Raw genomic sequence first — 72,089 nt, 5'->3', positions numbered from 1 at the left:
GCCAGAGAGCTCTCCATCTCATTCTGAGAATATCATCGCTTCTACATGTGCCATTGGTCTGGTGACCTGGGAGGTGGAGGATAAGGTCAAGCGCTCTCATGCTGAACACCCAGCCCCAAGTGCCTGTCCTGTTAACCGTCTGTTTGTTCCTGCCACTCTCCGTACCCAGGTTCTCCAGTGGGATCATAACTCTCGCCTGGCTTGTCACTCAGGAGTGAGACTGTCCCTAGCCCTGATTCAACATTGATTTTGGTGGTCTTCCACGGAGAAGGATGCCAAGGAATTCATTGCTGCTTGCCTAGTCTGCTCCCAAAATAAGACCTCACGCCAAGCTCCCTCCGGTCTTCTTCATTCCTTGCCTATCCCTCATCGTCCCTGGTCCCACATCGCCTTGGATTTTGTCACCGGACTACCACCCTCAGACGGTAACACAGTCATACTCACAGTCATAGACCGGTTTTCCAAGTCTGCCCGGCTTATTCCATTAACCAAATTACCTACTGCCAAGGAAACGGCTGAAATCATGCTACAACATGTGTTCAGGCTGCATGGTCTCCCCAGTGACGTTGTGTCTGATCGGGGACCACAATTTACTTCTCGTTTTTGGTCCGAGTTTTGCAGGCTGCTGGGAGCCAGTGTCAGTCTCTCGTCCGGATTTCATCCCCAGTCCAATGGTCAAGCAGAGCGAATGAACCAGGAGATGGAGACTGCCTTACGCTGTCTAGCTTCCTCCACTCCCTCCTCCTGGTCGAGGCAGCTTCTATGGGTTGAGTATGCCCACAACACCCTTCCTAGTTCTGCTACTGGTCTTTCTCCATTCCAATGCTCCCGCGGATACCAGCCGCCCCTTTTCCCGGCACAGGAACGGGAGGCCAGCGTCCCATCTGCACAGGCGTTTGTAAGCCGATGTCGACGCATGTGGTTAAAGGCCCGCTCCACGCTCCTGCGCTCTTCCGACCGTTATCAACGGAACGCCAATCGCCGTCGCAAGCCAGCTCCACAGTACTCCCCAGGGCAACGTGTCTGGCTCTCCACACGGGACCTCCCTCTCAGAGTTGAGTCAAAGAAGTTGTCTCCCCGTTTTGTAGGCCCATTTCCCATAGCTAGGATTATCAATCCTGCAGCTGTCCGCCTGCGTCTGCTCCCTTCTATGAGGATTCATCCTACCTTCCACGTGTCCAAGATCAAACCAGTTAATGTGAGCCCTCTTCAGCCCCCCTCTACACCCCCACCACCACCCCGGACTATCGACGGGGAGACTGTTTACACGGTCCGTCGCCTCATCAAGTCCCGGCGACGTGGTAGAGGGTTGCAGTACCTGGTACACTGGGAGGGTTATGGTCCTGAAGAGCGGTCATGGGTGCCTGCTCGCAGTATCTATGACCCATCTCTCATTACTGACTTTCACCAGGCCCATCCCGATCAACCTCGTAGGACGTCAGGAGCCGTCCATAGAGGGGGGGGGGGGGGTTCTGTCACAAGTTAGACACTTCTATTATTGTTTGTTTGATGCCTCATCTAAACTCTCCTGTCATTTCATATCCCGCTTTCCTCCAGGCCCTTGTAATCAGCTCATTTCCCTCACCTGGTCTCCTCAGCCCTTCCCCTCACCTGTTACTCATTCCCTCATCACTCCACAGTATTTATACCACATCATTATCAGTTGTCCTTTGCCAGATTGTCTTGTCATTTCCGCCAAGCTCTCCAGTGAGTGTTGTGCTCTAGTCCCGAGTTTTGTCCTGCCCAGTTTTCGATTCCTGCCTGCCTGTCTGATGGATTTACTGGTTTTGACTCTGCCTGTCCTTGACCTGGAATAAACTGAACATTACTATACTGGTTGTATCTGAGTCGTGCTATTGGGTTCTGATCTGTACCTGTGATCGTGACACCTCAAGGTGGTGGAAATGGACGATCTGGAGGACGTGGCGTTCGAGTTCGTCCTTCCGAGGGACCGAGTGGTCGACTTCGTGGAGGAGGATGACGACATCTCCTTGTCCGACACCCCCGATTCCGACGTCCAGGAGGGCCCAGCACTCAGGTCTGCGCGTCTGGACTTTCCAGCGGTGATGACCCAGGCAGCGGAGCGTGTAGGATTATCGCTCCCCCCACCGCTGCCACCGAGGCCTATAAACCGCCTTAGGCATGGGATTTTACGGCCCGGTGGTTCCGGCGCAGCCGGCCTTCGTCTCGCCCCCGTTGCCAGACATCTGGCAGTGTGTGGAGGCGAGATGGTCCATTAAAGACGAAGGCCTCCATAGCATCTATGTCGGGCATTATCAGGGTGCAGGGCCGAGACACGGTGTGTTCTGGCGTGTCCCCCCTCGATGAGAGCCTGGCGGCCCATCTGTTGCCGCGATCAGCTGGTTGGGTGGAGGGGAAGAAACCTCTGCCCCCGCTGCCGCGGGACCGGGAGGCTTTGGAATATTTGGATAAAATGTTCAAGCTCTGTTCACAGATGGCGGCTGCGGCCAATAATCTGGGTGTGTTGGGCGTCTCCTTGATTACTCCTCGAGCAGACGCCCCCGCTCTCCCGTCTCAGGACGGGGAAGATTATCCGGACCGCTGCATAGGTCAGATGAATAATCTGATCCATGGAGTGGCCACCGCAGCTGGGCGGGGTGATGTCCTTAGCCTCAGTGGCGTCTCGTCATGTCACCGCACTGCCCAAAAAAGATCGAGCGGATCTCCTTGGAGCCCCCGTTTCCACGGAAGGGCTCTTTGGGTCTATAGCCTCGGTCACCCAGAGTTTTAGCCGTCTGGAAGAGGAGAGGCTGCAGTTTAGCCGCATGCTACCGCTGGCTTCTCCCCAGGAAGTGTAGCGCGTTCCTCCGCGGGCGGCAGAGCGCAGCGCAACGGCAAGACGGAGGGAGAGGCGCTAGTACGTTAATCCCGTATCTGTAGCGCCCCCCGCTTCTTCGACCCACCCCGTGGGACCAGCGTACCGGCACTCACGGGGTCGGGCTGCCCGGCCACGGCAGGCTCAGCAGCAGCAGAGGACAGCCGGATGGGGCACTCCACCTGCACACAGCTGACGGCCGGGGGGAGGAAGCATCTCAACGGGTCTCTCCACCCAGGACGCTAGGGTGGATCCCACCTCCTCTTTGTTCAATGCCCAGGTCCCTGTTATTAGAGAAATTAATAAAGAAAGAGGTGACCTGTATCCAAGTCTGAGTGTCATTTGTTTTCACAATCCTGCAGTCACACACGTTGTTGACTGTACATATTCCCCACTCGCTACCCCGGTTGTTGCTCCTGTAAAGGAGATAGCTAGTGGGCATGTGCAGTTGAGAGAGATAAACCGCAGGAAGTGCTATAGAAGCGCTATGCGGGTGCAGGGGCTTGTTGGTTGGCGCATTATGGTTAAGGAACACACTGCGCTTAAAATAAAGGCTCCAATTAATGCAGTTTACCATTGGTAAGAGCTGCATTATGGCGGAGCCTAAGCTCTCTCAGGAGCGCATGGCGGTGCGTTCAGGGACCTCAATAAATAATCGGCCCTTTCTGGGTCGACCCTCCATGGGCAAATCTTCCCTTCACGGGGGTTTTTGTGGTGGAACGGGTCACCAGAGAGTATCACAGCTTTGTAGCTGCGGCCCCACAGCTGAGGGCTTGTCCATTAACTCAATATTATGGGGAATGGAAACTCAGCTGTGTACTATCAGAGTGGATGGACAGGACGCTGAAACGGGCTTATTCACTCCAGTTTTGCAGCATCCCACCTCCATTCAGAGGCATGCGAGAGGTAATTCTGTCCTCCCAGGAGGAGATGAGTTTCCTCTCAGCAGAGATTCAGGCCCTGGTGCAGAAACAGGCAGTGTCTGTTGTGCATCCTCAGCACAGAGAAAGGGGTTTTTATTCCATGCACTTCCTGGTTCCCAAGAAGACAGGGGAATTCAGACCTATTCTCGATTTGCGCAGCCTGAATCTTCACATTTGCCGCAGGAAATTTCGCATGTTAACCATAAAACAGTTAATGAGGCTGGTGCAACCGGGCAATTGGTTGACCACCATCGACCTGAAAGACGCATACTTTCATGTGGAGATTGTGCCAGAGCACAGGAAGTATCTGCGTTTTGCCTTTCAAGGGATAGCCTACGAGTACAACAGACTCCCGTTCGGCTACTCCCTATCCCAGGCATCCTCAAAGTACGGACTCCGGTCCGGATCCGGACCGAACCACAACCGTCTCTGGACTCTGAGCAAATTATACTTTTCATATGTATTATCTGTGTTATCTGCGAGACATCGCCACAACGCAACGAGTCAAAATGATCCGCTATGTCCATAGACTGCAAACAGCGCTCATCGGACATTTATGAGAGAAAGTCTCTAATGTCCGAGTGCAAATGAATGCAGCACAAGATGCACGTCATGTAACCCCTCCCCCGGTCCTGGCGCGAGCGTGGACATATGATTGGCGGCGATTTCATTTCAACGGGACGGTGCAAAACGAGAAGCATTCGGACCCAAGCACTGAAGGCATGAGGTATTTGCGTTCTACACTGACAGAGAAGAGACTCTCAGTTTGGCTGTACTCAGCATTGAATCAAAACGCACTGAAGCTGTTGATCTTAATACGTTTGTGAGGCATTTTGCTGAACAAAATGGTAATCGCCGAATTCAGTTGTAATACACGTCAACTTGATGCTCTGCTCACGGATGAGCATACAAAACTATTAAGATGATGACCTTACATGTGTAGGCTAAATATATTTTTTTCTTTGTGGGGGTCTGCCCCCAAAAAACAGTTTTAAGTCCTGAGAAAGTCAAATAAGACGGTGTGTAAAACTACACTGCCCAGCCAAAAAAAAGTAACCACTTTGATTTAACTAGGTTAGTAGGTAAGGACTTTCCACTGGATAATAACTGAAGTATAAAATAATGCATGACTGAAGTGATGGAGACCATGTTGAAGGCAAACAAAAAGAGGAAATAACAGGTCAAATCAAGCAAATCCCCCTCTCAGATTCCACAGCAACCAGAAGAACATAAATACTTGCTGGTGATTTGATTAATCAGCTTTGTGATGGAATAAAAAATGCACAGTGCATTTCCTTAGCTGTGGATGAGGCCACTGACACCACTGACAATGCTCAGTTGCTGGTGTTTGTGAGTTTTTATGATGAGGCAAAGGGGGAGTTTGTTGAAGATGTGTTGGGCCTGACGAACCTCAGTGGACACACAAGGGGGCAAGACATGTATAAAGCAATAATGGGAATGCTGAATGAAAAAGAGTGCAGCTGCTTTTATTCATAACTGCAGCTCTTACACTGCGACTCTGAGGAATCAAGCACAGACACAATAACAATGAAAACTGCTGCATACAGATTATTTTTGTTTTTGCAACCTCGTGTTAAGAATCTTGTTGCAATTGTTTAAAAGTTTGAATGACCGTAATAAACGGACCTTTGTCTTATTGAAACATTTATTTTGGACCTTTAAGATTTGTATTTGAGTACCCCTGCCCTATCCCCACGCACATTCAGCAAATGTGTGGCCACAGCGCTTCAACCGCTGCGCGCCCATGGCATGAGAGTTTTCTTTTACATAGACGACCTCATAGTCATGGCTGGGTCCCGGGAACAGGCAATGTTTTACACAGCACAGTTGATCACATACCTAACCAAATTAGGCTTTGCAATCAACTGGAAAAAGAGCACCCCCATACCTCACCAACAGGCGTTGTATTTGGGTGTGGTGCTCGATGCAGGAGCGCTACGCGCCACCCTGTCAGAGAGCAGACGTGCGTCCCTTCTCCGGGCGGTTCACAGGCTGCGACAGGGGGCGACAGTGACAGCTTTAACTGTCATGCAGACTCTGGGTCTCATGGCGGCTGCTCACGTTGTGGTCCCGTTGGGGTTACTGCATATGCGCCGCCTGCAGAGGTGGTTCTCCAGCCTGCGTTTGGATCCCAAGAGGCACAAACGGCGGCTGGTGACCATCCCCCCTCAGTGGAGGGCAACCTCCGGTTCTGGGGGTCTCCCGGGCGCCTCCGGAGGGGGTCTCCACTGGGGCGGGTAACCTCCTACATCACAGTGTTCACGGACGCATCCAGAACAGGATGGGGAGGGACCTGCCTGAAGAGGGCTATAGGTGGGCGCTGGTCAGAAACACGGAAACACGACACAGCAACCTCCTAGAGCAGGGGTCTGCAACCTTTTTGACCAAAAGAGCCATTTTGCTCCTTTTTCCAAAACATTTTTTTGTCTGGAGCCACAAAACATATTTCATAGTTTTTTATTGTTGTATCAGACAAAAACGACAGTTTTTTTGCATTTATTAGGCTATTTATTACATGATATAAAACTGTTAACCTCTAATAAGAAACAAAGAACTCTTATAAGGAGAATTAAAAATAATACACCGGCCTACTTTAAAATAAATTAAACACAGCACTTGGGGATAAGTTTGTGCATAGATGGAAGGCTGACAGGCAGTTAGGCCATCCAGTTATTTTAGCCGGGCCGGCTCAGATGATTGGTCGTGCTTTTTACAGTACTACGGCTTCCAGAGATTAATTTTTGAATGTATTTATTGTCAAAGCATTTAATATATTCATTGCTATCGGGATGTTAAGAGCATTCCATGGAATATAACAAAAAGTGTTTTCTGAAATAAATTACATACCCCATTGAATTATGACTGAAGATCGTCAGCTGTCTTCCTCTCCCTTGTTGTTCCTCGATACGTAAAGGCTGCACCACCGTTGACCACTTCTCTCTACATATCAAACATACCGCTAAACCAGCATCGTTTGCTGTGAAAGCATATAACTCTGTCCACACAGAATTAAATCCTGTGTTCCTCCGGTACTTTTCTTTGATTTATCCATAGTTCGGCCATCGAGCAGGGGGTCAGGTTATTCGCCTCCAAGAAAAGGCGCTCGCGCGGGACCGTAGCAGGATATGACGCATATTTTAGTTGACCTAATTAAAACCGTTGTTTTTTATTCATGTGTCACATTATCACCTCAAAATACAAGATACGAAACATTTTCAACCATGCAACACAATATAAATAGTCCTACAAATACTTTTATTTTATTTCCTTCTTATTTTTGTCTAAGCTCAAGGGAGCCAGAGCAGAGGGCTTAAAGGGCTGCATGCGGCCCATGGGCCGCGGGTTGCCGACCCCTGTCCTAGAGCTACGGGCGGTAGTGTTAGTCCTCCAGCATTTCATGCCCCTAATTCAAGGGAGACATGTATTGGTCAGGAGCGACAACAGCACCACAGTGGCTTATATCAACAGGCAGGGCGGAGTCCGCTCCACCGCCTTGTTGGCCACAGCGGAGAGGCTGTGGTTATGGGCATCAGAGGTGGTGTTATCTCTGAAAGCCCTCCATATCCCGGGACTGGAGAACAGGGGAGCCGACCTCATGTCGAGGGGCGGCCCCCTGCCAGGCGAGTGGGTGCTTCACCCAGAGGTGGTGAAGCAGATCTGGGCCCAGTTCGGGAGAGCGGAAGTGGATCTGTTCGCCAGCCGGCGTAACAGCCACTGTGCCCTGTGGTTTTCCATGGCCCTGAGCGACGACCCGCCTTTGGGGGTGGACGCGTTTGCACACGAGCCATTGCCAAGGAAGCTGCTCTACGCCTTTCCACCGTTGCGTCTCATTCTCTCTCTCCTGGGGAGAGTGAGGCGAGAATGTTTGGCAATCATCCTGGTAGCACCGGATCGAGTCGGGGCGCCGTGGTACTCAGAGATGACACAGATGAAGGTGGGCCAGCCCTGGGCGATTCCCCAGTTCTGGGGGGCGATGTCTCAAGAGGCAGGTGCAATAGGGGCGTTACCCACTCTGGGCCGTCCTCTCCAGGCTTGGCTCCTGAGAGGGACAGGCTGAGACAGGGTGGATTGTCTGATAGTGTTATTCAGTCTATCCAGGTAGCTAGAGCGGGATCCACCACAGCCTGTTACAGGCCAAAGTGGTTGGGATTCCAGCGATGGTGTGAGGAGCGGAAAATAGAGCCCCTATTTTGTGAGTTAGGCTCTATTTTGTCCTTCTTACAGTTATTGGTGGACAGAGGACTTGCTCATTCTACTATAAAAGTGTATGCAGCAGCCATCTCGTCCTGTCATGAGGGATTCAACGGCAGGTCAGCCTTTTCTCATCCACTGATGTTGCGGTTTTTACAGGGGGTCAGGAGGCTGCGCCCAGTAGTGCGCGCCTCCACCCCACAGTGGGACCTGCCGCTGGTGCTCGAGGCTTTGGTCACAGAACCATTTGAGCCTCTGGAGCTCTCCTCCCTGAAAGCACTGTCGTGGAAGACAGCATTGCTACTTGCCTTAACGTCAGCCAAAAGAGTGTCCGAGTTAACCGCTCTGTCGGTGCACCCGAGCTGTTTACTGATTCGGGGTGACCGGAGCAGCGCGACACTCAGACCGAACCCCTCCTTTGTGCCCAAGAACCTAAGGAGTGCGTTCAGGTCGAGGGTTATTCAGTTGGGGGGATTTAGTCTACCACCCCATGATGGGGCCAGGGAAGCTAAATTACACCTCCTCTGCCCGGTGCGTGCGTTAGCATGTTATGTAGAGCGCACAGCTACCCTGAGACGCACTGAACAGCTGTTTGTGTGCTTCGGGGGCGGGGTAACTGGAAAAGCTCTGTCCAAGAAACACCTGGCAGGCTGGCTTTGCGAAGGCATTGCACACGCCTACGAGCAGGCAGGGAGAGCCTGTCCCACGGGGGTCCGTGCACACTCCACACGAGCTGTGGCTGCATCAACAGCCTTATTCAACGGTGCGAGTGTGGAGGATATATGCACGGCGGCGTCTTGGTCAACGCCCCTTCATAAAGTGTTATCTCTTGGATATGTCTGGCTCTTTCTCAACGTCTGTGCTTGCTGGGGCAACACAGGACTGGTGAGGAGGGGGGGGGGGCTGTTGGTCAGTGGGCATCTGACCCTCTCCCCTGGCGTAAAATGCCCTTACGTTTCTCCGGACCCTGGAGGGTCGCGGGGGACGTGGGGTGCTCTGGGCCCTTTCCAGGCAGGAGGGGGAGAGCCCTCCATACTATAGTCCCTACACACTCTGCACGGGGTCAGTGTTTGAGTGTGGGGACATAGGGGGCACTTGCATTCTCCCTGTGCTCTTTAGGGACTCAGGAGGGAGAGTGCATAGTGAACCCATACAGGGCTGTTTTTTTCCCCCCTGTCTGCCTATAGGTGGATGCAGGGGAGCCCTCAGCACTGTTCTTTTCGAGCACAAATTTTTTCGCGAGGCAAGCGCATCAGGGTGTGCTCTATCGGCCGCAGCCCATACTTCTCCACGTTTACAACCGAGGGAGAGGTGAGTGAGGCGCAGTGGCTGCTAAAGCTGGTCAGGGACAGTGAGGTGGAACGGTGTGCTGGACGACAGTGCGTGCATACATCGGGGCTCCGCCCACTGTACCCATAGAGTCCAGCCTGTGATAGATATAACGTTGGGTTACGTATGGTAACCCTTGTAATTTTAGCACAGGCGTAGCCCTCTACCTTGGAGGCACTGTCTGTCCTATACCGCTCGCTGAAGAGTGGTGTAGGATGATGGTCAGGAGGCGAGGCCTCCTTTTATACGGAAGTGAGATGCGCACGCATTCAGGTAGGCCATAGAAATCTCAGTAGGTGAATGCTTGCATGATAAGGTAGTACCCATAGGGTCCAGTAGAGGGCTCCGCCTGTGCTAATATGACAAGGGTTACAATACGTAACCCGACGTTTCTATTTTTTGAAAGTACAATTTAGTTTTTGTTATTAAAGAACATTCTATTTTTGGACAACTGTCTCCAAGTCCTGCTTTTGGGTCCTGTGTCTCGGTTCATAACAGTACGAACTGACCAAAATATGGACCCAGCGGATTCAGAGACAGTGAAGATAGCTCTGCGAGCTCAAGGAACGAGACTACACCAGCATGAGGAGCAGCTGGGCGTCATCAACCTGGGGGTGAGGGACCTGACCGGCCGTCAGGAAAATGTTCAAACCTCCGTCAATACTCAGGTGAATCACCTTGCCGAACAGCTGCACCGTGTCCTCGCTCACCTGGAAGCTGGTTAATCCCCTCAACCTCCTGCTGTTGCTCACACACCAATTGCTCCAGCTGACCATGTGCCACTCCATGCTCCACCGCCTCGTCTGGCATCTCCAGAGCGATTCTCCGGAGATTCCGGTGACTGTCGCCCTTTCATTGTTCATTGTGATCTCCATTATAAATATAACCCTGCTGCATTCCCCACTGATCACTCTAAAGTGGCCTTCATGGTGAGCCACTTAACGGGGAGAGCAGCGGCCTGGGCTACGTCCGAATGGGTGAGAGATTCACCTACCTGTAATTTTATGGATGTATTTACAGACACTCTCACCTCTGTGGGCCATCTAAGCTAATTTACAGATGGCCCTGAGCCCAATAGAGATTGCCCTGAAAAATGCGCAAGGACAAAATGACACACAAAGGGTTTGGGGGGCCTCCGTCCCCCTAGAACATTTAGATGTTTGCAGGTCTTAGATGCTGTCTGGTGCATTCTCTAGACTGAATTATAAGATGAACCACCACAATATTATAATGTACAATTTCAATTGTATTCTTAATTTCACTTGTTTGTTTGTTCTTGTTTGTGTTTGCTCGCTTGCATGCCCTGCATAGCTATAAGAAATACTTAAGTTGTTGGTCAAGATACTTTCCATCTGATGAAGGCAAATGCCTTCCCAGATGTAAAAAAGTAGAAAACATTACATTCAGTTATAACTGCCAAAACAAACGTTATTTACACTATTATGGCCCCTGTTAAAAATGTTTGTAATGTTATCTACTGTAAGTTGGTCGAACGAATGCCTCCTCATCCGGAAGCTGACCGAGCAGACCCGAGCAGCAGTCGAGAGGAGCCGAGCGCATCCGCGAAGCACACAACATGGCGACGTCAGAGTTCCCGTTAGCCTGCAAATCTAAATCTCTTCGGTCAAAAATAATTTCCCTTTGCGCCACTTATGTGACAGACAAGAATAGTATGTGACAGACAAGAATAGTCCATTCTAATGTCTAACACTTAATGTGGAGAAAGAGATGTCCTGTATGGGTTGATTGTGCGTTGATCTGTTGGTAATGCCTCGGGGTTCCGGTGGGCATGTAAACAAATGTATAATGCTGCGCTATACTTTGTGGCCTCACCCGGTTGCATAGCGACACTTATTGTTTAGGTGTCTTTTAATAAGCAGGTAGTCATATCATTAGCTAGAACTAGCTGGATCTGATCGATATGATCATAAACGCGAGTGAAGTCTAATCTGACGGGAGAGAGAGATCAGCTGCTGCTGACGAGTCGAGACTCGACACGCAGCTCTGCATAATCACATGGAGCCGTGAGCGGACAAAACACACACTTCAGGTTAGAATATCACACGTAGCTATTTTAATTACCTCTCAAACTACCTAAACTAGTTATAGATATGTTTAGTTTCACTGTCGGGTCACTCATTACTGATCCCCGAGCTGCATGATACTGGCATAATAGATTGCCCGATCGGGCAACCAGCAGGTGATGCTTCATTGCCCGAGCTAAATACTAGATGGCCCCGGGCCATCGGGCAGTCGTTAATGTCGAGCCCTGCAATAGACTGGCAGAAAGACAAAAAGAAAGGTTCAAGAATGTGGCACGTCTGCCTCGACACCAAGGGGACACACCAAGCCATCGTCCCGCCTGGAGACCTCCTGCCGATACTCCTCCTGAGAGAAGAGTGCTCCCTAGTGTCTCAGAGGAGCCCATGCAGTTGGGTCGGGCAAAGTTGACTCCGGAGGAACGTCTTCGGCGCATTCAGGAGGGCAGTGTTTTTACTGTGGGGAGCATGGGCACCTCCTGGCTTCATGTACAGCAAAAGATCGGGCTCATCAGGGATGAGGAGGACCCTGGTGCAGATGAACGTTTAATGGATTGGGGGTTGGCCAAGTAGTGGAACTGTGTGGTAATTCCTTTGAAGCAACCGTTAAAGGCCTCTGCTCTGGATGGTCGGTTATTATTTACTTTTACCCACTGTACTATACCCATTGAAATAACCGTAAATGCAACACATACTGAACACATGACTTTCCATTTATTTGACTCTGCTCAGCATCCAATTATTCTTGGTTACCCATGGTTAGTCAAGCACAACCCACACATAGACTGGAGATCTGGGAGAGTTAAGGGATGGGGAGAGGACTGCAAGCATTTCTGTTTGAGAGACAATAAGACTGTTGACAACACTCCCCATGCTAGAAGGAATGAGACCCAAGCTGTTGTTCAGATTGCATGTACAGAAATGACTGAGGCTATCCAAGTACAGGAGCAAGATTTCCCTGACAAGTCCAAGGTGCCCAGTTGCTATTGGGACCTAAAGGAGGTTTTTAGTAAAGCCCGAGCCACTGACCTGCCACCACATAGGCCTAATGACTGTGCTATAAACTTGGTACCTGGCTCCCCCATTCCCAAGAGTCGCCTCTACTCTCTTTCCGGACCCGAAAGGAAGGCCATGAACAATTATATTGAGACCTCCTTGCAGGCCGGACTCATTCGCCCTTCCTCATCACCAGCAGGAGCGGGCTTCTTTTTCGTAGACAAAAAGGATGGATCACTCCGGCCCTGTATAGACTACAGCCCTCTGAATGCAATCACCATCAAAAACAGGTACCCTCTCCCACTCATCGCCTCCGCCTTTGAACTTTTGCAAGACGCCAACATTTTCACCAAACTGGATTTAAGGAATGCTTATCATTTGGTGAAAATCAGGGAGGGGGACGAATGGAAGACTGGATTTAACACACCTAGTGGACACTATGAGTACCTAGTGATGCCTTTTGGCTTGACAAATGCACCGGCAGTGTTTCAGGCCCTCATAAATGAGGTGTTGGGGGACTTCCTGAATAAGTTTGTGTTTGTATATCTTGATGACATTTAGATTTTTTCTCCTGACAACATAACCCACCAGCAGCATGTCCGTCAAGTCCTCAACCGCCTGCTACAGAACCAACTTTATGTTAAAGCAGAGAAGTGCGAGTTCCATGTCCAAACCACATCGTTCCTGGGTTTCATCATTGCCCCCGGTCAAATAAAGATGGACCCTGCCAAGGTCAGTGCCGTGGCCGAGTGGCCAGTTCTTGTCAACAGGAAAAAACTACAGCAGTTTCTGGGGTTTGCACATTTTTATAGACGTTTCATCAGAAATGTCAGTTCTATTGCTTCCCCGCTACATGTACTTAACTCTCCTCATGTCCCTTTTGAATGGAACTCCAAAGCTGCTAACGCTTTTCAAGCTCTAAAGGAGATGTTCACCTCTGCTCCCATCCTCACCATCCCAGATCCACTTCGACAGTTCGTGGTAGAGGTGGATGCCTCTAACCTCGGAGTGGGGGCAGTTCTCTCTCAGCGGGCTGCAAAGGATAATAAGCTCCATCCCTGCGCTTATCTCTCCCGTAAGTTGTCCCCAGCGGAAAGGAACTACGACGTGGGCAATCGTGAACTACTGGCAGTGAAACAAGCCTTGGAGGAGTGGAGACATTGGCCAGAGGGGGCCGCTCAGCCGTTCCTGGTATGGACAGACCATAAGAACCTCAAATACATAAAAAAGGCTAAGAGACTGAATTCACGCCAGGCTAGATGGACCCTTTTTTTCAGTCGTTTTGATTTTACCTTGTCATTTAGACCTGGCTCCCAGAACACCAAGCCAGATGCCTTGTCCCGTCTGTTTGACCCTGCGCCTGCTGCCAAGGAACCAGAACCCATTCTACCACTGAACCGTGTGGTAGGAGCGGTAACTTGGCAGATAGAAAAAGAGGTGCAGCAAGCAAATGTTGAGAGCCCAGCACCTAGGGAGTGTCTGCCTAATAGGCTGTTTGTTACAGTGCCCTTACGCTCCAAGATCATTCACTGGGCTCATACGTCCTTGCTCACTTGTCGTCCTGGGGTTAGAGGAACCATGTTCGCACTTAAGCAGCGTTTCTGGTGGCCGTCCATGGCTAAAGATGTTGGTGAATATGTGAATGCCTGTCCTGTTTGTGCTCGCAGCAAAACTTCTTCCAGGTCTCGGGCTGGGTTGCTGCAGCCGTTGCCCATTCCTCCACGGCCCTGGTCTGACATATCCATGGACTTTGTTACTGGACTCCCGGTGTCTCAAGGTAATACCACTGTGCTAACAGTGGTAGATCCTTTTTCTAAAATGACTCATTTTATTCCATTGACCAAGCTACCCTCGGCCAAGGAAACGGCGGAAATTATGATGGTCAATGTGTTCCGGATACATGGATTTCCCAGGGATATTGTGTCAGACCGGGGCCCACAGTTTGTTTCCAAGTTCTGGAAAGAGTTCTGCAGTCTCATTGGAGCCACTGCTAGCCTCTCCTCTGGGTATCACTCCCAGTCCAACGGACAAGCGGAGAGATTAAATCAAGTGTTGGAGACATGTCTGAGGTGCTTGGTGGCTCAGAATCCCTCATCGTGGAGCAAGCATCTAACCTGGGTGGAATACACCCACAATTCTCTTCCCACAGGTCTGACTCCCTTCCAGTGCGTCTTTGGCTACCAACCACCCATGTTTGCTGAGACTAAAAAGGAAGTCTTGGTCCCGTCTGCACATGCCCTGGTCAGACGTTGCCACCGCATCTGGGTGGCTGCCCGTCGAACCCTTCTAAGGAGTTCTTCTTCAATGAAAAGGGGGGTTGACCGACACCGCCGGCCAGCTCCAGTGTACCAGCCTGGGCAGAAGTTGTGGTTGTCCACGAAAGATCTACCCCTCCATGTCGCTTCAAGAAAATTAACCCCCAGGTTTGTTGGTCCCTTTCCAATAACCAAGATTGTGAACCCTGTGTCTGTGCGCCTGCGACTCCCCAGGTCCCTGCGGGTCCACCCTACATTCCACATTGGGAAGATCAAGCCTGTCAAGGAAAGCAGTTTGGTGCCCGCAACTAAACCTCCGCCCCCCCCCCAGAATTGTTGATGGTGGCCTTGTTTATACGGTCAAGAAACTGCTGGCAGTCCGGAGAAGGGGACGTGGCAAGCAGTTCCTCGTTGACTGGAAAGGCTATGGAGCAGAGGATAGGATGTGGATCCCTTCTCGCTACGTTGTGGATCAGGAGTTGATCAGGGATTTCTACAGGCAACATCCTATTCTGCCTGGGCCGTCAGGAGACGTCCCTAGAGGGGGGGGTAATGTTGTGACTCGACAGATACGTTAGGTTTAGTTATGTTTTTACTCTAGTTTAGTTTTTTGATCTTGTCACTTCCTGTTTTTATTTTGAAAATAATCTTTCCTGTCATTCCAGATCCCACATTTCCTGCCTTTGGGTGTTTCCCATCCGTGAGATTGCTTGGCCCTGCCCTGATTGTTTTCACCTGTGCCCACCCCCCTCACCTGTATATAGCCCTGGTGTTTCTTTGTTCCTTTGTCAGTTCGTTATGTTTCATGTCGTGAGCACCTAGGCCTTTTGAATCCTGATACCTACCTTGCGATTTAGACCTTTTGCCAAGTGAGTTTTTGTGTTGCTGTACAACTTAGTTTTGGCTGTTTAACTACTTTCTATTTTTTGGAAAGTACAATTTAGTTTTTGTTATTAAAGAACATTCTATTTTTGGACAACTGTCTCAGAGTCCTGCTTTTGGGTCCTGTGTCTCGGTTCATAACAAAGTGTTTCTGAAGTAAATTACCTACCCCACCTTTACATGTGTGTTAAGATATAAAAATAGTAAAATTACATATGTGTGGTATACCTCTCTCCCACCCTTGGAAGGTTTTGATTTACATTTTGCATGGGTTTTAAATCTATCTCCAGAATATCTGCAACAAATATGGCTAATTCTTTAACATTTTTGTTTGCAATTCAAATTTTTTTTTGTAAATTTCTGAGAAATATAGTACTTTTCTTTACCTTTTATTTTGTATGTTTAGCATGGATGGGAAGATAGAAAACTCAATTTAAGAATATATTTGGCTAATGTTCATGTAGGATGGTGTCAAAAAATACTTTTAAAACAAACCGACCAATCTATATTAATATTTTATAAATGAATATCTTGTAAAACACTGTTTCTCAAAAGCTCTGCTTCCTGTTCTCTTAATAACAACCAGTAGATAATGTTTCTAGACATAAACTGTATCTTGAATCTCTGCTGAGTTTGTGTTATTCAACAATATTTTGTTTTTATTACATTGATGCTGCACTCCATGCTGCAAAACCAATTGCCAAATAAAGTTGAAAGTAGAAGACAAAGAGATAAAATAATTGTTTGCAGCTAGGTAACAGTAAGTAAATGTAGTATAACATATGGCCTATCCAAAGTATTAGGTGTGGATAAAGAGCCCTACAGCAGTGTAAGCATGCGCACATATTAAAATAGACTTAATCTAATTTGAAAAGGGGTTATAATCCTGTTTTCGAATGTATAGACTCCCACATGGCACTTCAGTACAGCATATCCTCCATGTGCTGTGCAGAAGCATTGGCGGGAGGCCCAGCAGAGCATTGGCTTGGCTCTCAATGTGGCCACCTGTTTAGGCAGCCAAGGGTTCATTGAAATGATGCTCTGAGTGAGCAGCACGTTGGGAATGAGCAGCATTTGATCAAAGCACCCTTCACGCTAAAATCACATCACAGGTGAGAGGTACTCAGGCACATACTCACTTGTGTAGACACTTGCGGACTAATGTGCTTATACACTAAATCATGATTGCCTCTTAACCAGATGACATATGAGTTTAATTGAAGGAAAGAAGCCTTCTATGTTTATCAATCAAGTTTTTCTATGCTATTTAATTTGTTTCCTACCATTAGCACACTATTAGTTTGTCAGTGTTGGTGCGTTGCTTTGGACATTTAAAATTGATAAACACATTGGTAACAACTCTAACCCTCTTTATACCAAATGCTGCTAAAGAACCATGATCATTTGTTAACTCACAGCAATGTTAATAATACACTTTTAAACACTTGGTTGCCCTAGTCTCAATGAATAGCTGGCTTCATTAGTGTTTCTGAGAAACAAAGCTTATACTGTAGGCTGGGTTCTACCATTCATTACATTAGCTGTTCTTATTCAAGTGTTGCTTTTACTTGGTCGCACCCACCTATCAGACCAAAGCACATAAAAGAAGCATTGGACACACTTACAGGTACAGATGTTACTAACAACATTAATGCTGCCTCCGTTTTATTCAACTATCTCACTGTTGCTACTACAAGAAACCTCTGCTGTTCTCTTTTTTCAAATGACATTTTTCAATGTTCTGCAGAAGACATGTGGCCATAACATTTCAATAAACATTGCCGATTAATAGTTTCGATCATTTAAAGCAGACATTTAAAGGTTGGGTAGGTAAGTTTGAGAAACCGGCTCAAGATACACTCTTTGTTATATTCCATGGAATGCTCTTAACATCCCGATAGCAATGAATATCTTAAGTGCTTTGACAAAACATCCATAGAAAAAAGTCATCTGTGGAAGCCGTAGTACTGCCTGTCAGCTTTCCATCTGTGCACAAACTTATCTCGTGCCCTGGTCATGTGTGCGTTTGTGTGTGTTGGAGGAGGGGCTCTGTAAGGAAGTGGCAGGTTTGTTCCGGCTTTGTATTTTCAAATTCTAGCGCACTCAAGCTGGTTTCTCCAAAATTACCTACCCCACCTTTAGCTCTTTGAGGAGAGAGCCTTTAATCTTCATGTGCACTGTTATAAAGCTAGCTTACATGGTGTTCAAAACATAATAGTGGGACTTTCTCAACTTTCCCTGTTTTCCCTTTTGGAATGTTGCTTTACATGCTATGCCAACGTAAAAATACAAAATAAAATCTAGCCCATGCCATTATAGTACAGGTCTGTATTCACTGTTCTTGTGTTTTGTTTTTCACAACAATAAAAAAAACACTGCACATTTCAGGTAAAAACTGAAACAAGCTGGACATATGAATCTAAGGAAACCTTATTGCAGTGTGCAGTAAGATGTGGCTTTTCCAAGACTCTAATATTCAACCACTGGCTTTGTTGTACAGTTCTCTTTTTTCTGTTTATGATTATACTCCCCATTCACTTCTTATTGTTTTTTAGGTTGGCTTGTCTAAACAAGGCAAATTATTGAATGACTCTGAGATGTAAGTATGCTGTATGCTCCTCTGATCTTGTACCTTCATGACCTTCTCATCGACTGTGGCCGATCTCCCCACCGTGCCTACAGAGGGCAATCAGACCAGAGATGTTCACAAGTCTTTTTTTGCAAGTCCAAGTCAAGTCTCAAGTCTTTGGTCACGAGTCCAAGTCAAGTCTCAAGTCTTTGTGGGGTGAGACTTGATCAAGTCTCAAGTCTTTGGTCACGAGTCCAAGTCAAGTCTCAAGTCTCTAAAAAAATAAAAGTCTCATGTCTCTTCTGGTTGTAATAAGCCTTCTATTGTCTGCTGCTATCCAGTCTGTTAAGAATACTGCACAGCTATATCTAAGCAATTCAAAGCATTTACTGTGTTATTATACACTGGGTCTCTAATGACATCTTTTAAGTCTACTATTAATAAACATATTCCTCTATCCTCTCACTCAAAGCCAGTGTCATGGTAACCTGATAAACCTGTAACATTAACGTTACGTGGTCAACAATAAACCTGTAACCTGCCTATACATCCACAGATGTATTTATGTATGTAACTATGTATTTTTCTACGTTTAACGCAGCGGAACGTAATGATTAACGTTACCGACCTTTTTTATGTCATGTCAAGAGTTGGATGTCAACGCCACTCAACTCAAACAAGTGTGACAAGCAAACATTCACTCATCTTTTCAAATATTCAGTTACAAAGCTAGCAGCAAGCTAAGTTAACATTACATAGCTGATGCTGAGCTAAACATGTGTGCTAACCGTCCATGCGTTAATGTGACTGACCTCTCCGGGTGACTTTTCAAGTGCCTGATGAAATCCGACGTTGTTGCGCCAGCATCCTTGATTTTGATATTGCAGACTTTGCAGTGTGCGCTCCTTTTGTTGGTGCCGCCGGCGTTTTGTTCGAAGTTTTTGTAGTTGAACCTAATTACAAGCGGTACAGCCTCAGGTGTGCCGCCGGTCGCTATTGTGTTACTACGAGGTAGTAACAGAGGCGCGCACGTCTGCGTAATGAGCCCGGCTAAAGTAACTGGATGGCCTACCTGCCTGTCAGCCTTCCATCTGGGCACAAACTGATCTAGTGCCCTCATTGGTCATGTGCGCGTTCGTGTGTGTTGGAGGAGGCGGGCTCTATAAGGAAGTAGCAGCCTCTAGCAGATTATCTCCGGTTGTGTATTTTCAAATTCTAGCGATCTCGAGCCGGTTTCTCTCAAATGTACCTACCCCACCTTTAATACGCCAAAAATAGAAAACACAATGATTGTTCACGAGTCCCAACACACGAGTCCAAGTCGAGTCTGAAGTCTTTTGGTCACGAGTCCAAGTCAAGTCTCAAGTCTCTGTGTGCGCGACTTAAGTGCGACTCGAGTCCGAGTCGCAGACTCGAGTCCCCATCTCTGAATCAGACTCACAATTTATAGCCCTTTGCTCCGCCTCTGCCTCAGTGTGACCATTAAATCCAGAAGGTTAGGGGTCAAGAGGTCATCAAACATCCTGCTGCTACTATGGCAGGCTGACATTAATGGGGAGGGCCTCCCCAGACACCTATTTTCCCTTTAGATGATTAAAAACAACAAGATAACTTTTCATCATGCACTGCACTAGGAGATAGGGGTCTGATTATAAGAAGTAGGGCTTGTTTAACAATGCCCATTTAATATGATGTGAAATGGAAAATCAGCCAGAGGAAGATGAATGAGCCTTCAATCTCAAATGAGGTAAATACCATTTGATAAATGAAGCATGTGCTTTTTAAATGACTGACGGTATAAAAAGCACAACTCGATCACAGCTCATTTTTATTTTTCAAGGCCTCTTTTTGTAGAAAACAAGATGCTGTGTGTATGGTGAAAAGATTTAGCAGTAAATAAAATGAGGCATTTCATTCATAATGGTTATAAACTGTCATGATGACATTATTGAATCTACAATTTGTATTTGAAAGGAGTTTGAGAGGTGTGATTTATCACAGGATAACCTTGAAGCTACGGAAGGAAAATAATCGTGTTTCGAAAAAATTATCAAAATATTTGATTGAATGAAATGAATGTCTATTTAAAACACTTTAACTGTTTACTACAACATAATATTTATTCAACTGTACATGTAAACTCAAAGTGAGAAAAAAAGAAAATGGATTCAGAGAGGATTCCTGCTGGTTTTACTATCAGTCATCAGTAGAGGGCACTGTGAGCTTTTTGGTCAGTTTGCCCCACCCACCCTCCGACACAATCCTGCAAGTGGACCAGGTCGCTGCCTGTGTGCTGTCTGTTGGTGTAGGAGATTTAACAAAGAGGGTTAATATCAATCAGTGTGTGTGTAAATACACTCATAACTCACTTGAGTAATGAAGCAGCAACTTGATTGCCTTTAGTCATATTTACAACATGGTCGTAGTGTTTTCACTTCAGCCAAACTACACTGAACAAAAATATAAACGCAACACTTTTGTTTTTGCTCCCATTTTTCATGAGATGAACTCAAAGATCTAAAACATTTTCTATATACACAAAATAACCATTTCTCTCAAATATTGTTCACAAATCTGAACAAATCTGTGATAGTGATATGGGCATAGATATGTCTCATAATTATTTGTGTGAACATAAAAATAATTTGTGTGTAAATATGTGATTTGTAAATGTAAAACAACATCCACAAATGCATTTAAAAGATTTGCAAACTCACAAATACATTTGCAAGTGTAAAACGGATCTGCAAATACGCTAAATATGTTCACAAATAAAAAAAAGATCTGTGAATATCTCTTTAACATTTACAACTTTCGATCAGGCATTTCTGAATCCATTTTGTATTTGTGTACCAAAAATGCGCTTGCGGATCTCAACTTTCTGTTCACGGATCTCAAATCTCTGTTCGCGGATCGTCTTTTTACACACACGGAATTTTGAGACATATTTTCCGCCGGTCTCGGTTAAAATCTACTCGTGTCACTCGGTTATTTTCGGAAACCACGTGATGGCCCGCTGATGACTACATTTCCGCATGATTTCAAAGTAAGAGCATGATGGTTTGTTTAATGCTCTGTTTTTGTATTATAATGAACAGCGGAACGTTAGATGTATTCTTAATCACCATCACCCTCATCATCATGTTATAGTGATACAGTTAGTTTGTGTTATTGGTTCAATATAGCATATCTCGAGCACTTTCGTTGATGTTGAAGTGCAGGCTATACGCCACTTCCGGGTCCCGGGGGGGAGCAGCTGGCAGCGAAGCAGCCCAGATAAAACTCTTTCTTCATTGTTTGTTGTGTATTCAGTCAAGCGGGTCAAAGTTACAAAGCACTTCACATCAACATTCACTCTAATCGCCTTAATTTTACTTTACCAGTGCAGTAATAAAGTAATCTGTAGAAAAGCACCGTATTTAGGTCAGCCTTCATAGTAGCTAAGGCTACATTACATGTTATAATATTCATCGTGTCCTTTCTACTGATATATTCCTGTCTATTGCTTTCATTTGTATTTAATGTTATTGTGTTTATACTTGTTTCCACACATTTCACAATTTGGGATGAATGAAGTATCTATCTATATATGATATCCATCTATCTATATCTGTCTGTCTATCTATCTATCTATCTGATCTATTATTTTATTTTTCACATACACATTAATGCAACTATATAATCAAAAGTTTTAACACATACAGAGAACCTTTTAAAGCATAATGAGTACTTCAAATGTAAGTCCATTTGGCTAGTACTTACATACCTTTACTTAAGTAAGACTATAAAGGCAAGACTTTTACTTCAGTCAAGTATCTGAATACTTTGTCTGCTGGTAGTCCATGGATCCATTGCTCTTAATTTCCAGTCGTAAAGAGAACCAACTGTAATGTGTTCAAGTAGATGTCCTTTCCAAATGAATCTGATGGTAACATTGGGTCAATATTAGCATTAAGGTGTTCCATCTGTTGATCACTCAGAGGACTCCGGGTGACAGGAACAACTATTCCCGAGTGTTCCTCATGCAGATGACCACTGGCCTCCCAGTCAATGTAGGGGATCTGTAATCTCTGTCACAAAAAACAAAACCGTTTTTAAAAATATGTATACTTTTCTTCCGCTGTTATGTACCGTTATAATTGTATACAAAAGAAGAATAAAGAAGTATCACTACATTCCTATGCATTAATATAATTACTTATATTGACTGTGCGTGGGCCTGGCAGTGGGAGATTAATTTCAGGCAAAAGTGTGCACAATCAACGGTAGGGCATGTATTTTAATTGTTTTAATAATTTATATGGTTATAAAATATAACATTGAAACACTGACGCAAAGAACAAGTATGTGGAATGTGTTATTAAGTAAGTTTGCTTGACTACAGTCCAGTTCTGAATCCTACATAATAAAATATGACAATCGTTAATTTCTTTGTCAATTACTTTTATCAAATGAATATCCCACATTTGTTTTAATCACTTTAAATGTTAGAAACAAATATTATAGGATTGATATAATATGTACAATATTTAAGTCCTGTACTCTGCAGGTACAGACAGATAGATAGATAGATAGATAGATAGATAGATAGATAGATAGATAGATAGATAGATATATGGATGGATAGATAGATAGATAGATATATGGATATATAGATAGATGGATATCATATATAATAATAATAATAATAATAATAATACATTACATTTATAAAGCGCTTTTCCTGGTGCTCAAAGCGCTTACGAGCAAGTAAAACAAAATAACAACAAAAGTAGAAAGTGCTAAGCTCGGAGGAATAAGGGCAAGGGGTTATATAGATACTTCATTCATCCCAAATTGTGAAATGTGTATAACAAGTATAAACACAATAACATTAAATACAAATGAAAGCAATAGACAGGAATATATCAGTGGAAAGGACACGATGAATATTATAACATTTAATGTAGCCTTACTATGAAGGCTGTGTATGTGAAAAATAAAATTAAAATAAACATTGATTGATGTGTCATTTCACTAATGTAAATGTTTATGGTTAATATTGACAAAACTTTTGTAGTGCTTTGTATACTGTTGGCTAGTTTAATATACACCAATGCATTATATTCTCATAAGTGGTTATCTACGTTTCTCAGAGAAACAGCCCTGTTTCCAGCAGTGTGACTATGTATTTGCAAAGGATGATACAAGCAAAACAATCTAATCATAAAATGAAATAAAGTTGTTGCATAAATGAAGTGGAGTAAAAAGTAAGAATAATTCCAGTCCTGTATCCTACATAATAAAATATGACAATCATGAATGTCTTTCTTTTTATGAAATCAGTATCCCACATTTGTTTTAAATACTTGCAAATGATATATGCTAGAAACCAATGGATTGATATAATATTTACAATGTAAAGTCCTGTACTCTGCAGGTGCTGGTAAAGAGCAATACAATGACAAAACCTTTCCAAACAAAACAACTAGTTTGGTAGGTAGGTACGTAGGTAGGTAGGCAGACAGATAGATAGACAGACAGATATAGATAGATGGATATCATATAGATAGATACTTCATTCATCCCAAATTGTGAAATGTGTGGAAACAAGTATAAACACAATAACATTACATACAAATGAAAGCAATATAGGAATATATCAGTAGAAAGGACACGATGAATATTATAACATGTAATGTAGCCTTACTATGAAGGCTGACCTAAATACAGTGCTTTTCTACAGATTACTTTATTACTGCACTGGTAAAGTAAAATTAGGCCGATTGATAAGATGTGAAGTGCTTTGTAACTTTGACCCGCTTGACTGAATACACAACAAACAATGAAGAAAGAGTTTTATCTGGGCTGCTTCGCTGCCAGCTGCTCCCCCCCGGGACCCGGAAGTGGCGTATAGCCTGCACTTCAATATCAACGAAAGTGCTCGAGATATGCTATATTGAACCAATAACACAAACTAACTGTATCACTATAACATGATGATGAGGGTGATGGTGATGAAGAATGCATCTAACGTTCCGCTGTTCATTATAATACAAAAACAGAGCATTAAACAAACCATCATGCTCTTACTTTTAAATCATGCGGAAATGTAGTCATCAGCGGGCCATCACGTGGTTTCCGAAAATAACCGAGTGACACGAGTAGATTTTAGCCGAGACCGGCGGAAAATATGTCTCAAAATTCCGTGTGTGTAAAAAGACGATCCGCGAACAGAGATTTGAGATCCGTGAACAGAGAGTTGAGATCCGCAAGCGCATTTTTGGTCCACAAATACAAAATGGATTCAGAAATGCCTGATCGAAAGTTGTAAATGTTAAAGAGATATTCACAGATCTTTTTTTTATTTGTGAACATATTTAGCGTATTTGCAGATCCGTTTTACACTTGCAAATGTATTTGTGAGTTTGCAAATCTTTTAAATGCATTTGTGGATGTTGTTTTACATTTACAAATCACATATTTACACACAAATTATTTTTATGTTCACACAAATAATTATGAGACATATCTATGCCCATATAGTGAGCACTTCTCCTTTGCCGAGATAATCCATCCCACCTCACAGGTGTGGCATATCAAGATGCTGATTAGACAGCATGATTATTGCACAGGTGTGCCTTAATGGCCACAATAAAAGGCCACTCTGAAACGTGCATTTTTGCTTTATTGGGGGGGTCCGAAAACCAATCAGTATCTGGTGTGAGGGTTAGGGTTAGGGTAATGTTGTGAATCGAGTGGCCTGTGTTCGTCGTCCATAACATACGCCTGCCCATACCATAACCCCACCACCACCATGGGCCACTCGATTCACAACATTACCCTAAAAAAAAAAGTGTTGTGTTTATATTTTTGTTCAGTGTAAGTATCACAACAGCAACAATTGAAATGAAAAATATCCTGTATTTAAGTCACATTCATAGGAAAGACACATTTGTAGAAAATACTTAATTAGTTTCCTCTCAGGGCTTCAATGAAGTACAGTTTTAATGCTTGTTTCAGGAATGTTTTTCTCATCAGTTTCATCATTACACCATATGTAAGTGTATACATAAGTAACAAATCCTCCAACTTACTCACAACATTCTTAGTATTTAGCATATTAATATATAATTGATGTACTGTAAGAAAAACTAAGCCCAAAGCCCCCTCAGCCAGTGTACCTCATTTGAATTTGAGAATCTCATGGGGTCAACCAATCAGCGTCCATCATTGTGATTGACTTTAGCTAGATACATGCTTGATCGTTTGACCTGGACAGAAATCATATATTTTTTACTGTTTACTGACAGTAGTGGCACAATTGGCAAATAAAAAAAATTGAAATTAATGTCAGGGGAAACATCTACTGACACACAGCGTAGATAGTTCATTACCATTGTGATACTACACTGAACAAAAATATAAACGCAACACTTTTGTTTTTGCTCCCATTTTTAATGAGATTAACTCAAAGATCTAAAACATTTTCTATATACACAACATAACCATGTCTCTCAAATATTGTTCACAAATCTGAAAACATCTGTGATAGTGAGCACTTCTCCTTTGCCGAGATAATCCATCCCACCTCACAGGTGTGGCATATCAAGATGCTGATTAGACAGCATGATTATTGCACAGGTGTGCCTTAGGCTGGCCACAATTGAGTGGCCCATGGTGGTAGTGGGGTTATGGTATGGGCAGGCGTATGTTATGGACGACGAACACAGGCCACTCGATTCACAACATTACCCTAACCCTAACCCTAACCCTACCCCTAACCCTAATCCTACCCCTCACACCAGATACTGACTGGTTTTCGGATCCCCCCAGACCCCCCCAATAAAGCAAAACTGCACGTTTCAGAGTGGCCTTTTATTGTGGCCAGCCTAAGGCACACCTGTGCAATAATCATGCTGTCTAATCAGCATCTTGATATGCCACACCTGTGAGGTGGGATGATTTTTTTCAGATTTGTGAACAATATTTGAGAGAAATGGTTATTTTGTGTATATAGAAAATGTTTTAGATCTTTGAGTTCATCTCATTAAAAATGGGAGCAAAAACAAAAGTGTTGCGTTTATATTTTTGTTCAGTGTAGTTGCATTCTTACACAGTCTCAGCAAGAAGCAAACATGGAAGGTGGAGAGGGGTGATTGTTAAAAAAAGAGGAAATAAAATGGAAAGGAAAAGATCATTTATATAAATCATTAATGAGTGAGATCCGAGCTGCTAAGCCAGAAGTGACAGGGTGGAGGAGAGAGAGTGATCACTGCCCTTAATCATTTTGTTGTCTTTACACTTCCTGTCATTTAGCTATAAACATGGATCAAATGATCTGTTTTTTTAGAGAGAGCTGTCGAGAGTTTTGAGCTAACGCAAATACATAAGCATCAGTTTTTAAATTAATTCCATAAATACCCTTCAAAACAAATCCCTTTGCTTTTGCTAAATGATCTTGAAAATGATTTTCACCCCGAGCCATGCCATACATGAAAATAAAACCATTAAAACGTAATGATACTGGAGCAGCAGACTCATGCCATCAGCTTGTGGAACAACTACACACTGTATGCTCCTGGAGAAGCCATTAGTCAATCTGATTTAAATTTGTTGTATCTATTCATGAGTTTCCTTGTGAAACACACAGTACCCACTAGCTTCATATCTTACCAATTGGAGATGTTGTTGTTGTTGCCATAGAAACTTTTAAGTTGGTAGCCAGGCTGAAATACAGCAAACTAGTGACTTTTACTTTGGATTTAAATCAAACTACTACATTTTTATGTCAGAAATAGATTAATGTACATGACGGAAAGATTCTTCTGCCCTGTATTTATAAATTACATTTTGCACCAAAGATTACAAGGGTGGTCAAATTTCAGCTCTATTGGAGAATTATGGGAGTGTGAATTCACCTCCTTAAAGACATGATCCATTGAGGGAGTCAATTTCTAACAGGAAGAGCTTACTTACAGCAGGGGAGCGCCTTGGGATCCCCCAGTCAGAGCTGGTTGATGTCGCCAGGGAAAAGAAAGTTTGGGGCTCTCTGCTGGAACTGCTACCCCCGCGACCCGACCACGGATAAGCGGGAGAAGATGGATGGATGGCTTATCCAGACAAGCCTGGTTTGGACACTTTACGGGCAGAAGAAACATTTCTATTAAAGAAAGAATTATACATTTCTTTCTTTTTATGCCTTTAATACTAACTTGAATTTTTGTTAAAATTAATTAATCAATTATTTTTTATATTTTATTGTAATGTAGAGACAAGGCTTTTAGTGACAATCATGTATTGCTTTACAATTATATGTAAAAAAAGAAAAAAAGTCTAAATATGATATTTGGCCTCAAATCATCTGAGGCCTGGCGATCTTTGGACCCCCCAGGTTGGGAACCACTGATTTACAGTATAGCCTATCATTGTAATCGCCCATCCAGTTTCTACCAGCGAGATCTTCCCACTGAATATTAGTCTTGGCTATGACATTGGGCAAATGGTAACATACTTGTCTTTAAAAGTCAACTGTATCGTAAAGGGAATCTTAAGCAGTATTATGAAAATTACTAGTAGCACTAAGACACAGAGGTATACTTCGATTTACTAATCACACAACTAACTAGGAGAGTGCACACTCAATGCACACATCATCCACCATCATATCTAAATCCTGGCTTGTGTGAGAAGGTTGATCTGCAGGGCCTCTTATTCATCTCAGTCTACATTCAATTATAGTCGCACACAAATTACATCAGGAATACGAGCCAGCGTGAGCTGCCAGCCGCCTCTGCATGCAAACACACTCCTCCTTCACTTCGTGCCCCCACAAGGCTCTCAATCCATTCCTCTTCTCTGTCTCGTCCTTGGTGTTTCTGCACTCAAATGCTGGACGGTAAGGGCAACTTTTGGTTTCAACGCCGATACTTTTTGATCCCTCCAACAGAATAAAATGGGAACATACATAAGAAGAGGAAACACCCTCGATCAAGCAGCCTCGTGTCTTTACAACCACTGCTGACACGTGCACTGTTCTATCCTGTGCAGTGCACATATGCAAACACTGATGCATGATGCACACATATATACATGCACCTAGATAAATGTCTGTACAAACACACTCCACAGCTAAAATTACACAGACCCACTCTGCTCATACATAAGTGAGATAGGGAACTAACACACACATAAATGCACGTATAGTCGCAAACACACACACACTCCCAGACACATATCGTGGTTCTTCTCAGCGTGTGTTCCCTCCATTTATCTTGCTCTTTCTGTCCCTCTCCAGGGTACGCATAATAATGACTGATGTAGCCAGCAATTTATATTGCTCAAGGAGGCGTATGAAAAATACAGATGATATCCCGCAAAGGGGGTTGCAAGAGTGGAAGGTGGTTGTGAAGGGGATGACGAAGAGTGGGGTAGGGTTAGCTTAATGTAAGGCTATAGTGTCATTCAACCGTAGACTCAAGAGACATTTGCAGTAGAGTGCTTTAACCGTAAGCTGTATTCTCTGCATTTTCTAAGGTCGTGGTGTATAGGCTCAGCACTGCATTGCATTTTATCCATTCACCATCGGTTGCTATATATGTTTTTTCTGTCTTAGAAAACATTTATCCTCTGTGAGCAAGGGATCCCATCAGACCAGACCAGGGGGTCCAGATCTGTAACTGACCTCTGACCTCCCTGTTGTGAGTGGGCAGGAGAAAAAGGAAGAATATGTGCTTACGCTTCAATGTTAAGAGCAAAATAAGAAGGAACAAAGAGAATAAAACAGTGCGTCGCCTTTGATGGTCTTATTCCGACAAGGCCAGGGGGGAGCTAAGGGATTTGTGTCATAGCTGTTTTGTAATAGGGAATAAATGGTGCTTCAAACCTACTCCTCTTATGCAACATCTGTCCTGTCTGGGTACGTAAGTCCGCCATAGATACCTCCACCACTGGATTTAACAAGTCCTGCACATTTGACGCCTCATCTGCAAAATGCTGTTAAATCCTCAAAGATTAAGCTTCTGGTTTTATCGATGCCAAATACCTAACGATAGCAATAAGTTAAAAATAATTTAAGTTATGTCTTAAGATTTTTAAAAACCTTATTCTGACCTACAGTACAAACAGAAACAGTTTTTTTTCTCTAATAGCCATGTGATGTATTTACATTCAATTATTAGTTTTAGCTTGTACATGTGGAGTTTGGATTCATTCTTCATAGTTAAGATGAGGTATTTTTTTCAGAAAAATTTGAAAACAATAACATTAGAAGAAAATAAATTAATGTGCGGCTTATTACATATTAAGAATCAAAGGAATGCTGAATATCTGCATGTCAAAATTGGTATACATTTTTTTACTAAAATGGTAATTATTTATTATATTTAGGATACCTTTAAGACAACTTCTTTATATTGTTATGTTTCAATTTGTAAGAGTGAATCTGTAAAAACGTTTTACAGTAAAGAGGTGTGTTTATGTTCTACATTCTCTCCACACTGCAAACACAGCACTGGGCTGAGAAATGCTGCACCACACTCTTCATTATAATCTACTACAAAGCCATTCCATTATTTACAATCAATACACAATTATCCCACAGGCACGGGGAATATCTTGTTTACGTCCAATATTTTTTCCTGTAAGGGTTCCGGTTGACCTGTGGCTGGGATGCAGAGAGAAAAGGGCATCGTGGAAAACGAAGGGTTGATAGACTCTCTCACAGCCGACCTGGTGACACAACACTGCAGACAGGAAGTGGTTGTTTTGTATGGTGTTGTTTAACAGGGAAGCTTTAAAAGTAGTAGTCTTAATTCATAACTATTAATAGATCTTTCTCTAATGTGAAAATACTCAGTATGAAATATTAACAGAGTTTACATAATGCAATAGGACCGCATGACCAAAGTAGAATTATAACTAAAAGACAAGCCTATTATGTCCTTTTTGAAGTTAGGAAGAAAAATATAATATAGATATAGTAATAACTGTTCAGTTTTTTTACATTTAACAATCAAATCTTTGGAATTATTTTTTAGAAACGACGTGGAAGCAATCCATACTGTATGACAAACATTTCCTCACCGAACAGGCAACAAGGTCAACCTCATGGTTACAGTGCAGCCTGTGTTTGTCAGATTGTTACATTTCAAGTCTAAGTGGATCAGGGTTTTCCTTTCCCTCTGGTTAGTGCAGTGGTAAGCTATCTGATATTCCCCTCAGGCCTTAGCTCTTCCAGTGGTGGCTTCCAGTAGGGGTGAAAAAGCCCCCCGGGTCTTTACCCCCCCCGATTCTTTTTTCTCCGATTGGCTCAGAGTCTAAAAAAAGTCCTCTCCCACTGCTTTATTGATTCTGATACTCAGGGGAGGGCCGACTGTAACATCGGATACCAGGGATCTGCTTGTGGATTGTGTCTGCGTGTCAACACTTTAAATTGCCACTGGGGCCGAACTAGCAACATTTAAGGCATTCAATATGTCAGATGCAGTTAAAGGCAGCGGGTGGGATTATCGATGAAAGGGTGAGTAACCAAAGAGGCGGCCCATTTTGACGGGACACAAACAGGAAGTGGAGCAATTTGATTACCATATTGATAGTTTCTGAAATGAGAAACTGGGAATAGAAATTGATGCTATGCACCATGTTGAGCTCAGGCTTGTTGGCAACCTTTAGAGAAGTCACAGTTGGAGAGGTAAAAAAAAATACAATCACCTGGGTTTTTATTTTTATTCCATATTACACAAGCAGTCTTCTTTCCAGCCTCAGGCATTTACAATGTTCCTCATCTCCTCAGCAGAACTGAGCGAGAAAAACAATGTTTCTCAGTCATGTCAGTTGACACTGTAATAATGACACGTTATTATAAGCATAGTGACATTACCTGTCACGGTCGAGTGAAGGAAGCAGGACCCAAATGCAGATAACTTAAGAGAAACCCTTTATTATAAAGATAATGCAGAGATACGGAACACTCACCGGTGAACTCCGTCACCAACAAACAATGACCCAACACTGAACACAGACAGAGACAAGACTAAATACAAGAAGGGGTAATCATGACAACGAGAAACAGCCGGGCAGGGGAGGAGAAATACAAGGACAACAGGTGAACACAATCGGGTAATCAGGGAGGGAAACAGACAGAAAGCAGACAGGCAGGAAATGGGGGTGAACACTTAACACAATAAGACAGGAAACCCAAAGACAAGAAAAACACCAACACAGACAAAACTACAAACGTGACCTAACATGTGAATTGTGACAGAACCCCCCCCTCAAGGGACGGATTCCAGACGTCCCTAAAAAAAACAAAAACAAAAAAGTCCAAAACCCCAAGCAGGGTGGGCGGAGGGGGTCCGGAGGACGGGTCTTGGGCTGACAGCCCAGGAACACAGCGGAGGACCAGGAAGGGGTCTCGGGCGGACGGCCGGGGGGCAAGGTACAGTCCAAAAAGGGGGATTCGGGCGGACTGCCCGGGGACAAGGCAGAGAACCAGGAAGGGGTCTCGGGCGGACGGCCCGGGGTCAAAACAGAGTCCAAGGTGGGGACCATGGAGGACCGAAGGCAGCGGCAGGAAGAGTCAGAGACCCGGGTCCGAGGGCGAAGGCAACGGCAGGAAGAGTCAGGGGGTCGGGCCCGAGGGCGAAGACCGCAGCTCTCAGGGGGCCGGGCACGAGGGCGAAGACCGCGGCTCTCAGGGGGCCGGGCTCGAGGGCGAAGACCGCGGCTCTCAGGGGGCCGGGCTCGAGGGCGAAGACCGCGGCTCTCAGGGGGCCGGGCTCGAGCCGGTGTCGACCGGACAGGATCAGGAGGCCGGGCAGGAAAACGGAGCCGGTCGGACAGGCTTCGGCAGGATCCCCCACGGAAAAGGACCAGGAGTTGGCAGGAACCCCGGCGAGACCGGTGATGGACATGGGGCTGGCAGGGCCCCCGGTAGAAACTCCAACGGCACGGGATATAGGGTTGGCAGGACCCCCGGCAGAAGAGTCTTCTGCGGGACCTCCAACGGGACAGGAGAAAAGGTTGGCAGGACCCCCGGCAGGGGAGTAGATGGCGGGACCTCCAACGACACAGGACACAGGGTTGGCAGGACCCCCGGCAGGGGAGTAGACGGCGGGACCTCCAACGGCACAGGACACATGGTTGGCAGGACCCCCGGCAGGGGAGTAGACGGCGGGACCTCCAACGGCACAGGACACAGAGCTGGCAGGACCCCCGGCAGGGGAGCAGACGGCGGGACCTCCAACGACACAGGACACAGGGTTGGCAGGACCCCCGGCAGGGGAGTAGACGGCGGGACCTCCAACGGCACAGGACACAGGGTTGGCAGGACCCCCGGCAGGGGAGTATTCTGCGGGACCTCCAACGGCACAGGACACAGGGTTGGCAGGACCCCCGGCAGGGGAGTAGACGGCGGGACCTCCAACGGCACAGGACACAGAGCTGGCAGGACCCCCGGCAGGGGAGTAGACGGCGGGACCTCCAACGGGACAGGAGAAAGGGTTGGCAGGACCCCCGGCAGGGGAGTAGACGGCGGGACCTCCAACGACACAGGACACAGGGTTGGCAGGACCCCCGGCAGGGGAGTAGACGGCGGGACCTCCAACGGCACAGGACACAGAGCTGGCAGGACCCCCGGCAGGGTAGCAGACGGCGGGACCTCCAACGACACAGGACACAGGGTTGGCAGGACCCCCGGCAGGGGAGTAGACGGCGGGACCTCCAACGGCACAGGACACAGGGTTGGCAGGACCCCCGGCAGGAGAGTCTTCTGCGGGACCTCCAACGGGACAGGACATAGGGTTGACAGGACATAGGGTTGGCAGGACCCCCGGCAGGGGAGTAGACGGCGGGACCTCCAACGGCACAGGACACAGGGTTGGCAGGACCCCCAGCGGAACCTCCAACAACACTTGCGTAGGGGCTTGAATCGGGAATGGAGAGGGAACTCGAGCGGAGACTTGAGAGGGGACTCGAGAGGAGACTGGAGAGGGGACTCCAGAGGGGACTAGAGAAGGGAACACGAAAGGGGACTTGAGAGGGGAACTAGAGAGGGGACTCGAGGAGGGACTAGAGGAGGGCCTGAAGGAGGGAACTGGAGAGGGGACTCGAGGGGGAACTGGAGAGGGAACTTGAGATGGAAACAGAGAGGGGACTCGAACAGAGACTAAAGAGGGGACTAGAGGAGAGACTAGAGGAGGGACTAGATGAGTAACTAGAGAAGGGAACTCGAGAGGGAACTCGAGAGGGAAACTAGAGAGGGGACTCGAGGAGGGACTAGAGGAGGGACTAAAGGAGGGACTAAAGGAGGGAACTCGAGAGGGAACTGGAGATGGAAACAGAGAGGGGACTCGAGAAGGGACTACAGAGGGGACTAGAGGAGAGACTAGAGGAGGGACTAGAGGAGTAACTAGAGAAGGGAACTCGAGAGGGGAACTAGAGAGGGGACTCGAGGAGGGACTAGAGGAGGGCCTAAAGGAGGGAACTCGAGAGGGGACTCGAGGGGGAACTGGAGAGGGAACTTGAGATGGAAACAGAGAGGGGACTCGAACAGAGACTAGAGGAGAGACTAGAGGAGGGACTAGATGAGTAACTAGAGAAGGGAACTCGAGAGGGAAACCAAAGAGGGGACTCGAGGAGGAACCAGAGGAGGGAACCCGAGATGGGACTGTGGCAGCTGGGATCGGGACCATGGCTGCTGGGGCCAGAACTGGGGCTGAAACCATGGCTGCAGGGACCGGAATTGAAGCCAGAATCATGGCTGTTGAAGCCAGAATCCTGTCTATAAGATCCAGCTCTGAAGTCGGAAACATGACTGTATAGGGCGCTCTTGGAGCCGGGACCATGGCCGCTGGGGCCGGCCCTGGAGCTGGAAACATGGCTGTATGATACAGTTCTGGAGCCTGCCCTTAGCAAAAAAATCTATAGAATACTATAGAAAAATCTATGGACAAATTCTATAGAAGATTTCTGTAGAATACTACAGGATTTTTGCGGATATACTATAGAAATTGCCTACGTGTTTTACTATAGATTCTGGGAAATAATCTATAGAAAAATCTATGGACAAATTCTATAGAAAATTTCTGTAGAATACTACAGGATTTTTGCGGATATACTATAGAAATTGCCTACGTGTTTTACTATAGTTTCTGGGAAATAATCTATAGAAAAATCTATGGACAAATTCTATAGAAAATTTCTGTAGAATACTACAGGATTTTTGCGGATATACTATAGAAATTGCCTACGTGTTTTACTATAGATTCTGGGAAATAATCTATAGAATACTGTAGTATAGAAAATATACACTGTAGATGTTTTTTTTGTAGAAAATAGTCTATAGAATCCTATAGAAAACCCCATGGATGCTTTCTATAGAACTGTTCTGGAGAATACCATAGAATTTGTGACCTATATTCCATAGAATCTATTGATGTTTCTATAGAATTTCTGTAGAATATAATGCAGAATATTGGCAAATATTCTATAGAATTTACCTATGGATTTTACTATAGATTCTGCAAAATAATCTATAGAACATTGCTATTGTTTTCTATAAAATGGTTCTGCAGAATTTATAACATTAATTTACGGGAATTGTCCTTAAATATTTTACAGGTTTTACAGATGTATCTGCTCTTTTTACAGTCAATAACGTTTAATAAAAGTACAGCACTAAAACTTCTATGGGCAAAAAACCCAGAAAAACCGGTCAAATGACTGGCAGCAGGCTGCCAAACAAAAACCATAAAATTAAAGTAAAAATACTTTAACTGAAATAAAGTGCAAAAGCAATTAGTATACAGAAATTGTCCTTAAATATTTTAGAGGAAACTTTCCTCTCTTTTCAAAATCTATTGTCTTAAAATGTTACATTAAAATACCTTAAATAAAGTTCTGATGAGAAAAACAGTTTTTTACATTTTCTTTTATTAGATTTGTATGATCAAACACTAAAATAAATACAGAACCTAAAGAGCTAGAATACTGTTATTTTACAGCTTTTTCTAACATATTCCAATCAAACAGGTTCAACAAAATGACATCACAAAATGTTCTGTAGGAAACAATTACTCTGAAAACTTAAAAATATTTGTAGAATTATAGTACAACTAATGAATACAGCATTTCATATTTAAACATCATACTTATAAACAGTAGAAACAAAAAGTAAGTTTTTTTAAGATGACTTTGAAACATTCAACTGAAAATAACAGAAATGGCAAAATGGCGACATATGTTCACATTGTCAATGTGAAGGAGCAGTGTGCAGGATTTAGTACGTCTAACAATGGGGATGTAGGTTCCAACCAATGGATAACTTGTTCACTCACCCTCCTATCCCAAGTTTGTAGGATAATGTATATTGGCTGCAAAAAACTTGAGGCCCAATCATGTTTCCTCTGTCCATTCTGTGCTACTGTAGACGTGGCAGTGCAACCTAGAGGACAAACAGATCAGAATTAGAAACGGGTTTATTGCCAGGTATGTTCACACGTATGAGGAGGTGTCGTACATACAAATAAAAAAATGTAAAAACTACACAGATAGCGAACTATATTAAGAAATAGAATGCAATAAATTATAGAATATAAAATATTGGCAGTAAGCAATATTTAAACATTGCATTATTTACCATCCTGTGATCTCCATGCAGAGTCTGCGTTGTGGCTGAGGTAAAGTGTCAGTGGGGGGGGCGGGCCTTGTTGAGGTGCCGAGAGGTTCTGGTCCTGATGGAGAGAGGTTCTGGTCATGATGGAGAGAGGTTCTGGTCCTGATGGAGAGAGGTTCTAGTCCTGATGGAGAGAGGTTCTGGTCCTGATGGAGAGAGGTTTTGGTCCTGATGGAGAGAGGTTCTGGTCCTGATGGTTCGCAGCCTCCAGCCAGAGGGTTGTGTTGAAGGCAGAGCTGAAGTACACAAACAGGATCCTGGCATAGGTTCCTGCTGTGTCCAGGTGCTGGAGGAGGAAGTGAAGTGATAACTATTAGTAAACCATAATGATGGATGTTATTATCAGGGCATTGATTATTTCATAAGTTTAGAAGGGGGGAACATAGTCTAACAACAGTTAGCTTTTGTTAATTTTACCTCGAGACAAACTTGTGAGACTTGTTTCTGAAATCCCTTTCTCTTAAAGTGAATAAATAAAAAATAAAACAATGGAGGTGACCCTAAAACTAACCACTGGATTGCTTGTCTAACATGACCTAGTCCATAAGTGAGGTAAGGGTGGGAACAATCAAACACACCCTCCCAGGCACTACGTGTTAGCGAAGTACAACTGGGATTTCGAAGAGGAAGATATGCTTGCTCAATTCTTAATAATAAAGAAAAACCAACAAATTGAGCACTTGAGTTTTCATTAGCAGCGCCTAGCTACAGCTGTGGAGCTTCGGTCAATACCACTAATGCCCTTTTCACACCAGCGCCTTTTCAGCTCCGGCTCGGAGCTAGAGCCTGAAAAGCGCCGGGTTTTCCTGTTCACACCGCAGCGGCGCCGGCTCTTAGCTCCGGAATCCGCTTCATTTCCAGCTCCAAAAAATTGTCGGTCCAGAGGCAAGAGCTTTGGAGCTAAGAGGCGACGTCACTTACGTCTCTCTTACGTCGAGGCGTGCAGGAAACTAAACCCAACTCCCCTGAACATGGGTCGACTATCATGCCTGCCTACAAGCAGTAGTGCCTATAAACACACTTTATAAAGTCAGGCAACACTAACCAGGCTTCGTGTGATTCTGTTTATTTGTGCCTTACTTTGACCATCCGTTCACTGTTATCGATCATTGTGGAGAGAGGCAGACGTGTTGTTTTGTATTATTGCAGCTATCGGATGCAAGTAGTCAGTTTAGCTTCAGTTGCTATGCCAACATCACCCGTTTTATACCAGAGAAACTTTCATAACAGCGTTGTGATACCAAACAGCGTCAATTCAGACTGACACACATTCACTTAGGCTAAGGGGAACTGGGGATATGCATCAGCTGCTTGTGTGAGTCGGACAGTGAATACTTTAGAGCGGCCGCTGCAGTGCGAGCTAACCGGGAGCTAACGGGAGAATAAACTCCCGTGGAAGAGCAGCCAATACTGCAGCGGTCGGTAAATTCTGCAGAAACACATTAATAAACAATGAACCACGGCACTCTGGAGCAAAGTATAAGGTTGGAGAAGTCGTTATTCAATTTATTCTGGCTTCGTGTGATTAAAAGCAACACGATCATCGACCCGACGCAGTTGTTGTTGTGAGCGCCGTAATGGCTGCCGTTGGGGAGCAAATCAGCGATGTAAACGGTGACGTCATGACGCAGCAGGGGCAGCTCTGGAGCGCCAGTGGGCGGTGTGAACAGAGCGGGAGCTGAAAAGGGAAACCGGAGCTGAACCAGAAAAGCTCCCGATCGGAGCTAGAAACTGAAAAGCGCTGGTGTGAAAGCCGCATAACAGTCTATTTCCTTAAAATGGTACATATCGATGAATCTATATTTTCATCTTCAGGTGATTAAATTTGCATAATGTCCCTGTACAATAAGATTCAAGCATTTTGTAATCCAGTGAGGAAATTCAAGACCAGTAAATATTGATTGATTAAACAACACTAAATAAAATGTTAGTGCTTTCTTCAAACTCAGACTCTCTGCTGCAGCTGTACCTCAAAGACAAAACAATTGTCTTATGATCTTTGTTGAACAAGGTCTGATTGTCCTGTACATGTACAATGTGGGGTATTTTTAAATACTTTACTAAACCACATTCAATACTATGTTAGACACAATTTAGTTATTACTCACATATCAAAGTCTTTTCATCTCCAAGATGGAAGAATAGCTGGGTGCTGCCTGGAGAGACTGATGAGGGACACAGGCTGGTGTCAGCAGCTTTCCACACAAAGCCATCACATCTTCTCTTCCATAGTCCTCGCTGTCCACTGGTGCTCTGTCAAAAGAGTGAACATCACAGCCGTCATGTTAACACAACAACATACAACCAACATGTGTCAAAAGTGACCCGAATTAGTTTTAATTGTAAATATCTTTGCAATAAATTACTTCAGGATTCCAGGTATTCCTCAATTAACCTGTTTTGGATCAACACCAATTTGTATTTTTCCCTTTCTTACTTTTTGAATAAAAATAATGTTTGTATCACTACACTTCTAAGGCACAACATGGGTCAAACATTACCCGTATTATTTTTGCTATGTTATTTCATGCATGGCTGAGTGTTTCTTTACTATACATTTTCAAAAATAATTAATTTTAGCAGTGATTTGGACCAAGCATGTATGATGTAGTAATACAAAAAGTATTTTAGTTCACACAGTGTGACATTAGCTAGTCATGTCATAGTCATAGCTTGTAATATATAGAGCAGAGCTAACTAGCAAGTTAGCCAACCGTTAGCGGTTAGCTGTTTATGCTATGCTAGCTGTTACTGAACATTAACAAACTAGATTCCGCTATAAGAAAGCTGTGAAACTTTACATTAAACTTGGCGACAACATTGTGACACCCCGCTGCATGTTTATGTGTAATTCTCCCGTGTTGGAGACGAGAGGGTGGGGGGGCAGCACTGCAATAAACTGTAAGCTAACGTTAGCAGCCACCTGTTAAGCCAGTTTTCCCGGGCGCAACATCTTGCAAGAAACAGCATGTCAGGGCTTCTTAACATTTAACAACCTATTAATGATGAATACCAACTTAACGGGAAGAAACTCAGCTAACTAGAAGAAGAAACGTAACCTTAAATAAAAAATAAAACATTCACAAACTAAGGATTATCTAAATACATATTTAACTCCATTACAGTTGCAGGACTCACCAGATCTCAAGTCTTCTGTTCTTTGTTGACGTCCCGATACTCATATTTAACGTGTAAAACGATCCCGATATTAATCCATAAAATCCTGCAGCAGACAGCTGTAGCTCGCAGGAGGAGACCCACTCAAACTGACGTGGATGTTTCAAATGGGAACGACAGGCGCGGACAGTTCTCATTGGCAGGTTTCTTCGATGACGTTTATATTAACCAATCAGGAGTGTTGTGGACTCATTCCAAACATGCCTGACTTGTCTGCCGTGTTTTGGCTGAATTCTATTTCAATTGCCGTAGCTCTGGCTGTCGGCCAGAATCCGAAAACCATACATTATACTGTAAAACTAAGGCTTATTACTGTGTATTGACCAATGGGAGAAAAAAAAACAGCAACATAAATAAAACAAGGATAACTGTGACTTGTTGAGTAAATAACAGTGTGTGTTTTAAACCTTGATCCTCCCTGCAGAAATGTCTCCACTTTCTATCATTTTAATTTGTTTTAATGATATTGTCAACTGTAGATGTTTACAATATAGTAAGTTAGGAATTTAATGAGAACATATTTATTTACTTTTGTTTCAACATTGGATATTTTGTGTTTGTGGTGGATTCAATCGAATATTGAGAAAATTATGTATGTAAAAAGGTTTTAATTACATTTTACGTTTTTTTTAGTTGACGCTTTTTTTACAGTTTTATGATTACCTTAAAATTACAAAGAAAATCTTAAAGTCTTATAATAGTAATACACTTTTATATTACGAGTTACATATTTAATTACAGATAATACTTTTTATTTGACGTACATCTGCATTTATTTTCTGAAAGTGCAAAAATACTGTAAATATTATATAGTAAATTTACTGTAAAAAAAAGGAAATAAACGTTATTTGTGGTTATTGTCAAAATACTGAAAATAATGTTTTGGGTTGTTAATTTATAGTTAATATCTGCCATTTTACAGGATTTTGCAAGTTATTTAAAAAAACATGATACTTACTATAAACATTTACAGTTATTTCCTGTAAAATTATGATCTTTTTTTACAGTGTATAATAGACTGCAAAACAGAGTAGAGTACTGCAGACTCCAATGAGTTGTTTATAACAGACTCACACTAACAATAGATATTGTTATATGTCACTCAGTGATGTACCTGAACGCGTTCAATGAACGATCGTTCATGAACGCGTTCATATTTTGGGCGAACGTGAACTGAACGTACTGTATTTCCGCTAGATGAACGTAATTGAGAACGCGTTCATTCTCAGCGCTGTATAACGGCGTTCAAAAGTGCGTTCATTCTCAGCACTGTATTATAACGGCGTTCAAAAGTGTGCCAGATTTCATATGCCTTTCAGCCGAAAACCCAGTTAAAACACACCGTAAACAGGCTTCAAAATAATGCGGAAAACCACCCAATCTGGCAACAGCAAGCTGCCTGTGATGCGTACGCGCCTGTCACCCCTGGCTGTCGCACAAAAATATAAATATACTAAATATATCAGACTCCTCACAACAAACAATGTGGAACCGCGGAACCGGCGAGCATTGAATGAATGAATGAATTAGTATGGACGAAGCCGAGAGCAGCTGCAGCAGCACTCGCTCAGAGTGAGACTCTACGGCAGGGTTGGGGAACCTCCGGCTTCCGGCCGTATACGGCCCGCGAGACAATTTGGTACGGCCCTCGAGGTAATTTATAAACACACGCAACAAATAAAAAAATTAAAGAAATCTAGACCGCAAAAAAATTAAACAAGCGAGTGCCTGTTTTTCCTGGCCAAGGTCAGGGTCCTTGAACACAACACGAGCCTAACGTGTCATCACGTGGTATATGTCTCGACTGACAGGGTTGCAGTTCTGACGGAGAGCACCAGAACGCCTCTCCAACACTTCAGAAATTGCAGTACCGATAAGTCCATACACATGCCGCAGTTTCTGCGTGTCTGTGTCTTTAGTTGAAAGCCCAGTGGCGATCTGCTCATCTGTCATACAGTCAATAACTGTGTTGTTATCATTAGCATCTGGTTAGCTAGCTATGCTAACGAATATAAGAAGCTTTGTCTACAACCAGTGAGGTAAAGGCACATCTTTATATGATCATTATAGTTATAAAAAAAATAAGAGAATAAAGTAAACAGGTATAAAATACTATATGACAGTTATTAATAAAGAAGAATACAGTTTGAAAGTTTGATTTGTCAAATATCCATAAATTAAAAGAAAATCTGCTTACAGTTGTGTTTGGGTGTTGAGAGATGTGTCCATAGATCTCCTAATGTTGCTCTCAAAGTGCAACAAATCTTCCCAGGGGAGCATGCCACCCGGACCCCCCTAGAGGAGGTTAGGTCCCCCCCACTTAAATCATGTTCACATGGATAGGAAACTAAATACATTTGCACACATCTTGTGTCCATAAATTATCTTTCTGTTTTGGTGGTCACGCCACACCCTGCACGTGCATGCATACGCGAGTCATGGTGAGATATCTGGATTAAGAGGTTGCTTTTTCTTTGCACAGCATGAAATGAATGAGCTGTGATTTTAGTTTTTTTAAGCAGAGGTCAATAACTTGTACGGCCCTCTGAGGATATTGTAAAAATTGAAATGGCCCATTAACATCGTACAGGAGACAAATAATAGCTCGCAGCAACGTATTGAAAAAAGAACTATGAACTATAAATTAGTTCATTTTTGAAACCATGAACTTTAGTTCAACATTTTGAATTATGAACTATGAACTGAACTAGTTCATTTTAAAATGTGTGAACTGAACTAGTTCATGTAGAAAGTGAACTTTCCCAACACTGATGTCACTTAGCTTTAATCTCCAGTTGTAACAGATAATTAGTTACATAACAAAAGTGATCAATGTATACATACAGATGCAGTCACAGAAATTCTGGAGCATTGACATCAGATTACAAGGACAGTGACATTCATTCAGTTTAGAGTTCCATTCCAATATGTTGTATGGTTGTATATGGTTACATAATTTAATTGGGCACATAATCCAGTATACAGTTGTAAAGATTTCAAAGGGACCCATACAGCTTTTGCAAAGCAGCTCAGTTCCACCAAATGATGTAGATTACTATGATTTTCTCTATTCCAATTTAAAGACGAGTTGTATAGAATTCTATAGAATTTAGTATAGGTTGCATCAGAGAGAAAATGTCATGCATGTTTTCTTTGAATGCTATAGATTTCTACAAATTTCTATAGATTTCTACAGATATGTCATGAGTCGGTTCTGTCCTATAGAATTCTTTAGATTGTTATAGTTTTAATTATAGAAAAGTACACATTTATAGTATTCTACAGAATGATCTAGAGATTTCTATAGAATTCTTTAGCATGGCTTACAACTACGACTATGTTCTACAAGATTCTATAGGATTTTATAGATTTTTTTGCTAAGGGTGGATCATGACTGTGTGGGGCGGTCTTGGAGCCGGAAACATGGCTGCGGAAGCCTGTACTGGGGCTGGAACCATGGCTGCTGGGGCCTGTACTGGGACTGGAACCATGGCTGCTGGGGCCCGTACTGGAACTGGAACCATGGCTGCTGGGGCCCGTACTGGGACTGGAACCATGGCTGCTGGGGCCCCGTACTGGGACTGGAACCATGGCTGCTGGGGCCCGTACTGGGACTGGAACCATGGCTGCTGGGGCCCGTGCTCCTTGTCTGGCCTTGCGACGACTCCTCTTAGCAGCCGCCTGAATACTCCGTGGGCCTCCATAAGCCTGACGACTTCCAGCACATGACTCCAGAACAGGAGCAGGAACTGGGACAGAAGCATGGGTTGACCCCAGACGGACCACTCCGAGACGTCTGTAGTCAGCAGGCTGGAAATCACACCTCCAGAGGAAGTCCAACATCCAGTCAGGTAAGAATTCCACCAAGTCGGGCTTCTCCATCGCCAACCGGTGCGCCTCTACCAGGGCGGCCTCCTTCAGCCGAACACTGGACGCTTCCTTCCACCAATCGTGGCAACATTCCAAAGGAAAAGAAAAATGTTGCAGCTCCACCTCAAAAGGATCGTCTGCTGGGTCCATTTCTGGTTGGGTCATTCTGTCACGGTCGAGTGAAGGAAGCAGGACCCAAATGCAGATAACTTAAGAGAAACCCTTTATTATAAAGATAATGCAGAGATACGGAACACTCACCGGTGAACTCCGTCACCAACAAACAATGACCCAACACTGAACACAGACAGAGACAAGACTAAATACAAGAAGGGGTAATCATGACAACGAGAAACAGCCGGGCAGGGGAGGAGAAACACGAGGACAACAGGTGAACACAATCGGGTAATCAGGGAGGGAAACAGACAGAAAGCAGACAGGCAGGAAATGGGGGTGAACACTTAACACAATAAGACAGGAAACCCAAAGACAAGAAAAACACCAACACAGACAAAACTACAAACGTGACCTAACATGTGAATTGTGACATTACCATTCCTCTGCTGTTAAGTGACTTAGTCTATGGTCCGAGACAAAGCGAGGGCAGAGTCATACAAATGTATCCAGTAACCAATTTCAAAGGGGGTTGTCAGGAGGAAAAATTTGAAAGGAGATTACATTATTCTAATGTGGGCAGACAAAAGGGTAAGGGACAAGAATACATGGAAATTCAGCTGAGTCAGTGCAAAGCAGATAAATGCCAATGAGCCAATGGAAATACTTTTATTTTAATGAGATATGGAAGGAAGTGATAGGAATTGAAGAGAGATCAATGAGATCGGGGAGTAAAAGATGAATCAAGAAGTTAAACATTATAAAATAGTTATATTTTTTAAATGTAGTTTCACTGTTCAGATGTTAAATAGGTACTCACAGCACACCATTCATTTTCAAAAAGGTTTTAAATAAAGCGAGGTAGAGGTGCTGGTAAAAACTGAAGGTAATTTGTAACAAGAATAGCAGACCTCAGTTTATAAATGTATAGTCTTTCAAATAAATAATGGCTGTTCTCACAATTATGCAACAGCAGAGTGTGAGTTTTAGAAGCAAAGCCCTTTAGTAATTGAATCACTAATTTACCCATCAAGAAATAGAGACCGTTTTAATTGGCTGCCTCCTTTCAGCATTACTTCAGAAGAGAGCAGTGTGTTTCATGTCTATGTCAATCATTAAAGCACTAATAATACAAACTAATTTATTTCTGCTGGACTCTGTGAGTTCTACTTTTATGTTTTCTACATACAATTATTCTCCGAACCAACAATCCTCATAATTTCTGCGGTACTATGTTTTTAATTGCCTATTTTTTGCTGACATTTATTTTTTTAAATGTCTATAAAGACAAGTAATAAATGAATGTTTTCTAGCGGGTACGTCTTGCTGGATTTGTCGTACTGCTAAAGTAATAAAACATAAATACTGATGCAGTTTTTAATCATGATAAGGACAAGGTGGTGCCAGAGTCCCTGAACATTTCCCCAGTTACAGTCTTCATTCTGTGATTAAAGTGGCAATTCCCACTGCTTCTTGCACCGTATACACACTAATACGGGGAAGAGGTCTCAATGGAATGACCACATGCTGTTTGATAAGCCTTAGTGAGGAGAACGTGGATCCTGCAGCTGCAGAGACGCACTGGGGGGATTTATGTCAGTGGCTCTCTCCCTAACCAAGTGTCCAAAGCTCCTAGCTTTCTGTCTCTGACCCTTACAAGTCAGTGTAAGTCCTCTTATCTGGATTTATTCATGTTTCTGCAAACAGGGCTGTAGCTTTAATTAGATGCCTGACCATTCATGCTGTCGACCTCTCTCACACGGAGCCGTCACAGCGGGGTAGGAAGGTCAATCGCTTCTGCCACCAGTCACCACTGTTTCCTCTGAGGAGCATTTTCACGGCATGGTATGGCCATTAGAGCAATTTGATCAGTGCGGGCAGAATGTGGATTATCAAGGCAAGTGGCAAGAAAAATCCAATGTAATGATTAATGTGTGTGGGTAGAAGCGGTCTTAAGTTTGGGACAAAACACAAACTGGAGGGCCAGTGGTTCAATTTTACAGAGTGGCTGCATGGGAAAATCTGGTAGGGGAACAAATGAGTAAGAGTAGACCCTCTTTTAGCAAAAAGTGGAGAATGATGAAAGCAGAACACTTGGCGTGGCGCGTTTCCACTGCAGGACTCGCTCGGTTTGGTTAGGCCTTATTAGGCCCGGCTCACTTTAATGCTGCGCTTCCATTACAGTTTAGGAACTGGGGTAGTTACTATAGTAACGCAGTGTAGGCGGACGGAGCCGTGACGTCATCTTCAATGAGCGCCCCAAAAAACAACACAGCCGTTAGCTCTTAGCACTCAGAGCTCACAGCTCCTCATATCTGTTCAGAAACTAGACAACAGTTAAACAAGTACAAACCACAGACTGCCTGTGTCATGGCGAATACAGTCGCTGGTTTATTTATGTCTGTATAGGCCGTTGTTGTGAGTGTGGACGGTCGGAGCATATATAACGTTAGCTTAGCCAAGCTCCATTTAGAAAGCACGCATTTTAAAAGGGTTTTTCGCCTGCCGTCTGTCTGCAGACTTGTCAAAGCATTAATTCATGGTTTTTACTAACTGGTATCAGTATGTTGTTACTTCGGCATCATTTTGAAACGTGTATTACAATTAAATCACGGTCAAATATGTTCATCTTGTTGTAGTTGTAGCCCTCTTGCCAGCGATTCTCTCTCTAGTTTAGCATACTCAGCCTGGTTGTTCCTGGCCCTAGAACCACGATTTAGTCGGGCCAGATAAAAGGTGAAAAAGTAGCCCCGGGCCAAAACTAGGCCAAGTGGAAGCGCAACCAAAAACGGGCCCCGCACGGCTCGGCACGCTTAAAGCGAGCTACCCGCTGCAGTGGAAACGCGCCATAGTTTAGCATACTCAGCCCGACTCAGCCTGGTTGTTCCTGGCCCTAGAACCACGATTTAGTCGGCCCAGACAAAAAGGTGAAAAAGTAGGCCCGGGCCAAAACTAGGCCAAGTGGAAGCGCAACCAAAAACGGCCCCGCACGGCTCGGCACGCTTAAAGCGAGCTACCCGCTGCAGTGGAAACGTGCCATTATAGACCACATTGGCTCAAGTAGAGCTGCTCAATGGCCGATGGTTAAGGACTTTGGTTGCTCATTCTTCTGCATAATTGTGGTCTTGTATGAATGAAACATGATTATGCTGAAACTAAGCATGTGTTTTCACAATGGATAAAAAGAGCAACTGGATAAATGTTTCCAGTCTATTGTAAGAGCTGAACTCCAGCAGTAAAGTATGACTTTGATTTAACAGTTTTGTAAATGTTATCCCTGTAGTTTAGTAGAGAGATGGCAAGTTCACCATTGTAGATGGTTTTTAATATTTATTTTATTAAATTGAGGTTGTGCCTATCACCAAATCTCAGTTACATGATAAAAAATGATTATACCTGTTTATGTAAAAATATTCAGATATCTAACTGTGGGAATCTGACGTCATTGTCACCTGATGCAGTCACATGACCGGTGACCAGGTAAACAGGAAGCCATAAAAAGTTTGCCGTCAGTTCAAAAAAAGTCTCTCTTGGCTGCCTGTCACTGGTCTTCTCACAAAGGTAGGAATAACAGTTTTAAGGTGGTTTTATGGTCTTTTAAATTAACTTATGCAAGTGGCTCATTTAGTTTGGTTTTATTAGGGCGAGTGCAAGACGAGAGTTTACTATTGACGGAGGGAAACTCTCCCGACAGGCACAAGACCGGGTCTGTTATGAGTAATTTGCTTTTAAATGGCGTTTTTAAACCGACGTTTTTAATTGTGTTTTAAGCAACTTATTTATGTGTTTTACAGAGCTTAATGTACACAACCGGCCCAGCTACCCGGGATATTAAGCGACCATTTCCCCGGCAGGATTAAGCTGAGTTGGAAATATACTCTCTTGGAAGTATGCCTTGTTTTTAACTCTTTCATTTTATATTGAGTTGGTGAATGAGGCTGGCAACTGACATGTTATGTTTCCTTTTCAAAAGGACCAGGCCAGCCACTGTCCTATAGTGTTTCTTGTGTATTTTCTTTCATGTATAGGTGTATGGCAGTATAATCATTTTATTATTTGTGTCGTAGGTTGCGCTCCTCTGCGGCGTAGGCCTGGGACCGGGTGGAACGCTGCCTGCCTTCAGTGTAGGGACTGCACGGTGTGACACTTTCTTTTCTATATGCTAAATATCTCACTGTTATTATTTCATAGAGTTTGTTGTTTAAATATTGCATGCATATGTTGTTTTGGTGTGTGGCTTTTCTTGTTTTTGTCCCTCACGATTAGCAGGCACTGCAATCCAGCGGACCGGGCCTGCCCAGCAGAGGAGGGTAACTTATATATGTATTGAATTATATTTGCCATTTTTATACTTTACATGAATTGATATTTTAAATAGTTTCCAAACACTTGTTAAATAAAGCTGTATTATGTTTTTGGAATTCATGCCTCCGTCATAATTGAACCGATTAAGGGAAGCTTTAAAATCGATCCACGACTTAGGGTCTACGGGTTCCTCCTGCCCCTTAGCAGGAGGTGGCGTTGTCAGTGACTAGCTTTACATGTGGCAACCTCAGTCACGGTTACCACATTTTGGCGTTGTCGGCAGGATATACTTAAAAGAGGCATGAATTCCTGTATTTTTGGTTTGTTTTGTTTATTGAAATAGCGACAGTGGCTGGCGCTGGACAACGGGACGAAGGCCCTTGGACGTGGATGAGCCTGTAATGGAAATCAAAGGCCATTGACAACAAATGTGACCCCATTGCTGTTTAACTGTATTGCATATATCTCAAGCACTTGTTTCTCATTTTTTGTGAAGTTATGAACCAACCTACAAACATGAGTGTTGATCAAGAGGTGGGGGAACTGTTTGCTCTGCGTGAAGAGGTACAGAGACTGCGTGTGGCTAATGAGCATCTACTCCAAGAAAGAGGTGCCAGTTCAGATGCAGCTACTACCAGTGCACATACAGGTGGCTTACCTCCGAGCATTAATGTAGCATCACCCAACTTGTCTACACCCCAAGTTGAGCGTTTTGTGTACATACAAAGAGAGAGAAAATGTCCCTACTTTTGAGGCTCCAGCTCTAAGCTTGACATGTCCATATATGATTGGATAGAACAGTTGCAGTCATGTTTGAGAGACAGACACATGACTGCCAGAGAGAAAGCCCTCTTTCTTTATGATCATTTGGAGGGGGAAGCAAAAACTGAAATCAGATTTCGTACTTTGGTGGAGAGGGAAAATCCTGATACAATTTTAGTCATTCTGAAAGAGCTGTATGGTTCCTCCTCCTCCTTTGTAAGCCTGCAAAAACAGTTTTTTGATCGAAAACAAAGAGAGGGAGAGTCTTTAAAGGAATTCTCCCATTCTTTGTGGGAAATGATTGAGACTATCAAACGTGCATATCCAAATAGGTTGATGGATCCAGATATTCTGGCTAGGGACCAGTTTGTGGAGTATGTGCGGGATATGGCCTTGCGCCGTGAGTTAAAGAGTCTCATAAGGCAACGTCCGGACATTTCTTTTTTATCACTGCGTCAGGAGGGAATCAGGTGGGCTGAAGAGGGTGAGAGGCCTGCAGGACATGCTCGAGCTGGGCTACATCAATGTGTGGCAGATGTACATTTAGGCGGAGCTTGCCATGCTGTTGGGGCTGGGCCAGATCTGGTTTCTTTGCAAGAACTATTTAAGAAACAGCAGTTGCAAATTGAAAGCATTATAAAAGGTCTGTCTAAGATGGAAACTGTACTTGACCAATCTGTTTCTCGTGTCAATAAGCCCAACTACCAGTTTACTGCAGATGGCCAACCCATTTGCCTCCGCTGTCGGAAGCCTGGGCATGTCCTCCGCCAGTGTCGCCAGGGTCAGAGGCCACAAGCATCCAGCGTATCCAGTGACCGGCCAGAATGCAGCCCGGCTCCAGCTGCTGTAATATCGTCAGGTATGGGTTTTGCAGAAGAATCAATTGCTAATGATCACATTGTTTATGATGGTCATCCTAAGCGGGCCCCTCCCCTCGCAAACAACCTGAGACCCCTCATAGGTAAATGTCCTGTGGTAGAGGTACAGATGGGTGGTGTAAAGGTAAAGTGTTTGCTGGACACAGGTTCCATGGTCACAACCATAACAGAGTCACTCTTTAAAAAGGTGTTTCAACACTGGAACTTAAAACATGCGGGTGGTTAGCTTTGAAGGCTGCCAACGACCTAGAGATTCCCTATGTTGGATATCTTGAGTTGGATATCCAGGTGTTGGGTAAAAAGATTCCAAGTCGTGGGGTCTTGGTGTTAAAAGACACTGCTTCTGCCGTACAGCAGCACAATGTGCCAGGGCTCTTGGGGATGAATGTAATCACAGAATGCTACAGAGAGCTATTTGCCCAACAAGGGGACGCATTGTTTTCCTCTTTGTCCGCCTCTTTGTCTGCCATCCAGGCAGAGACAGGCTGGGGACCAGCTCTCCGCTACTGTCACAGACTCAAGGCCTGCCCACTAGTTCCGGGGGGTAGTGTTCGTGTCCTCAGCAGGACTGGGGAGTTTATACCAGCTGGATCAGTGAAGTTTGTGCAGGTAACCTGCCCAAAAATTCCATACGCTCCACCCACCACCATGCTTTTAGAGCCTGGGGGCTCAGATCTTGCTCCAGGCCTGCTTTTGTCCCCTTCCCTAGTGACAGTCGAAAACGGTGTTGCTTTTGTGCCGGTGGTTAATGTGGGAGCCACCGGAGCTGCAGTCCACTTTAAACAGGTGTTGGGTACATTGCATTTTGTTGAGGGGATTGAGGGGTCAGAACTGAGTTTTGAGGAGGAACATGTGGAGGGTGAAGTGGAGGAAGTCGTGACGGTAGTCAGCACACAGGTTGTTGCAGAGGCCCCAGTTACCATTTCTGAAACTATTTCAGCCTTGCGTTGGCCAGGGCTTTCATCCGCAGAAGAAATACAGGCAAGGGAGCTGATAGGGAAGTATAGTCAAGTGTTCGCTAAACATGAGGGAGACCTAGGGTGTACTGATGAGATTGTACATGAGATTCCACTTCTTGATGAGGTCCCTGTCCGTCAAAGATATAGACGAATTCCCCCTACGCAGTGGCAGGCAGTTAAGGATCACATTAAGCAGCTGCTTGATAGTAAAGTCATCCGGGAGAGCAGCAGTCCTTATGCTTCCCCCATTGTGTTGGTGCGCAAGAAGACTGGAGAGATTAGGATGTGTGTGGATTACCGGCAACTCAATGCTAAAACTCGGAAAGATGCATACCCACTACCCCGCATCGAGGAAACTCTGGATGCTCTTGCTGGCGCTCAATGGTTCTCCACATTAGATCTGGCAAGCGGCTACAATCAGGTCCCTGTCGCTGAGAAGGATAGAGCCAAGACGGCCTTTTGTACGCCTTTTGGACTGTTTGAGTTTGAGAGAATGCCTTTTGGCTTGTGTAATGCTCCTGGGACTTTTCAGAGACTTATGGAAAGAATATTTGGTGACCAGAGCCTTCAGTCAGTCCTTCTCTATCTGGATGATGTCATTGTTTTCTCTACCTCCATAGAACAGCATCTGCAGCGTTTGGAGATGGTCCTCAGCAGATTCCAAATGAAAGGCCTGAAGGCCAAAATGAGCAAATGCCACTTCTTTCAGAAAGAGGTGCAGTACCTTGGACACCCACATAACATTGAATGCTACGATGTTACCATTTTAAGCTTTAACACAAACAAAGATAACCAGTTGTATGTCACTAGAGCCAACTGCTTTTGGCAGACTAACACAAGGCCAACAAGCCTAAAATCCAACACATGACAACTGTATATCTATATATATATATTTATATAGATAGATATACAGTTGTCATATAGATTTTTCATTTCATTTCAAACCTTTATTTATTCAGATTGGTCCCATTGAGATCATAGATCTCTTTTTCAAGGGAGACCTGCAGCATATAGATTCCACATGAAACATAAAACAATAAAGGACATTATACATTATATTTACAGGATACATAGTTATAGACATTTACAAGTGCCCATTGTATCAGCAAGCATTTCATTTACCCTAGCTTTAAAAACATGCAGAGGAATGAGATTGTTCAGTTTCAATTCTTGCTGAAGATTGTTCCAAGCAAGTGGAGCTGCGCACATAAAAGCTGTCTTACCGAAGACAGTCCTTGCTCTTGGCACATCTAACAAGACTACATCATGTGACCTCAGACAATAGCTGCTTGCAACTCTCTGTGTTATCAGAGAGCAGATATAATACGGGAGTTTACCCAACAAAGCTTTATAGATAAACGTGTACCAATGACTGAGCCTCCGTACAGAGAGTGATGGTAAACCTGCCTTGGTATACAGTGTACAGTGATGTGTAAGCGCTTTACAATTTGTGACAAATCTCAGAGCACTGTGATACGCAGCATCCAATTTGCTCAGGTAATTGGCAGGTGCATTCATATACAACAAATCCCCATAGTCCAGCACAGGTAAAAAGGTCACAGTGACTAGCCTTTTCCTGGCCTCAAGCGAGAAACAGGACTTGTTTCTGAAAAAGAAACCCAGCCTAACCCTCAGTTTTTTAAGCAGGTTATTGACATGGAGTTTAAAAGAGAGACAATCATCAAGCCAGATACCCAGGTATTTGTAACAGGCAACAACTTCAAGTTTTGTTCCTTGCGTAGTTACAATATCTAAAACAGGCTCTGGTGTCTTTTTAGCTTTTGAAAAGAGCATTACCTTGGTTTTATCCACATTTAAAAGAAGCTTAAGCTCAGAGAGCTGAGTCTGAATAGTGTTAAAAACAGCCTGTAATTTAACACCAGCCTCCTGAATGGAGGGACCTGCACAGTACATCACAGTATCATCCGCATAACAATGTAAAGTAGCTTCATCCACATTATCACCTACGCTGTTAATATATATGGAGAATAAAAGTGGTCCTAAAACAGAACCTTGTGGTACACCATTAGAAATGTTTAACCATTCAGAAGACAGTCCATCAAAATGAACACATTGGGACCTTTCAGAGAGGTAGTTCACAAACCACCCCACTGCAAGGCTGGATATGCCAATACTGAGTAGCCTCTGCTTTAAAATGCGATGATCAACGGTGTCAAACGCTTTGGAAAGGTCCATAAACAGAGCTGCACAACTCTGCTTATTATCTAAAATAGTAGTAATGTCATTTACCACTTTCATCGTGGCAGTGATGGTGCTGTGATTCTTTCTGAATCCTGACTGATGTTTAGACAGGATGTCATTTATACATAAAAACTCCTTTACTCGTTCACTCACTAAGCGTTCAAGAACCTTAGCCAGAACTGACAATTTAGAGATAGGCCTATAGTTATTTAAAATAGTTGCCTCCCCTCCTTTCAGTAAAGGCAGGACATAAGCTGACTTCCATACTTTTGGAATTGTGTTCGTGCTGAGGGAGAGGTTAAAAAGAGAAGTAAGAGGTGGAGCAATAAAATCTGCAGCTATCTTTAAAAAGAGAGGTTCTACGTTGTCCGGGCCAGCCGGTTTCCTAGGATCTAACTTGGATAATGCTTCATGAACAATACCAACAGTTAAAGGAGTAAAACTGAAAGGGTTTTCCAGACCACATTGTTCAGAGTCAAGGATTGGAGCGTTCACAGGAGCCACACAGCCAAACAGAGAGCCACAAGACACAAAATGCTCATTAAAACAATTTAGCATAGTAGCCCTGTCTGATATAATGCCAGATGCTATGGTAAGGCACGGAGGTAGCTCATTTGGGATATCACCAGTGGAAATCGATTTTATGGCTTTCCAAAATTTCCTAGGGTTATTCAGGTTTTCTGTGGTAACTGACAAATAGTACTTTGATTTAGCACTTTTTATTTGGGATGTGAAGCTATTTCTTAGCTGCCTAAAACGTAGCCATTCTACCTCTGAGCCTGATTTCCTAGCCTTAGCCCAAGCATTATTTCTCTCATGAAGGAGACTGGACAGCTCAGCAGAAAACCAGGGATTGTTTCGTCCCTTCACTCTAAATGTACGCAGAGGTGCATGTCTATCTATAATTTTCATAAAACCAAGATAAAAATAAGACCATGCAGTTTCTACATCAGCACACAAATTGATTCTACCCCAATCAAAATCAAACATATCATGCACAAAACCCTGCTCCACAAAGTGTTTTTTTTTTTTTACACTGGTGTAATTAAACAAATCTTTGATGAAACATTGTGAAGATTTGAGAAATATCCATATTGATGGGATTTATGCCCTATGCTTCTGAATCTGCTAAAACCTTAATTGTGATCCCTGTGGCACGGATGTTTTTGCTATAAATATGATCTCAAGACAGACTTATTTTTCTGTGCAAAAATTACTTATGTTTATATATTTGTTTGTCTTTTGAACACGGACGGATGAGCCTTACTGTGCTAGTATTCTTTGCATTGACCTTTAGGTCTACCCTTTAATCTAATGAGGAGGGTCTATGTAGCTCAAGAGCCTAGAGGAGATGGAAGTGTATTATCCAATTTATTTTGATAAAGCAGGATCTATGACTGAAACAATGACGTGGCGTCTCTATGTCTGCTTTTTATTACTGATTTCAGCGGACACAAAAATCCTGCAATATCGAGTAAAACAATGAACTCTGGTAAATATGGAGTTATTACGAGTGAAATCTTCTCTTGTCTCGTTTCAGAGGGGGGTCAGAACTCATTCAGTGTCTTGATAAGCTGAATGTTTTTTCTTCTTACAAACTGTATCAATAAATGTTCAAACACAAACAACAATTTGTATTTTAAATCAAATGAATCAGCATTCACTATAGATCATTTTAGTTGCCTCTACAAAACTTTCAGACTGAAATTGTATCAATAATTTGGCCATATATCACATTAAGCCTCAGTTTTACATTCCCATTCTCATTGTCATTTCCATCTCCATTCCCATCCGCTTTTAGTTCCCTCCACAAGAGTATTACATTAGAGTTTGAAACAAAAGAGAAAGCTTTTAAAACTTGTTAGGAGTCTAACCGGCAACAATTTTATGCTCACAGTCAGCTTAATAGCCCTCCATACACCATGCCTCTGTGCCATTCTTAAGTGTGGCATTGCTCATCCCCCAGATATCTGTATAGGATGACTTGCTGTGAAACACCAGCGTCATTTCATTTCACGACTGAACAGATGCTGATACTGACTCTTAAGCTGGCACAATATAGCAGTGTATGTCTAGATAAGACTTCGCCACATGATGGGGTGAAGTATGATACGACTGAGATGCTTCCTAATCCCACCTGTCACAGTTAAGGTTCTGTTTCACACCTTCCCGCTCTTCTTTTCTCCCCTGCTGAAGTGAAGGATCTAACTCTTATTCATATCTTTTTACACCTAATTAACTCACAGAGGGAGAACGTACCATGTTGACCATACAATGCTCCCCTGAGATATTTCCTACCTCACTGCGGCATGAGAAGAATATAACTGCGGTTACCCTGGCAATCCTTACCGACACACAGTAAATGGTGGCACTCCTTTCTGTACAGAATAGATCAACAACAATGCAATGATTCAATAATTTAGTCCCAAAAGAACATTACTGCGAAGGCACAGCAAATAGCACATTATTTTTGCATTATACCACATAATCGTGTCTGCAAACTAAAACAAATCCACACTCAGTTTTGTCAAGATATAAAAAGCACCATACCCCATCATTATAAATGATCACTTAATAAAAAAGAAATGTAATTTTTTTTACGATACCATGTTTTTGCAATCATTCAGTAATCCATTGGTTTACTTTTCTATAATCCTTTGTCTTCATACCAACAACCGCAAACACAATGTAAACCCGTAGACAAACGGTATGCATAATCCATCCCTGACAAAGCAAGCACACTCTGTTTACATCATCCATCCATTACATATACACTACCAAAGTTGGTCACAATAAAGGCATGTTCCTTTTCATACCGATTTAACAGAAATACATGGAGCAAACTGCATTTTCTTTTGAGCAGTTGTCCGTAACAACACACACACACACACACACACACACACACACACACACACACACACACACACACACACACACACACACACACACACACACACACACACACACACACACACACACACACACACACACACACACACACACACACACACACATCTAACACACTCCTACAGTTACAGTGGGATAGTTCAGACAGATGGGGCTGATATCTTAGATCTGGGTGTCTAATCCCTTCTTAATTTATCTCAATATAGATGACTGTCTGTATTTACCTGCAGCATTTGGCGTGTGGAAGTGGTGGTGTCCTTCAGGAGCACCAGTACCAGATACATAAAAAAAAGACAGTAGCCATCTATTCCCAATGTGCCGCACATACAGTATGAGAGAGCTATGCGCAGAGCAGGAACAGTGCCTTGTGCACCTCCTTTTGCTCGTTCAGCTATTTTCATATGTGGTCAATCGAGTTGGATGAATAAAAGCTTGTTTTCATCTATGAGTGTGTGTGAGTGTGTGAGTGAGGGAGTGAGGGTTGCAAGTCCACAACCATTCCATCAGTGGCGATGATTTGTTTGTTGTTCTACGAATTAAAAGATTAAGTAAACAGTTTGCTGACATGCTGTTTGTTGGTCGACAATTTGCAAATCCTTTTTTACAAGCCGCCCCAGCATGCGGCTGGCATTGTCTGCACCTGGCGAGTCAGTGTGGGTGTGTGTTGTCATTGTGACCTTTTGTCCCAGAGACCCCTACTGTAGCAGGGACTACCACCAAGGCTGTTTTGGGTTCTTCACTCACATTTTGTCTACTTAGTTTATTATCACTAGGCGCTTTGTTATTCAAAACAGTACCGTTCTCCTCCTGAGTTCCCTTATGTGATCATGTAACTATCCCTTCATGAAACAGTGTTTGAATATGTATATTTTTATGGCGGTGGGAAAGCATTGTTTCAACATGGTATACGCACATTTTTTATTTAAAAAGCAGGATGCAAAGATTTCTCTTCTGAGAAGTGACAAACATCATTAAATGTGTTTGCACAAAAGCCAACAATTAAGAGAACCATAATAAGTTATATTCATGTTAAATCTATCTCTATGCAACTTTTGAGCATAATAGCAATTACATCATTAGAAATATGCAATGCATATTTTTCAGCCGTATAACTGAAATCCCTTGCTATAATAGCACTTAATAATGGGAGGATTAAATGAGCATGAAACAGAGTGGCCTCTCAGAGCAATACTCCTGATGACAGTGAACATTCAACTTCATTAGGCAGTATTGACACATTTGTTCCAAACTTAATCTCCTAGCAACAGCAGCTACATGGCCTTTTAGACAGTGTCGATGGGATTTCATGCATGGTCACCTCCAGCGATGGCATGGCAAACGACAGAGAACTAACGCCATAGAGAAGTACTTCAGTCAATGATTTTTGAAGTGTAATCTCTCTCTATTGGCCATTTGGCCCTGACAACCTGGACAGCAGAAGATAAAAGGTTCTACTCTTGTACAAAGACACTATGCAAATGACTTCTTTGCTGCAGTGAAGTGGCCTTTTGCTCTGTCAAATATATAAGCCTCTCTTCATCAAAAGTTCATTGGTAACAGGATAAAAAAGCAAATTGAAAAAATTATCTTGGACTCCTAAGGTAAAGGTGACCAACCAGGCATTGTGTTAAAAAGGATAACAATAAAAAACAACACCGAACCACTAATGACATCATATTTTTTAAAACTAAAGCTTGGATAAAGTCACAGGCTGATCATTTTGGATGAGTTTGTCAACCTACTAAATGCTTACTTAATGGCCAACAATACTCATGAGCAAATAACTATTGGTCGAGAAACTGGTGACCATAAAAGTGCTGGTAGACCGCTTCATTTGCTTTTGTCTAGGTTGACCCATTTAATTGGAGTGTACATGATCAATGAGGAGCCCATACAAATGCTCAAGCTAAAAACTATTGAGAAAATGGTGACCATGTGCAATGGCCTTTCGAAAAATCCCTGCACTGGGAAGTAATTGGCTAACTGTGCCAATTTACCACCTTCAAACTTGAAACCTCAGACTTCATGGCAGAATGATCAAAGCCACCACACTCTCCAGTGTTTCCTTTGCATACAGCTTTTCCAAAGAGAATTGTTTTCTACTTTCATCTTTCAATTCATATTTTTCTTCCTTTCAACTGTCTGCTCCTTTGCTCATGGATCAAACAAGAATAGAAATCATAGCACTGAATGTCAGAGGATCCTTCAATGCATAAATAACAATTTCAATGTGATACTTAATATTGTGCACACTTTATGATCTGTAATTATTATTTTTTCTGTTAATTTTTTGAAGATTCAAAGGGCAATAGGGGTAGTCTGATAAATAGGCAAAGTGCTGCACTAACTACATGCAAAGACCTACTGTAATTTAATCGTGTGAGGTTTTATTCAGCTATTTGTACTCAATTTTATTTGTGTGTATTTCTGCTCCCCTAATATGACACAAATTTGTTTTAGAACTACGAAACCCCATCTATTATATTGGAAAATGAATAGAATAAATATGGTAAATGTTCATTGATGAATTGCGTATGCCAATATATAGCTATAACATGTTCATGAGCAATGTGGTACTAAGCCACAAGGATGTGCACCAATCTGTTTAAGTTGTAATCATTAAAAAGGTATATAAAATGTGTTTTTAATTATATCCTTGCCCTAACATCTTTGAGATGGAATTGCTGTTGCAATTTTTGCTTCAGATGCAATTGTAATTAGCCTGCTGACACATTCAATTTAATCTTTAGTGTCTTAATCTCTAATGTTGATGGAGACTTTGCAGAGGTTTACTTTTATAGTTAAGATATCATTAAGATAAGATACTTTCCACAAAGCTATACATAACACAGGTGTGCCAAGATACTGCAACAAATCAAGAAAGTATGTGCTGATTTTTTTTTTCAATCAAGTTCTGTTAATTACATCCACCAAAAATGTTATGTTTTCAAATAAGTACTTTTGCTTGTTTTAGCAGGATGATTGAAAACCACTGGCCTGATATTCAACAAAATTGGTGGAAGGGAATGGCATAGGCCAAAGTAGAACCCATAACATTTGGAAGCAAAATCAAATCTCAGGATGGATACAAAAACTAAGTTACACTTTCCTTAATATAGTGAAAAAGGGTTTTCCAAACACAAGTCTGAATAACAACAACTATGTTGTCAACAAAATACAACGCGTCTCCTGTAGCGGGCCAATCCTAGTATTTGTACTTACAAAAGTAAAGGGTGCCTGTGGCTGTGAGGGAGTGCGGTCGTCTTTCAACAAGAAGGTTGGGAGTTCGAACGCAGCCCGTGCAGTTAACATGTTGATGTATCCTTCGGCAAGATACTTAACCCTGAGTTGCTCCCTATGGCATGGCCAACGGTGTGTGAATGTGTATGAATGTTAGTTCCAGAGCATGGTACACAGCTCTGTATGAATGGTTGTGAAAGGGTGAATGACTTGTAGTAAAGTGCTTTGAGGGGTCATGAAAACTGGATAAAGCGCTATATAAGTACAGTCCCTTTACCATTTAAAGAAACTGATATTTAAAGGTCCCCTATTATACTGTTTGTCATCAATATATTATAGGTCTCAGATATATACAAAACATGTCTATTTCCCCTTTTCCAGCAAACCGTATCAAGAACCGTTCTTTTGCTTTTCTGGTGTTAAGGCCTAGAGAATATTGGACCCCGAAGCAAAAGACTGGAGAGAGATGGTCAAAAACAAAAAGCTTTATTCAAGCAGAGGAACAGAAAAAACGGCAGTGGAGGCAGGAAGCTGGCTGGCACGGAGACGTCAGGGACAGGAGGCAAAAAATCTAAGCAACAGATCATAGGGACGAGGAGAGCAGTGAGACACACCGGAGGGTCGAAACACAAAGGAATGATCTGGCAGGGAAGTGGAATGAGGACCGGGCTTTTATATCCACAGGTGAAGAGGTGAGTGGAAACAGGTGTGCCTCATCTGCTACTGGGAGGAGCCAGCCAACTCCCTGTCACACACCAGCCCTGCAGAGGAAAACAGAGAAGGGAGGGGGGAGACAGGAAAAAACACAAAAAGAGCACACAACAAAACCAAAACTAAACAGAATCATAACATCTGGTACTGAACTGGTTCTTCTTTGTAGCACCACTTGTGTTTCCACTGCTCAGAGCCCAAGTAAGCCTGTTGCTTATTTGCTCCAGAGTCCGGTGGTATCCAGCGGGGCCAACTCCCGCTGCAGCTGCTGGAAAATAGCTTTAGGCCGCGCGTTGTGCCGTCCAACTTCCTCTGTACCTCTTGCGTTGACCAAAGCCAGAGGAGGTAATTTGTCTCTTCAGCGGTCCACTGCTGCTTACATTTACTGGTAACCACCCTTAGCAAAAAAATCTATAGAATACTATAGACAAATCTATGGACGAATTCTATAGAACATTTCTGTAGAATACTACAGTATTTTTGCGGACATACTATAGAAATTGCCTACGTGTTTTACTATAGATTCTGGGAAATAATCTATAGAATACTATAGTATAGAAAATATATACTCTGTAGATCGTTTTTTTGTAGAAAATAATCTATAGACTCCTATAGAAAACCCCATGGATGCTTTCTATAGAACTGTTCTGTAGATTACCATTCTGTAAAATACTATAGAATTTGTGACCTATATTCTATAGAATCTGTGGACATTTCTATAGAACTTCTTTGAAGAATATTATAGAATGTTTGCAGATATTCTATAGAATTTACCTATGGATTTTACTATAGATTCTGCAAAATAATCTATAGAAAAATCTATTGATGTTTCTATAGAATTTCTGTAGAATATACTGCAGGATATTGGCAAATATTCTATAGAATTCACCTATGAATTTTACTATAGATTCAACCAAATAATTTATAGAATCCTATAGAAAATTGTTATTGTTTTCTATAAAATTGTTCTGCAGAACTTATAACATTAATTTACGGGAATTGTCCTTAAAGGTTTTACAGAATTTTACAGATGTATCTGCTCTTTTTACAGTCAATAACCTTTAATAAAAAACGGTCAAATGACTGGCAGCAGGCTGCCAAACAAAAACCATAACATTAAAGTAAAAATACTTTTAGAGGAAACTTTCCTCTCTTTTCAAAATCCGTTGTCTTAAAATGTTACATTAAAATATCTTAAATAAAGTTCTGATGAGAAAAACAGTTTTTTACATTTTCTTTTATTAGATTTGTATGATCAAACACTAAAATAAATACAGAAACTAAAGTTCTACAGGGAGAATACTGTTATTTTACAGCTTTCTAACATTTTCCAATCAAACAGGTTCAACAAAATGACATCACAAAATGTTCTGTAGGAAACAATTACTCTGAAAACTTAAAATATAAAAATATTTGTAGAATTATTGTACAACTAATGAATACAGCATTTCATATTTAAACATCATGCTTATAAACAGTAGAAACAAAAAGTAAGTTGAATTTTTTAAGATTACTTTGAAACATTCTCAACTGAAAATAACAGAAATTGCAAAATGGCGACATATGTTCACATTGTCAATTTGAAGGAGCAGTGTACAGGATTTAGTACGTCTAACAATGGGGATGTAGGTTCCAACCAATGGATAACTTGTCCACTCACCCTCCTATCCCAAGTCCGTAAGAGAATGTATATTGGCTGCAAAAAACTTGAGGCCCAATCATGTTTCCTCTGTCCATTCTGCGCTACTGTAGACGTGGCAGTGCAACCTAGAGGACAAAAAGATCAGAATTAGAAACGGGTTTATTGCCAGGTATGTTCACACGTATGAGGAGGTGTCGTACACACACATTTTTTTTTTTTAAAACTACACAGATAGCGAACTATATTAAGAAATAGAATGCAATAAATGCATAATGGAGAGAGGTTCTGGTCCTGATGGAGAGAGGTTCTGGTCATGATGGAGAGAGGTTCTGGTCCTGATGGAGAGAGGTTTTGGTCCTGATGGAGAGAGGTTCTGGTCATGATGGAGAGAGGTTCTGGTCCTGATGGAGAGAGGTTCTGGTCCTGATGGATAGAGGTTCTGGTCCTGATGGAGAGAGGTTCTGGTCCTGATGGAGAGAGGTTTTGGTCCTGATGGTGCGCAGCCTCCAGCCAGAGGGTTGTGTTGAAGGCAGAGCTGAAGTCCACAAACAGGATCCTGGCATCGGTTCCTGCTGTGTCCAGGTGCTGGAGGAGGAAGTGAAGTGATAACTATTAGTAAACCATAATGATGGATGTTATTATCAGGGCATTAATTATTTCATTGAAGTTTAGAAGAGGGGAACATAGTCTAACAACAGTTAGCTTTTGTTAATTTTACCTCGAGCCAAACTTGTGAGACTTGTTTCTGAAATCCCTTTCTCTTAAAGTGAATAAATAAAAAATAAAACAATGGAGGTGACCCTAAAACTAACCACTGGATTGCTTGTCTAACATGACCTAGTCCATAAGTGAGGTAAGGGTGGGAACAATCAAACACACCCTCCCAGGCACTACGTGTTAGCGAAGTACAACTGGGATTTCGAAGAGGAAGATATGCTTGCTCAATTCTTAATAATAAAGAAAAACCAACAAATTGAGCACTTGAGTTTTCATTAGCAGCGCCTAGCTACAGCTGCGGAGCTTCGGTCAATACCACTAACAGTCTATTTCCTTAAAATGGTACATTACATTACATTGCATTTAGCTGACGCTTTTATCCAAAGCGACTTACAATAAGTACATTCGACCAGGAAGACACAACCTTGAGGAAAACAGAATCATATAAGTACATCAGGTTTCATAGAGCCAATCAGTTCAAGTGCTACTCAACTGGCTTTAGATAAGCCAGTCCTTTATTAGTATATAAGTGCTCTGTTAGCAGTTCTTTGGTAGTCATTCTATCGCTCTAAGTGGAGTCGGAAGAGATGAGTTTTCAGTCTGCGCCGGAAGGTGTGTAAGCTTTCTGCCGTCCTGATGTCAATGGGGAGCTCATTCCACCATTTAGGAGCCAGGATAGCAAACCCACGTGTTTTTGCTGATGGGAACTTGGGTCCCCCTCGCAGTGAGGGTGCAGCGAGTCGTTTGGCTGATGCAGAGCGAAGTGCACGCGCTGGGGTGTACGGTTTAACACTAGAACCGCCAACGGGTAAATTTTACCCGCAGCTGTTTTTTTATTGTATGTAACTTTTTTTCAATAAAATATTAACGTCTCCCAGTCCGTGACTTTTCCTGAAAGTGTGTTATGTAACACCCTGTGTTGTTAAAAATGGTCAATATGAAAGTCAGATTGAAAAAAATCGCCAAAAAAATGGATATTTATACCTATTTCCGCCAGCGGGTAATATTTACCTCATAGAAATGCAGCGCTCCTCGCGCTATTGATTTTGCGATCAAAATGATCAAAATGATCAAAATACTACGGAGGGAAGATATTGTCATTTGGAGGGGAAGCTCGCGAGTGTGTGTGTATGTGTATACGTGTGTGTGTTTGTGTATTTTTGCGTTTGTGTGTATTGTGTTTGTTTCCCAGAGAAAACCTTCACGAGAAACACCGGCTGTTGTTGTGCCTGCTGCTGCCTGCTGTCAAGTTACTCCGTTCTCCGCTTGTAATTATGCTGTTACAAGCTTCAAAGTTATATATATCATCTGAATTTGCCAAAACAAGTTTAATATTCTGAAAGCCAAGACTTTGTTTAATTTAAATCAGATGAAAACAAACTGTTACGGTAGAGCGAAGGAAGCAGGTAGGACCCAAATGCAGATTAATAATTCCTTTATTTCAAGGCTATATCTGCAGGCAGAACAGAACACTCACCGAGGACAAGCCAAATCACAAGACGAACCAACACTCAACACTGGGAGACAGGGGAATTTAAACACAGGGTAACTAGACACAGGTGGGAACAATCAGGGGCGGGGCTGACACTGAAGAGCACAGGAGACACACAAGGAGTGACAGGTGAAAACAATCAGGAAATTAGACACACCAGGGAAACTAACGACAGGAGGAAAAACACAGGGAAAAGGACCAGATAATATACCAAGAGGAAAACATGACGGGGAGAACAGCAAAACACCCAAACCAAGACATAGAAAACGTGACATAACACAATAATCGTAACACAAACTGTAACGGATCCTGCCGTGTTATCTATGATTACTTTACTCTTACGTTCATAATATCAGCCGGAGGGAGGGGGGGCGGTGCTGCTGGAAGAGCAGATTGCGAGTGAGAGGTGCCTGTCTTCGTCCCTTTACAAGCTTCAAAAATGTATTTATCGTGTGATTTTGGAAATAAAAGTTTCATATTCTGAAAGCCAAGACTTTGTTTGTTTAAAATCAAACAAAACACCCGAACCCTGAAAAAAATAGTTGTTTACGTAAATCCACGTTTACTCTGAAATGAGCCGTTGCGACTTCCGACTGATTTTGATAGAGCGGGTCACATAATATGAAAAGCTGAGAGTCCACAGATTATATTGGTATACATGTCATCCCTGTGCGATCAAAACTCACCGTTCTGTATGGTACATTGTACCTTGGAAATCAATAGCGGGTAAACTTTACCCGTTGGCGGATATAGGTATACAGCGACCTCTGGCGGTTCTAGTGTTAACCATGTCCTGGATGTAGGAAGGGCCAGATCCATTCGCAGCATGGTACGCAAGTACCAGTGTCTTGAAGTGAATTCTAGCAGTTACTGGAAGCCAGTGGAGGGAGCGGAGGAGCGGCGTGGTGTGGGACAATTTAGGAAGGTTGAAGACCAGACGAGCCGCTGCATTCTGGATGAGCTGCAGAGGTCGGATGGCACATGCAGGTAGACCAGCCAGGAGGGAGTTGCAGTAGTCTAGGCGTGAGATGACGAGAGCCTGGACCAGAACCTGCGTCGCTTTCTGGGTCAGCTGGGGGCGTATCTTCCTGATGTTGAAAAGCGTGTATCTGCAGCAGCGGGTTGCAGCGATATTTGCAGTGAAGGACAGGTTGTTATCCAGGATCACACCCAGATTCCTTGCAGTCTGGGTCGGGGAGACAGCAGAGGTGCCGATGTTGATGGTCAGGTCAAGAGTGGGACAATCTTTTCCCAGAAGGAAAAGCACTTCAGTTTTGTCAAGGTTGAGCTTGAGATGATGAGCGGACATCCACTGAGAGATGTCAGCTAAACAAGAAGAGATGCGTGCGACCACCTGGGTCTCTGAGCGGGGAAAGGACAGAATTAGTTGGGTGTCGTCAGCGTAGCAGTGGTATGAAAAACCATGCGGGCTAATGACAGATCCGAGCGAGTTTGTGTACAGGGAGAAGAGGAGGGGACCAAGAACAGAGCCCTGAGGGACCCCTGTAGTTAATTGACAAGGGTCGGACTCGGACCCTCTCCAAGTTACCCTGTAGGTGCGGTCTTTGAGGTATGAGGTGAGGAGGGAAAGTGCAGAGCCTGAAACTCCGAGTTCTTGGAGAGTGTGAAGGAGGATCTGATGGTTCACCGTGTCGAATGCAGCAGACAGGTCCAACAGGATGATGACAGAGGAGAGGGATGCTGCTTTAGCCGTGTGCAGTTCATCAGTGACAGCAAGGAGGGCAGTTTCTGTGGAGTGACCTGCCTTGAAACCAGACTGGTGCGGATCCAGAAGGTTGTTCTGATGGAGATAACAGGAGAGTTGTTTAAAGACAGCGCGTTCAAGTGTTTTAGACAGGAACGGGAGGAGAGAGACATGCCTGTAGTTTATAACGTCAGACGGGTCGAGAGTGGGTTTCTTTAGGAGAGGGTTTACTCTTGCCTCCTTGAGACTGTTTGGAAAGTGACCAGAAGTTAGAGAAGTGTTGATGAAATGGGTGAGAAACGGTAGAATATCAGGAGCGATAGTCTGAAGGAGGTTTGAATGGATAGGGTCCAGAGGACAGGTGGTAGGGCGGGCAGAGGTAATGAGGGTAAGAACCTCACTTGGCGAGAGAGGGGAAAAAGTAGTTAGTGTGCCGGTTGACCGTCGGTCAGGTGATCCAGCGGTGAGTAGAGGTGAGTCAGAAAAAGACGAGCGAATATCGTCAACCTTTTTTTCAAAGTAGTTAACAAAGTCGCTTGACAGAAGGGAGGAGGGGGGAGGGGCTTTGGGAGGGTCCAAGAGGGTGGAGAAGATGGAAAATAGTTTTTTAGGATTGGAATAGGAAGATTGGATCTTGTCTTGAAAGAAAGTGCTTTTTGCCTGAGAGATGGAAGCAGAGAAAGAGGAGAGGAGAGCCTGATAGGTTAGGAGGTCGTCGCAATGTTTGGATTTCCACCGTTTCCGCTCTGCTGCCCGAAGGACGGTTCTATTAGCACGCAGTGCGTCATTTAGCCAGGGAGCAGGAGGGGACTGACGAGCCTGCCGAGATGTGAGAGGACAGAGAGAGTCCAGAGAGGATGAGAGAGTAGAGAGGAGAGTTTCTGCAGCAGAGTTTGGAGGCAGGAGTTGGAAGGAGTCAGAGGAAGGGAGGGCTAAGAGCACCGAGGAGGCAAAGGTAGAGGGGGAGAGGGAACGGAGGTTACGGCGGACAAGTGCAGGATGCGAAGAGATTAGTTTGTTATGTTTGGAAAGGGGTAGAGAGAATGAAATGAAGAAGTGATCGGAGGTGTGGAGCGGGTTTACAGAGAGGTTAGAAGTAGCGCAGTTCCTTGAGAATATGAGATCAATGACATTGCCAGCTTTATGAGTTGGTGGGGACGGAGACAGTGAGAAAGCAAAGGCGGTTAACAGAGATGTTAGTTCGTCTATCTTCCCCGTCTGGAGGTTGAAGTCTCCGAGAAGTACAGCGGGAGGGCCAATTTCAGGGATGTGTGAGAGGTGATGATCTAATTCCTCCAAGAAGTCCCCCAAGGCGCCTGGTGGACGGTAGAGAACAACAATGGTTAATTGTATAGGATGGGTCACTGTGACGGCATGGAATTCAAAGGTGGAAGGAGTGAAGTTAGGTAGCTTGAAGAGGGAAAAGCTCCATGTGGGAGAGAGCAGGAGACCAGTGCCACCTCCTCTGCCAGTGGGTCTGGGTGTATGGGAGAAGGAGTATGCTGTGGAGAGAGCTGCTGGGGTGGATGTGTTGAATGGAGTAATCCAGGTCTCAGTGAGAGCAAGGAAATCCAGGGACTGCAGGGAGGCGTAGCCAGAGATGAAGTCAGCCTTAGGAACAGCTGACTGGCAGTTCCACAGGCCGCCTGAAACTAGATGCTGGATCTCAGAGGAGCACGTGGTACATATCGATGAATCTACATTTTCATCTTCAGGTGATTAAATCTGCATAATGTCCCTGTACAATAAGATTCGAGCATTTTGTATTCCAGTGAGGAAATTCAAGACCAGTAAATATTGATTGATTAAACAACACTAAATAAAATGTTAGTGCTTTCTTCAAACTCAGACTCTCTGCTGCGGCTGTAGCTCAAAGACAAAACAATTGTCTTATGATCTTTGTTGAACAAGGTCTGATTTTCCTGTACATGTACAATGTGGGGTATTTTTAAATACTTTACTAAACCACATTCAATACTATGTTAGACACAAGTTAGTTATTACTCACATATCAAAGTCTTTTCATCTGCAAGATGGAAGAATAGCTGGGTGCTGCCTGGAGAGACTGATGAGAGGGACACAGGCTGGCATCAGCAGCTTTCCACACAAAGCCATCACATCTTCTCTTCCATAGTCCTCGCTGTCCTATGGTGCTCTGTCAAAAGAGTGAACATCACAGCCGTCATGTTAACCCTTTGTTATACAACATACAACCAACATGTGTCAAAAGTGACCCGAATTAGTTTTAATGGTAAATATCTTTGCAATAAATTACTTTAACCATTCAGGATTCCAGGTATTCCTCAATTAACCTGTTTTGGATCAACACCAATTTGTATTTTTCCCTTTCTTACTTTTTGAATAAAAATCATGTTTGTATCACTACACTTCTAAGGCACAACATGGGTCAAACATTTCCCGTATTATTTTTGCTATGTTATTTCATGCATGGCTAAGTGTTTCTTTACTATACATTTTCAAAAATAATAAATGTTAGCAGTGATTTGGACTAAGCATGTATGATGTAGTAATACAAAAAGTATTTTAGTTCACACAGTGTGACATTAGCTAGTCATGTTAGCTTGTAATATATAGAGCAGAGCTAACTAGCAAGTTAGCCAAACGTTAGCGGTTAGCTGTTTATGCTATGCTAGCTGTTACTGAACATTAACAAACTAGATTCCGCTGTAAGAAAGCTGTGAAACTTTACTTTAAACTTGGCGACAACATTGTGACACCCCGCTGCATGTTTATGTGTAATTATCCCGTGTTGGAGACGAGAGGGTGGCGCGGCAGCACTGCAATAAGCTGTAAGCTAACGTTAGCAGCCACCTGTTAAACCAGGTTTTCCGGGCGCAACATCGAGCAAGAAACAGCATCTCAGGGCTTCTTAACATTTAACAACCTATTAATGATGAATACCAACTTAACGGGAAGAAACTCAGCTAACTAGAAGAAGAAACGTAACCTTAAATAAAAAATAAAACATTCACAAACTAAGGATTATCTAAATACATATTTAACTCCATTACAGTTGCAGGACTCACCAGGGGAGTATACTGCGAAGCAGGATTTTCGCTTAGCCGGCTAAATTCAGGGGAAACTCCGGCTTTCCGGTCATCCGAAGCTGGTTCTCTTTTTAGCAGGCTAGATCTCCATGGTAATATATGCTAAGCAGCTAACCTGGTCGGACCAGGTTAGGTTGCAGGCTAAGAGCTCAACTCAGTGAAAGCACCGCCTGCTGACCAATCAGAGCTCAGTGTGCGGAGTTTAAAGCGATCAAGTCATATTACAGGAGAAAGGAAATACAGAAAAACTGCCGTCGCAGGAAAGACGGCCGGCAAAAATCACCGACTGTGTGAACGTGAACATTAATAGAATATCACCTCCATCTTCAGAGCAATCTGACTATTATAACATTAGCGTTAAGAAAGCTTACTTAAATATCGGCCACAACATAAGTAACCGGATCAGAGTACATTAAGTACAGTCCGCGGCATATCACTTCATAATGTATCATATATCTCCTGATCTGAGTCAGCTGAGCCGTATCTGGCCGTGCAACACTCACAGTGTCACATACTGTATGCAGAAGTATTATTTTAAGCAACACATAAGTTGACGAAACACTTGAGACAAATGTAATTAAAGTCAGATCGTGTTTTAGACGGGGCAGTGATATCATAAACCTGTTAATGTACGCATTCAAACACTTTTTCTTTTTCCAGCTGTATTCACCTTGCAGGTGCAGCTATGTGGCTTTTATCCTGGATAAAGTGTTTAAGTCATGGATGTTTAAAGTTTAACTTCTTCATTTTTGACTAGTATTAAAGTTCACTTTTCATTCAGGAAGTATGACGCTGCGCTGTCAGTAGTACGCTTCTCCATGTTTGTGATTGGTCTAATGCTCCAAATACCACCCCTTTCATGTGAACGCGCACCTAACTAGATAGGACACGGCTGGCTTGAGCGATCCACTTGATAACCAGCGTCGTAGGACCGTTTAGCGAGAGCGCGTATGTTTTGGATTAGGCCAACCGGCTAACTCAAACATATCCAGGTTAGGTTGAACCAGGTTCGTAGCATAGGCCCCTGATCTCAAGTCTTCTGTTCTTTGTTGACGTCCCGATGCTCATATTTAACGTGTAAAACGATCCCGATATTAATCCATAAACTCCTGCTGCAGACATACAGACAGCTGTAGCTCGCAGGAGGAGACCCGCTCAAACTGACGTGGATGTTTCAAATGTGAACGACAGGTGCGGACAGTTCTCATTGGCAGGTTTCTTCGATTACATTTATATTAACCAATCAGGAGTGTTGTGGACTCATTCCAAACATGCCTGACTTGTCTGCCGTGTTTTGGCTGAATTCTATTTCAAGTGCCGTAGCTCTGGCTGTCGGCCAGAATCCGAAAACCATACGTTATACTGTAAAACGAAGGCTTATTACTGTATATTGACCAATGGGGGGGAAAAAACAGCAACATAAATAAAACAAGGATAACTGTGACTTGTTGAGTAAATAACAGTGTGTGTTTAAACCTTGGTCCTCCCTGCAGAAATGTCTCCACTTTCTATAATTTTAATTTTTTTTAATGATATTGTCAACTGTATATGTTTACAATATAGTAAGTTAGGAATTTAATGAGAACATATTTATTTACTTTTGTTTCAACATTGGATATTTTGTGTTTGTGGTGGATTCAATCGAATATTGAGAAAATGATTTATGTAAAAAGGTTTTAATTACATTTTTTTTATTTGACGCTTATTTTTACAGTTTTATGATTACCTTAAAATTACAAAGAAAATCTTAAAGTCTTATAATAGTAATACACTTTTATATTACGAGTTACATATTTAATTACAGATAATACTTTTTATTTTACGTACATCTGCATTTATTTTCTGAAAGTGCAAAAATACTGTAAATATTATATAGTAAATGTACTGTAAAAAAATAAATAAACGTTATTTGTGGTTATTGTCAACATACTGAAAATAATGTTTTGGGTTGTTAATTTATAGTTAAAGGTGGGGTAGGTAAGTTTGAGAAACCGGCTCGAGATCGCTAGAATTTGAAAATACACAACCGGAGAAAATCTGCCACTTCCTTATAGAGCCCCTCCTCCAACACACACAAATGCGCACATGACCAATGAGGGCACGAGATAAGTTTGTGCCCCGATGGAAGGCTGACAGGCAGGTAGGCCATCCAATCGGCTAAACAGATTGGTTGTACTTTTCACAGTATTACGGCTTCTACAGATGACATTTTTTTATGGATTTTTTGTCAAAGCACTTCAGATATTCATTGCTATCGGGATGTTAAGAGCATTCCATGGAATAAAACAAAAAGTGTATCTCGAGCCGGTTTCTGAAACTTACCTACCCCACCTTTAATATCTGACATTTTACAGGATTTTGCAAGTTATTTAAAAAAACATGATAATTACTATAAACATTTACAGTTATTTCCTGTAAAATTACGATCTTTTTTTACAGTGTATAATAGACTGCAAAACAGAGTAGAGTACTGCAGACTCCAATGAGTTGTTTATAACAGACTCACACTAACAATAGATATTGTTATGTCACTTAGCTTTAATCTCCAGTTGTAACAGATAATTAGTTACATAACATAAGTGATCAATGTATACATACAGATGAAGTCACAGAAATTCTGGAGCATTTACATCAGAATACAAGGACAGTGACATTCATTCAGTTTAGAGTTCCATTCCAATATGTTGTATGGTTGTATATGGTTATGTATAGGTTACATAATTTAATTGGGCACATAATCCAGTATACAGTTGTAAAGATTTCAAAGGGACCCATACAGCTTTTGCAAAGCAGCTCAGTTCCACAAAATGATGTAGATTACTATGATTTTCTCTATTCCAATTTAAAGACGAGTTTTATATAATTCTATAGAATTTAGTATAGGTTGCATCAGAGAGAAAATGTCATGCATGTTTTCTTTGAATGCTATAGATTTCTATAGATTTCTACAGATATGTCATGAGTCGGTTCTGTCCTATAGCATTCTTTAGATTGTTATAGTTTTAATTATAGAAGTTTATAGAAAAGTACACATTTATAGTATTCTACAGAATGATCTAGAGATTTCTATAGTATTCTATAGAATTCTTTAGCATGGCTTACAAATACGACTATGTTCTATAACATGCTATAGATTTCTACAAGATTCTATAGGATTCTATAGGATATTATAGATTTTTTTGCTACTTTGTAGTTGTTTGTGTTGCTAAACCGAATTTGCGGCATTTTGTTGTTGTTGATCAGGCTAATCCCGCCCCCCCGCCTCCGACGTAAGCGTGAAGTATTGGTTCTTGGTTCTTGCCGGGCAGCTGAGTGGGGCCAGCTAAGAACCGGTTTTCGGTGCTTAGAGCCGACTCCGCTGCGGTGGAAACAGGAAGAACCAGAGCTTAACCTGTTAAGCCCGAAGGTCCCCGCCGACGGGGACCCTGTTTTTTTTTCACAACACTGTGTCTCAGGCAGTGTTGTGCTAGTTACTGAAAACCAGTAACTAGTTACCATTACTAGTTACTTCATTTCAAAAGTAACTCAGTTACTTTACTGATTACTTACACCAAAAAGTAATGCGTTACTGTGAAAAGTAACGTTTTAGTTACTTAAAAAAGGGCTCCCATTATATTAATGCCCTTACAGCCTTCATTTCAGTACTGTTATTGCATTGGAGAATAATACAATCTGTTGATCAACTTGACATGCATTATATGCAATCTGGATAGCATCGATATTAGCTGGCTTTACATATTTGTATATTCTTTCTCCAGGTAGTTGGAAAAAGTGTTCCGTTTCATATGCCGTGTGCCGCCCGGACATGCTATCATACTAACTAGCTCCCTGAAAGCGGGTGACTCCACTGTAGCAATAGCCTGCATGTGTTCTACAACATACCGTGCAATGGCTTTATCGACTTTTCCCTGGCTAGCAGTCCCTTGGTTAAAATCCAGCCGCTGTTGCTTAGGTGCAGGTGGAGGTGGAGTGGCGTCGGCTGAGTCTCTGTGGTCTTAGCTACTAGCTTCGTCCCAGCATGTTGTTTTTGCAGATGTTTTAAGAGATTTGAATAACTGGTTTGGGCAGTAGATAGGCTCTTTGACCCGCCAGGACACAACTTACATTTAACTAAAACGTTCTTTTCTTTGTGCTCGACAAAAGTGAAATAGTGAGAATATCTCCAGGTGGAGAAACTAGACTTGAGCTCCGCCGCCGCCATGATAGTCTTGTTAGTAAACAACACAAACACGCCCACAGCCCGTCTCCGCATGTGACACAGGAAGTATTTAAGTACATTTACTCAAGTACTGTACTTAAGTACAGTTCTCATCTCTGTTCACCTGGCTGTTGACTATATAAAAAAACTAACGCAGTAACGGAGTAACGCACCATGTAGTAACGGTAACTGAGTTACTGAATTTAAAAAGTAATGCGTTAGAGTACTAGTTACTGCCAAAAATAACGGCGTTACAGTAATGCGTTACTTTGTTACGCGTTAGTCCCAACACTGGTCTCAGGGCATCTTAATATTTAAAAACCTATTAATGTGTTATACCAGATTAACGAGAAGAATCTCAGCTAACTGACAATACGAACCATTTTTACAGAAACAAAACACAAGTCTCACAAGAAGCGTTAGCATTAGCCCTTAGCTAAAACGGGCA

At 43.1% G+C, this 72,089-nt stretch overlaps 1 long non-coding RNA gene across 1 annotated transcript; it reads left to right on the top strand.

Annotated features, from left to right (window-relative positions):
* The first annotated feature begins 46,369 nt into the window (after positions 1-46,369).
* LOC117445060 (uncharacterized) lies at positions 46,370-46,951 on the top strand. The gene is made up of 3 exons (XR_004551917.2): positions 46,370-46,561; positions 46,650-46,743; positions 46,923-46,951. It is a non-coding gene; the product is annotated as an uncharacterized lncRNA (long non-coding RNA).
* The last annotated feature ends 25,138 nt before the right edge of the window (positions 46,952-72,089 follow it).

The sequence above is a fragment of the Pseudochaenichthys georgianus genome, chromosome 4 (assembly GCF_902827115.2).
Source record: "Pseudochaenichthys georgianus chromosome 4, fPseGeo1.2, whole genome shotgun sequence".
NCBI classification, from domain to species: domain Eukaryota; kingdom Metazoa; phylum Chordata; class Actinopteri; order Perciformes; family Channichthyidae; genus Pseudochaenichthys; species Pseudochaenichthys georgianus.
Note: the sequence above shows the minus strand (reverse complement) of the source record. Positions and strands in the feature narration are given on the sequence as shown.